A 72,089-nucleotide genomic window follows, 5' to 3' on the forward strand; every position below is an offset into this window, starting at 1 on the left:
TGAAGACTGAGGGTGGCCTCTGACACGTGGCACAATCCACAGAATGAGTTCTATTGAAGTAGTATTTATAAATTCTAAATGATAGAACTCTATTGTCTATGAACATCACTTTGATAGATATGGACCCCAAATTCATTTATAATAAAGCATACAGTATATTTAAGTATTTAAGTGCATGAAGTAAAGAATTGTAGCTAACAATCATTATTCTTCACCTATGTTGCAAATAGTACTAGGGATTTAGCAAACAGTCTCTTCACCCCTCTCTCTTCTAGAATGCAGTGGTTAGGAAAAAGAAAACACAAAACAGGTTATATGATTGAGATTGAGCCACAGATATTTTGGTCCGTGATTCTTGGCCTATTCTTGAATGCTGCCCTTCAACCTCATAGCAATTTCAAAACCCTGTTCTAGAATGAGAACTAGAAAGTGCCAATGCAAATCTGTAGCTGGAAAACTAGAAATTGTTTTCAGCTCAGCTCATCAAAGTGTATAAAAGTATTTTTCAAATGTTGATCAACAAAAGTGACTTTGATTCACAAAAGACGTGATCAGTGTAAAATGTAATCAACAAAGACCATGAATAACAGAGCTTCCCCTCTTTTCATAATTGAATGTACAGTGATTGAATTTTAGAGCAATCCAGACTCCTAGCACTTGGCTCGGGATGACCATATCACAATGTAGAAAACTCCCATGTCCATCTGGCGCCCTTTTGTGTCCCTGATCAACTCGTGCAAATACTCAAGGCAATACGATGAATTTCAATCTCCTAATGTCTCTCTGTCTCTATTTTTCTCTTTATATCTCTCCATCTCCCTCTTACTTGCTACCCTCACCTCCAGCCATTAGCAATGGAATTTTTGTCTCCTACTTGGCTGAGAAAATTTAATTCATCAGACAAAACTTTAAGTTCTCATTTAAAAACTTGTTTATCTAAGAGTATTCTATCCTCATTCATTCCAGACTTGTATGTCCAGAGATCTGACATCTTCTGAATGAGTAAAAGGCATCTCATCTCAAAGGTAGTCCTTTTACAGTTCTGGATCTTTTCTGTTGGCCTCTCTCTGACAGAGAATGAAAATAGTCATCCACCCAGGTAAGAAAACCATGTACATGATGTCATTTTTGAAACTTTCTGTCCTACTCCAATATAGAACAAAATCCTTTTGCTTTTATGTCCTAAGTATTAATAGAAACCCATCCACTGTTCACTATCCCTGTTCCCATCAACATAGTTCAATTGTCACACAACATGTAATGATAACTTCTTCTGTGATTTGGTTTCTCAGTATCTTCTCTTATGCCCTCCAGCTCCTTCTTCACAATGCCCTAGGGCGATCATTTCAAAATGCAATGTAGTTAAAATAATTGACTTTTCATTTTGTTCTTATACATGATCATATGTCTTGATTTCCTAGTATGGTCTTGGTATATGCCTGTTGTCCCAGCTGTGTCTTCATTTCTGAATTTTTAATAAAGTAGCATCAGTAAGAGTTGCATTTTTAAAAAAGCAGGGGCAGGGGTCAGGGTGCTCCTGGGTGGCTCAGTCGGTTAAGCCCTGGACTCCTGATTTCAGCTCAGGTGTTGGTCCCAGGGTCCTGAGTTCAAGCCTTGCACTGGGCTCAACGTTGGGAGTGAAGCTTAAATAGATAGATGATAGATAGATAGATAGATAGATAGATAGATAGATAGATAGATAGCCAGGAGGGAAAATGAGTCTGTGTTTGGTAGACGTCTATTTTGTACTTCTAGTTTCTGCCAATGCCCATCTAGTCACGTGTGAAATACATAGGCAAGAGACAGAGTTCTCACTTTAAAGTCTATTACATTTGTAATACAGCCAGCAAAAAAGCTCATGTCTCTTTTTCTGAATCAGTACAACACCTCTCTTTCAATTACAATGTGGGGCTCTTGCTGCTTGAAAAGATGCATTCAGACACAAGCAGCTAGAGACAGATCACAAAGTCCTATGATATGCGTGAAGTCTCCAGGCTGCCAGTTGGCATAGTCAACAACAAAAAAATAGAAAACTACAGGTGTATAGGAGCCCAGAATTCATTCTGTAGAGGTTGTGAAAGTAGTTTTAACTCCTCTGCTACGTGTTATTTGTCAGCTTTGGGTACGTATCTATAATTATTTTATCAATTGTAAACTTTTGTGTGGTAAATCTTCCATCAACAATTAGATTACAAAATAAAATTGCATGTGTAATGAAAAATTAAATACTGACAGGTTTGTTTCTTTTGGAAGTTGATCGTGAATGTGTAACAACGCAAAATGATTTTGTCAATATTTAGCATCCATAATAGTGACAGCAGCTATGTTACAGATAAAATGAAACTAAGTCAAAGATCCAGTGAAGATAATCGGTATCTACTTCAAGAGTTCACAATTATTTAACTCAAATAAAGCTTTTCCATATCTTTATCTATGAAAGTTGCATTTACCTGTAACTGTGTGAACCATGACTTTTTAATTAGATTGAATGATTATTTTAAAACTTAATTTCACTCATCTTAAATTCCAAATGTCCCTATGAACTAATAAACCCAAAATAATAGAGTAGTTGTCTTGGTCCCATTAGCATAAATTCAAATTATTGCAACAATGCAGTATTCTAAAGAGAAAATTATTTAGGTGGATGATAATATAAATACACATTTTGAGAAACATTTCATTACTGTAAAAACAAAACAAAACAAAACAAAAAAATGCCATTACTGAGTAAAATAGCAATGGAGAAGAAATTTACTTGGAATACAGAGTGTAGTAAGATAAAAATGATGGCAGATTTTTAGCTACTCCTCTTATTGAAAGGTAAAGGCTATTTCCCTTCCCCTCAAATCTGTACTGGACCCACTGACTTGGCTTGACAGTACAATATAGCAAGCTGACATTCTGCCCTTCTGAGGTTAGTTCAAAGGAAGCTGTGCAGCTTCCATTTTGACTCCTTCAAAGACACATCCTTAGGGAAGGCAAAAGCTACGTAACAAACTTTGAAATCAATCTAAGCTCTTCCAGCCATGCTCGCACAGGCATTATCCATGGAAGCTCAGTACATGAAATGTGGAGAAGAAACAAAAGAACACACCTCTGGTTAGAAGTGAGCCCAGACAGGTAAACTGTCTGGGATACCTCCAGCCTTCTTGTGAGCCATTGCAGTTGAGATCCTAATAATTATAGAGCCAGAAAGGACTAATGCCTGTTATGCCCTGCCAAATCTTTCTCGAGCCTATTCCCTTCCAGCTTCTAGTCACCAGCCAGTTAATGCACTGTGACTCATGATTGATTCAACCAACATCCCAGATGGTCACCAAATGGGGATTATCTTGTCCATCTTCCTTCCTACATTTAGTGTCAGAGATTCTATTGCAAGGAAGAACTTTTCTTTCTTCTTCCAATTTCATACAATCATTCATGTTTTAATATCAGAATGATTCCAATTCCATTCAATGAATTTGACTGGATAGACTCATTATTTATTTTGATTCTCAAATTTCTTACATTTGGCTCTTCGAGCTGACTCCTGGGTCTTTTTTATGTACCTCCATTGGTATTTGAGAAATTTCATTCTTTTGAGAAGAGAAAGAAATGCCAAGCTTATTTCCTTTCCTTTTTCCAGGTATTTCTCAGAGCATTCCTGGTTTTCTTTTTTAGTGAGGTTAAATACTTGGTGTGTTCAGTGCTACTTGGTATCACCGCAATCCCAAGCCATCACACATGGAATTTTTGTGGTCCTCCCAATTACTCTTTGTAAATAACTTCTCAGACAGAATAATAACTTTCATTATTCTCCACTTACTTCCTTGCTCCATCAGTTAACATATTTGAGCAATATAACCAGTCACTTAACCACCTCCTCCATCTCTAAACCTTGCTCCTGTCATCCAACTTTTGGATACCAATGTTTCTGTTAGGAGAGAAAGAAGAAAGTAATATAACTCTGAATCATGAGGAGTCAAAAAAGAAATCACAAAGGAAATTCAAAATATTATGAACTGAATGATAATGAAGATATACAATAACAAACTTATGGGCCACAAGAAAAATATTAGGGTCTATGAAAAAAAAGACAAATATATCAACAATTTCAATATTATTTAACTAGAAAACACACCCTTCCAACAAATTGCAGATGATTTTATGAAAAACATTAAAATAACACTGTATTAATTTTTTTTTTTTTTGGTATATTCTTGACAAAGTACCAGAGACATATACAGCTAAGAAACGGGTTAAAGTGACGCGGAGCACTTTCTCATGTGCTTGTTGGCCATGTCTATGTCTTCCTCTGTGATTCTGTTCATGCCCTTTGCCCATTTCATGATTGGATTGTTTGTTTCTTTGGTGTTGAGTTTAATAAGTTCTTTATGGATCTTGGATACTAGCCCTTTATCTGATATGTCATTTGCAAATATCTTCTCCCATTCTGTAGGTTGTCTTTTAGTTTTGTTGACTGTTTCTTTTGCTGTGCGGAAGCTTTTTATCTTGATTAAGTCCCAATAATTCATTTTTGCTTTTGTTTCCCTTGCCTTCATAGATGTATCTTGCAAGAGGTTGCTGTGTCCAAGTTCAAAAAGAATGTTGCCTGTGTTCTCCTCTAGGAAACGAACAAGGGGTAGTGGTAAGGGAGGTGGGCAGGGTGTTGGGTTGACTGGGTGATTGGCACTGAGGGGGGCACTTAACGGGATGAGCACTGGGTGATATGCTATATGTTGGCAAATTGAACTCCAATAAAAAAATAAAAACGAAAAAAAAAGAAATGGGTTAAAGAATTTTAATATGTACCATAAATAATTATTATATGTAATTTTAAAGTTCACAGAGTAACACAAAATGTTTTTGTTTTTAAATTTTGCTTTAAATACATAAAAATTCTAAAGTTCTTTAAAAGTAATAAATAGGGGATCCCTGAGTGACTCAGCGGTTTGGTGCCTGCCTTTGGCCCAGGGTGGTCCTGGAGTCCCAGGATCAAGTCCCACATCAGGCTCCCTGCATGGAGCCTGCTTCTCCCTCTGCCTGTGTCTTTGCCTCTTTCTCTCTCTCTCTCTCTCTCTCTCTTTCTCTCTCTCTCTGTGTCTCTCATGAATAAATAAAGAAATTCTTTAAAAAAATAAAAAAATAAAAAATAAAAGTAATAAATAAAATAATTTTTTAAAAGCTGAGAGATTGACATTTGGGGGCCAATTAGTTAGGTATTCCTTCTAGAGAGCATGGTGCTGTGTTAGAGGTGGGAATTATGGTGAAGGTGTATCTCAGCCCTCCTTACCCATTTCAATGTGGGTTTTTCTGGTACACCTGCTGTTGTAGGAGTTGCTCAGCTAGTTTCTGAATTTCTTTCAGAGGGACTCGCTCTGTGAATAGCTGTACATTCACTGAATCCATAGAAGGAGGGGAGTAAAGGAAGCATCTGTGTAGCCAGTCTGATGAGAACTATTTTATATAGCCACCAATATATACTAAGACTAGTTTTTCATTAGCCAATCATATTTCAAAAATACATTTAAAATATCCACATATTTGATATAATTTATATGTATATTTGTTGTATATACATATATATGTATATTTCTTCTTACCATCTCCCTTAAATTGTCAACATGCCACTTTGAAGAACTCAGGATAATGTATTTTTTTTAGTCTTTCCTCAACATCAACCCCTTTCCTTTCTCTTCTGAGATTTGCAAACCAGATTTTATTTATTCCTCATGTACCAAACTTCATATGCCAAACTGTCTCCTCCTCAGGTCCTTGGGAAATGCTCCTGTACTTACATGAAACATTCTTCACTGTCTCCGCATAGCTAACTTCTACTCATCTTTCAGGCTTGTGTTCAATAGTGACCATCCTGATGAGGTAGATCTCCATTATAAAATCCTTCAAGGACACCAAGACACTACCCCTGCTTGGATTTATCACAGTTGGAAGTTTGTAGGTATTTATGTGGTAATATGTCTCACACACTATAAAAGTAGCCGAGAAAAGGCAGAGAGCACATCTGTGATTTCTCACCATGGGTACTAGCACAGTGCCTGTTATCTAATATGTGCTCAATAAATATTTACTTGGTGAGTAAAGAAATAAATGAATGACATTTTAAGTTAAACTGCTCTTCCATTTGAGTCCTTATATATTCAAAAGATCTTGCCTACTCTCTCCTGGGATTCCTTTGATTCTAGGTGGCACCACAGAACCACCAAGAGTCTTCCTGGATAATATTTTCTATAAATTGAGTTAAATAAATATGTTGCTACAAAACAAGCCATTAATGAACACTTTGAAACTGAACAATTATATCAGTTAAAATATGTAATATGTAATATGTAAAATATGTTAATAATGATTTCTACAAAATTTTGGACATGAGGTCTTTCGATCAAAAATGCAACTTCATGGGATAAAACTATCTTAAAAACTTATCTCTTTAAACTTACATGATTTTCCAAGGAATCTAACTGTAAGCAGTATTGAAGACAGGTGTGCTGGGCTTGAAATAACACCTTTAATTAGGAAGATTATTTCCTTACTTTTTTATATTTTTTAATTAAATATTTGTTAGAAAAGCTAGTATTTTTTAAACTCCTCTTGTAAATCAAGGCTGCAGTTTGGATTTTCTGGAGCGTTAACTCTGAGACAGAGTTCAGTGTTCAAGATGTTGTAAGGGAAAGCCCGTGAGATCAGCACAAGCTCTCTGGAAGGGAGGGACAGGAAGCAGATGCAGGCAAAGGATGAAGCTGCAACCCCAGCCATCTCCACTTGGAGCTGCCCAGCTGAAACCACCTGTCTCGGTTGTCCTGCTTTGGGCCTAAATGGCAAGACTTTTGCACCTATACTTTGGTCAATGCACATGGCTTCGCCCAAAGGATGCAGTATCTCTGGACAGCAGACACAATTCCAGAAAGCATTGGTATTCTGACCACTTTACAGCAGTGGGGGCCTCAGGTCCTTCGTCAAAGGAGATCTATATGCACACCTCCATGCTACTACTAGCAATTTGTTATTTCATTATCCATTCTTGATTTTTCGATAAAAATAGCTCATATTTATTCAATGCCAAATATGAGCTAGATACTCTAGTAAGTGTTCTAAATGCATTATTTCATTTGAGATTTATAAAAACTCTATAACCTACCAAAATTTTAGCTCCTTTTCACAAATAAAGAAACTTGGACACAACACTTAGATTTCCAAAGGACACATAAATAGAATTTAGACCCAGAGACTCCAGCTTTAGACACAGAACTTTTTAACCCTATGGTACAGCTGCTTTCTAAAAAAATGCATAGCAACATAAAGGCAATAAATCATCTTGAATATCCCAAATTCATTTTTGGTTCAGTGTACCCATTTCCATTTAGATCTTATTAAGGTGAGTTACATTTATATGAAAAAGAAAATTTTCTCTAATTATGCTATTGGGCTTAAGACGATGACCCTTGTAGTGATTAATGTTTGATGTCAGAGAGAGGACAAATACAAATAAACACATACAACCTGATGTAAAAAAAAAAAAAAACAAAAGCCAGTATCTCCATCTAAAAGTGCTGCATGGGTAATCAGAGATATAAGAAGGCAGAATGATATAGGATCCCCGAAGTGATTCTTTTCCATTTAGGCCTCTTCAGGTGACTAACAGGAGATATGGTACTGAGATATGCATGCATGTGTGGGTGTGTGGCGGGGGTGGGTGTGGGTGTGTGTGTGACAAAAATTGAGTTTTAAGGATCTAAATCTCAATGAGAGATCATGTTAATGAAACAATTTAAAGCATATTGCCATGGATTTTGCAGACATTTAGAAATAGCTTATAAATCTGAAAATGTACTATGCATTTATTTCCCTAGAGAATATTCTGTACAAACCTCAACCAACATATTTTGTTATATACATTAAGGACTAAATTTTAATGCTATGAGAAAAGAAAATAGCTAAACATTGAGCTATCATTGTGTGGACAGCTTTCCCACAGGATCAGGATATGATAGATGAATCCACACTAGAGTTATTGAAACCAAGAATGGACAAAGTATATTTATGGGGTATAGAAAAAGCAGAAAGGAACAAGTTGCCTTAATGGTTCATTTCTATTTCTCAATTCCTAGACTGAATGGTTATAAATTATATTAAATAGATACAGAAAATATTAGACACAGATTATTAAATCATTAACAACCCATCAACAACCACTAAAACACATTTATTTTATTTTAAGAGTTACCCATTTCATTATAAATGGTTTTTTTTAAAACTTACCCAAGGAATTTAATATAACAGGCAGTCTTTAAAAATAAAGTTAAGTAATTGAATTTAAATTAAAAAAAGGAAAGAAAAATAAATAAATAAAGCAAATGCATTTGAAATGGCTTGATATGTTATACCTGCCATATGCCCAAATAAATTATTTCCAAGACTTTTATATAAACTGTAGTCTACTCACACCATTTCTATAAATATATTATTACATCTTCATAACTCAATTCTTATACAATAATATAACTAGCACAGCTATTCTAAAGAAAATTTTAAAAATAGAGGTCAAAGTTGGCATAGACTTAAAGGAGACTCAGACTACAGGTATGTGTGCACATATGTGTGTGCGTGTGCATGCATACATGTGAACGCACAAGCACTTGTGTGCATGCACACATGCGCGTATGTATATCTCACACATACTTTCTTGGATGCCTACCAATACCACTTTTCTGAAAGATTTATGATACTGTAATGTGCCAATGCCAAGTATATTGAGAAACCAAAAGCAGCCAGCAGATGATGGTTAAAAGTTACTTTTTCAACCAGTGACTTTGACGAGAGTGTGAAAAGTTTTACCTTTAAACTTCCCATCAGGACTTGCTCCAAACTTTTTTTTTTTTTTAAGATTTTATTTATTTACTCATGAGATACAGAGAGAGAGAGACAGAGACAGAGGCAGAGACACAGGCAGAGGGAGAAGCAGGCTCCACGCAGGGAGCCCGACGTGGGACTCGATCCCGAGTCTCCAGGATCATGCCCTGGGCTGAAGGTGGCGCCAAACCGCTGGGCCATTGGGACCACCCTGCTCCAAACTTTTTAACAGATATCTATGACCACCCTGTGCTTCTTAGAACATTTATTAAACACACAATAAAAGTGTTATTTTAAGAGAGATAGTGGAGAAGCCTGGGTGCCTTTGTCTTCTATGGACACCTCCGCTTCCCCTCTTCACTCACTTTCCAGCCACAGCATGACATGCTCAGAGCTTCTCTTCTGTTTTCCCCATAATCCTGAAAAGCCCCACTCTCTTGTACATTTAACTATCAACTGAGTTATTTCCCAATCAAACCTTATCAAGAAGATATTTGGCAATTTCTCAGGTCTAAACAAGCGACTACAAGTTGCTCTCTCCCTTGGGTATCTACATGAGAAATGGCATTCTTATTCTTTGTGTTATTTTTTGTATCAAAGTCCTTCATCATAAGATTCCCAAGAATAGAGGCTTTTTAAATTTAATTCGTTGAAAAAAACAAAAAAACAAAAAATAAATAAATAAATTTAATTCGTTGTACATTACATTTAAATCAGTGCTGCTAATTCTTCCTATAAATACAAAATTACTGAAATTCTGTTTCCTAAAGGATCTCAATTTGCATGTTTTCTCAGCAATACATTTTTTAATAGCAATTAAACACTGAGCCAGAGAATTCCTCTGAGATCAGGAACATCCTATTTGTCAATTTAGAGTAAAATACCTAAGCTCTTTTTCCCCCCATGAGCTCATATTTTTTGCCACATGGTATGCTTCCAATTTGCAGCCTGGCCTATGAAAATGCCACATTCATATTTCTAAACACACCTACAGATTAGAATAGAATAGATTTGTGGATGACAAAACACTGCTGTCTGGATTAAGCTCTGTGGGCATGACTCCATGGAAGCCTGCACAGCTGATAAGGGTAGAAATTTAATTTCTGCCTAAATGGAGCCTCAGTGGGAGAGCATATCTCTGAAAACTTCAGAGGTAAAAATCTGATGATCATAATTTTACCCAGATGGCCTTTCTTTTTTTGTATTCTAACTAATGTAGAGTAAAATGTCTTTAAATGAGTTTTCTAATTGCAGGTGTTCCATTCAGGGAGTATCACATTTCTCTAGCATTGATCTGTATTGTTGAACAAGATTCCCAATTTTCTTAGAAATATTCTTTTTGAAAAAAAGGGAAATATTCTTTCTGCAATTTATTTTTAAAAATAAACAGGATATTATTTTTTTAAAAAAAGGAGGTTGCATACGGAAGTATAGAAGTCAGTTAAACTTTGCTCCTCCAAGTATCATCTATCCCATCATTGCCATGACTAGTACTAGCTCATTCCCCTAGTCATGGGTGGCTTTTTTCTCACTCTTTAAAAAGATTCTTTTCCCGCCTACATGGAAGTAATTCATGATAAAAACAATTTTATCTCTAACATGCAATGATTCATGCACCAAAAAGGCAGTCAAATAGCTGGTTCTCACATCCCTGCAAATGAAGCTAAAATAATAGGTAAGTGGATGGGGCTGAAAGATTTAGAAAGTCTGTGCTGAGCTTAGCTGTTTACTGACATGCACAGTGTGAAATTAATGAAGATATCCTTTGATGGCCAAGATTTCTATTACTTTGAAATACTATAATGTAGATAAGGTACACGAGAGTGTATTTTAAAACACTATTACTGGAATCCATATCTTGCCTTTTCGGGAAATAAATTCAGATTTATGCCCTTCATTAATGAGAAACCTAATTCCATTTAAGATTGTGCAAACCATACTACAACAAGAAGGTGTATATGGCAGTTTTGCTCCATAGAAGTTTAATTCCACCCCTTAAATGGAACAATACTTAAAATGCAATTGTTCTAAAATTTCTTGGCAAACAGTTTCCCTAAACATTGGCCCAGTTTCTCCATCACTGCATTTAAGTAAGTTCCCAACTTTATTAAGACTTCAGGCTCTTTGTTGCCAAAAAGAAAACCCACTGAAAAAGTAAACAATGGGAGTTGGGTTTTCAAATAAATTTGGGTTTGCTTAGGCTGTTTAAAATTTGGTTTGGAAGAAATCAAACATTATTCAAGCTTTCAGAGATGAATTGTGTCAGAGTACCCCATTTTTATGAGCTTTTCAACTGAATGATTGCCTTTGGACTGGAAAAATTTATTTTCATAATCATTGCATTAAGCAGTCCTTTTATTTTAACTAGGCTTTAATAAGTAAAAAAAAAAAAAAAAGTGAAACTCAGCTTGATTGCTTCAGGGTTTTTTTTTTTTCTCTACCAAAACTATTTGGCGATACTAAATGTAGGATAAGTTATAATCCCCCAGGAAGTAATTTTTATTGCCAACCTGGCTTCATATGCCAGAAGACTATACATCAACTACCAATGAACTATGAAATACTTCCTAAAGAAAACAAACAAAGTTTTCCTTTGTGATATTTTGCTGTGCCTGATTATAAGTGGATACAAAATACTAAGCACTTAAAATTTCAATCCATAGAGATAATTAGTGTTATATAAAAACTAAAGATGAGAGGAAAAAGTTCAGTTGGAGAATATCCTATTCAAAATTGAGGGCAGCCCCAGTGGCTCAGTGGTTTAGCACTGCCTTAAGCCCGGGGTGTGATCCTGGAGACCTGGGATCGAGTCCCACATCCGGCTCCCTGCATGGAGCCTGCTTCTCCCTCTGCCAGTGTCTCTGTCTCTGTCTCTCTTTCTGTATCTCATGAATAAATAAATAAAATCTTTAAAAAAAATTGACACAGACTATAGTAAGACTTGGCAAAATGCTAAATAAAATCCAAAGGTCACACACATGGAAGATGTTTTGAAAAGTCTTGTAGTGCTAGAGCCTTTAAAAATGACTTACTTTCACTCTTTGCCTTTGCACGTCAGTTATATGGATCTCTTCTCTATTTTTAAACAGTAAATAAACCAAAAAGAAAACAGCATTGTAGTTTGACCATCCATTTCTATCTTTAATCTCAGACAACTCCCCCTTACTAATATATTTAACCAAATCCCTCATGTAGCATTTTGTTATCCCCTTCTCATCCTGGGAAAAAGCTTGCCACCATTATCAATTAGCTAACACTGTGTATTTTTAAAGCTATTTTGAAACCACTTCTTAATCACCTCGCTTCCAAACTAAATAATCCCAATTCCTTTAACCTTCCCTCAGAGGTCCTGTTTTACACTCTTTAATCATCTCTGTGGCTCTTCTTTGGAATCCCTGCAAGTTCCCAGTGTCCCTAAAAGGCTTTGAAACCCAAAACTCAGTAATAATTTGTCTCTCTTTCATCTGTTGTCATGTGGTGAGAGCTGAGGGTTTGGCTTCTCCTATGACCTAGATTGTAGACAATTTAAGGATAAACATTATCTTTCTTTGCTTAAGAAGCATTTTTGCTGATAGTAATTTCCTATAGAATTAGGTACATCATGGATGCTTACCCATCCTTTTGGTCTTGTTTTGTTTATTGTTGTAGTGTCATGATCATTGAGAAGAGAGATGTCATGACTCTTGTGTTATATAAACTTATTTAGGTGCTCTGATCCCTTTTCCTATTTGGTTCTGCCATATAAAAGACAAGAGCTGTACTCTGTTGAGAAGGCTTATGACACAAGTTCTATGTAATGTAACAGTTGTTAAGCATGACTTTGTTTTATATTTGTCCTTACATATATTGAAAAGGAAATACGTATTTGTTAGATAATATCTGCCAACTTCTTTTCAAAATGTAAATGAATAATCTTGTCAACGCAAGCTACTGTAAAGACATTTGAATGGGGGAAAAAAGCCCCCAAACACTGATTTCTCTTTGAATTAAATACACTTGTACTAAAACTGACTAGTAGGAACACATGGCAAAAACCTGGCTACACACCAGTAGTAGCATTCATTAATTCCTGCCAAAACACTAAAGATGAAAATAGCCTATTGAGCATGGAATCTAGACCTTCAATATGATAATGATAAATAATAGAATATAAAATGATTAACAGTACATCATGGAGTGTCTTGAAGAATTTACCTTGAATGAACTAGAGGAATGGACAATAATACTGGCTTATGTTGAAAACGTGTAAAGAATAATAGTAATACTTATATAACCCAAATTATTTATTAAAAGTACTTTCCAAATGTATATTCATAAAAGACAGAGCTTGGTTGATTTATCAAGTATATTCATAGATTCTGAGTTATACATCAAGGCCATGCCTCTATTAGATTCATTCACGAACACTTATGTATTGAGTACTTTGTGATATGGCTGAGGCTGTTCTAGATTTCACAATAAACAGACAAACAGGCAAACTCTCTGTCTTCATTGAAATTAAATTATATTTATGAAATAGCTTGATAAAGCAATAAATATGTAATTCACTAGTAGGTTGGATATACTGAAAAGAAAGAAAAAGATAAAGTGGGTAAGAGGACTTGGGAATGTCAGAGATGGGTAGGTTGTTTTATTTAGGGTGATCAGGAAAATATGATGCCATATTGGCAGAAACCTAGCAAAAGTGAGAGAGTGAACTTTTCTGAGTCCTGGGAAAAGACAGTTTGGGCACAAGAATCATCAAGTGCAAAAATTACAAGGGCTGGGTATATTTGGCCTGTTCAAGAAAGGAAGTCAGTGTGACAGCAGAAGAATCAATGAGCAATAGAGACAGAGAGAAGATTTGAGAACAGAGTGATGGTAGAGAGGCCAGATCAGATCATGCACAATCTTCCAATCCCATGGTTATGACTTTGGGCTGTACTCTCAGTGAGATGAGCAGTCATTTGAAGACTTTGAGTCAAGGATTGATACCATCTTTCTTAACTTTTAAAATAACTCTTTTGTCAACTTATACAATAATAGACTATAGAGCAAAGTGTAGAGGTATTAAGACCACTTATGAGCCAATTGCAACAGTTTGGATAAGGTGTGGATGGTGATGATAAGAGCAGAAGAGGTGAGAAGTAGTCAGATTCTGGGTATGCTTTGAGAAAGAGTGGACAGGAATTTCCAACAGATTGAACTAATGTGTGAGAGAAAGCAGAATCAAGGGTGACTCTAGTTTTGGGCTTCACCAATGTTGTGTCAGGTCCAGTATATTGAAGGTAATGCTCTCAGCTAGGAATACCTGAAACCCTCACCCAATCAGAATTACTGATGGAGAGACCCCACAGACATGAACACACCCTTGTAGTTCTTATTACGATCACAGGATGAACTTCACCATGAAACCATCAGGGAACTTTGAGGAACAAGATCTATTACTTACAAGTTCCATGGGGTACACTGTCTGCCTGAGGGCCACACAATGATTTCACTGGGAGAGAGAGGCAGATTGAGAGAATGGATCTGGTACTCTGCCTTTATTAGGGTGCAAGGTTGGGAAGTTTATGGTTTCTGGGGTCACTCATTACTGGCTAATTTGAAGCACAAAAGCAGGAATTAGGGCATGGGAGAGTGAATGTAGGGTAACTGAATCAGTAGATTATTTAGGTCACCCAGGGTTTTTTGAAAGAGGCACTACTTGGGTGGTGATTTTACTGGTAGCTGTGTCACACAACTGGTGGTATATTTATTCAAGAGAATGTCTTTTGAGGGAAGCTGGGTGGCTCAGTGGTTGAGCATCTGCCTTCCGCCCAGGGCGAAATCCTGGAGTCCGGGATTGAGTCCCACATCGGGGTCTCTACATGGAGCTGCTTCTCCCTCTGCCTATGTCTCTGCCTCTGTGTGTGTCTCTATCATGAATAAATAAATAAAATCTTTTTAAAAAACAGAGAGAGAGAATGTATTTTGAAATGGATGCCTCAGCACTGAAGAGTTTAATGTCAACCACTTATAGTGTAACCAAATAAAAGGATGAAGATTCAATTAACTGTAGGGATAACTAGGGGAAGATCAGTCCTTCCTTTGTTGAAAATCAGTTCTGCTTCTCTGTATTGATTTGTCCTGTTCCATTTGTTTTTCTTAGTTTCTTCTTTTTTTTTTAATAAATTTATTTTTTATTGGTGTTCAATTTGCCAACATATAGAATAACACCCAGTGCTCATCCCGTCAAGTGCCCCCACCTCAGTGCCCGTCACCCAGTCACCCCCACCCCCCCCCCGCCCTCCTCCCCTTCCACCACCCCTAGTTCGTTTCCCAGAGTTAGGAAGCTTTCATATTCTGTCTCCCTTTCTGATATTTCCCACACATTTTTTCTCCTTTCCCCTTTATTCCCTTTCACTATTTTTTATATTGACTTAAGTATCTATCCTTCTGCCAGGACCACACTGGTTTGATAACTGTAACCATAAAATAAGTCTTAATACTGAGTATTCTTATTTCTCCAAACTTATTCTCTTTTTGTCAAAATTGTTTTCACTACTCTGTTTTGCCTTTCCATATTTTTTTTAGAATCATCTTATCTATATTTTCAAAAAATCCTGTTGGGATTATGACAGCAATTACATTAAGCCTACCGATCTATTTGGAGAGTATTACCATTATGTTGAGTATTCTAATCCATGACCAAAGTCCATCTTTCTGTTTATTTAGATCTTTGTTTTTTTCATCATCATTCTGTACTTTTCACTATACAGATTGTATACATATTTTGTTAGATTTTTACCTAAGTGTTTAGCTCTTTGGGTTACTATCCTAAGTGTTTTTATTTTTAATATCAGTTTATATTTGTTCAGTACTCAAATGTAGAAATATGAATGCCATCATCAACTCATGACAGAAAAGTTCCCTTTCTTTCTTATCTGTATGCATTTAATTTTCTTGTTTTATTGTATAGGCTAGTATTCTAATCATATGACGAATATGAATGGTGAGAATGAACATTATTAACTTGTTTTCTGTGAGAATGACAGCATTCAGTCTTCCATCAACGTTAATGGTATGTTTTCTTGTACATGCTTTTTAACAGGTGGAGGATGTTCCACTCCACTCCCAATTTACTGAGAAATTACACCATGAGTGGTTGTTAAGTACTGTCAAATGCTTGCTCTGCATCAATTGATATCATTATGTACTTTTGCTTTTTTTTGAACCTTCATTTGCAGATTACTTTGAAACATCTTTAGAATATTGATTCATTCTTGCATTCCTGGAATGAATTCTGCTTGATGTTAGTATGTTATTCCTTTTATATGTTGTGAGATTCAATTTGCTAATATTTTGTTGATAATTTTTGGGTCTATGTTCATGAAGGATATTCTTCAAAAGTTTTCTTATATTTCTTCTGTCTGGTTTTGATATCAGAATAATGCTGACTTTATAACATGACTTGGGAGCTGACATCTTCTGGAAAAGATTATATAGAATTAGTGTTATTCTTTCCTTAAATATTTGGCATGATTACATTTTAAAAGATTATTCTGGCAGAATGCACTGAGAAGATGTTCAAGCAAAATTGAATCAGAAAGGCATCTATTGAAGTTATTTTCCTAAGAGATAAAGGTGTCCTGGACAATTGACAAATAATAGGGATGGAAATAAATGACTATGTGTAGATATGATACCTAGAACACATGCTGGCCCATAGTAGATGGTCACTTTAAGTTTCTTCTCCATTTTCCCTTAGCTGAATTTTCCTGGAAGAAATATAAATAAATCAGATGAATCTCTAGAATAAAGGTCAGCAAACTATGTCCTGTGGGCTGCATGTTTCTGTAAATGAATTTTCAGTGGATCACAACCACACCCAATTTATACATATGGCCTTTGGTTACTTTTGCACTATGATAGTAGAATTGAGTGGTTGCAACAGAGACCATAAGGCTCATATGCCTAAAATATTTATTATTCACCTTTCTGTAAAAGGAAGTACCAATCCTGCTGTAAACAAGTCTAAAAATGTGATAAAAGTTGTTAACTTATGTGCAGAGGTTTTCAGTAGAAATTTTTCCCTCAGAATAGAAGCTGACATCTTTACAATTATTTCTCACAATGACCTATACCAATACACTTTCCCCCTTGCATCCTTGCCCTCATACCTCTCTGACCTCAATACTTATTACTGTTGCATCATGCTGCCCATGCCAACCTCCTTAGTCTTCTCCAAACATTTAGACACTTTTTCTTCTTGGGACCTTTCTTTGGACATTTCCTCTGGCTATAATTTTCTTCCCCAAAATGTCCTCATGACTTGCCCCTCACTCCCTTCCATTCTCTGCTCCAGTCACCTTCCTCATCCCTTCATGAGGTCCACTCTGATCATCCTATTGTCCTTAGACTTCAGGAACTCTAAACTAATCTCTAAAACTTTGACAACGTCCAAATCTCTAGAACATTTAAGTTCCCATAAACGCTTAACAAATTATAATAAAAATGCTCTTTACATGGATGCTTAGATTGTACCATCCCCTAGTATAAGTATAGCCATTTCAAATTGTTTAAAATTCTCCTTTGCTGCACAAAACCTAATTCTTCCAGTAGTATGGAACGGCTCTAATATGAGTTGAGGTTGGTGAACATATAGTTAGATAGTAGTCTTGAATGTCTCCTTATTGTCTCTTCTAAAATTATTCTACTGGGAGCTGAAAATATGAATTGAACTAGTATTTAAGGAAAACTTAGTTCAAAATGCCAAAGGGATCAGTGATATCTTTTTTTTTTTTTTTTTGTGCCAAGGGACTATTCTTTCAGGTGATGCCTGACACAAAATTGGCTCACCTGGGCAATTAGCTTTCCTTCACAGAAGTTATCACATTAGGAAAAGCGTCATCCCTACCACCTCATTCCTTAATTCTACACATGCACCATCTCCTTTAGATAAATGTCATTCTTATCCTGTGAAGTGTAAAAACAACCATGATGTTTGTATCTGAGAATTCCAATCGAGAAATGACAAGAAAGCAGAATGGAAGATTTGAGAAAAATAAATCATAATTTCATTATCTCAGTTTGGAGTTAAAGTTCAGGAGGGCAAACCATCTAATACAATGTCAGTCTCAGAAAAAAAATGATGGAGTGAAATTTTTGCTTTCATGATGGCATCACTTTTTTCTACCAGCTAGTCTATTTTGTTTAAATTGTGTATTAAAATATTCAGAAAAATGTAAAAGAGTCTAAACCATTTAAGAAAGAAAAACACTGGGATATCTTTCAAGAAGCCAAACTATAAAATGCAAAATAAATCGAATAGAATTTTTTCAGTTAATCTATGTAAACTAACTTATACTTCTTGAAAGAGAAAATGAAAGAAAAAAAAAAAAAAAAGAGTAGCTGGTTGCTAGGGTGACCGTGTCCTTGATTGGAACAGACAGGGTCATGGGTTCTGATGTCATTGAAGCAAGTCAGGCCATGACTGTGTTTTCTCTCATCTGCTTGGAAACAGGAAGAAGACAAAGTCAGGACAGGCTGAAAGGATATTAATTAAAGCATCCCACAGAGCAGAGGATAATGTACAGCAGGAACTCAAGTATTTTTCTAGAGAATTGTTTGGATAGGTAATATAATAATGCTGTGCATTCATAAGCACACTACAGTTTACAAACACTCCATTGCCTCTCATATGCCTGTAACCTCCCAAAGTTATTCAATTCTCAAACATCTTCCAGTGTCCCGTGTCTAAGAGCTCTTCTGCCTTCTGTCTTTCAAAGCAAGATCATCTCTCCCTTCCTAATATTTTTCATAGCTTTCCTCCTTCCTTTCCATTCCCACTTCCATTTACCATATACCAAAGCTTCATCGGTTCCATTTTGGATTTTGGCAGCAGATTGCTAACTGGTTTCCTTGACCCCAGTCCCCTTCCCACCCCGATTGTAATCTCTCTCTTCCATTTCCATTAGATTTAAATTATGTTAGATAACACACAGGTATTGTTTAGGGCAGTGCCTGGGTTGAATAAATGTTTATTATTATTTTTATTATTCTACTTAGCAAACAGATCAGACAGCATTTCCTGTAAAAAGACTAACGACCGCTTTGGCTATATGCATATGTGTACAGACATTGTAGTCATATGTATATATTCATTTGTAAATACACATATATACATATAGAGAGAGAGGCAGAGGCTCTTAAACAGCCCATTCATTAGCTTGAGTGAGTTTGAATACTGTGAAATATATGCATCCATGCACATATACATTTTCATTTTTATTCATGAGTAGCCTCAAACCTACCCCAACCACAGTTGCAGTTTCAAACCCTAACTAGAACTTATAGCTCCAACCTTAGCCCCAGTGTCCACCTACATCACAGCACCAACCCTGAATCTTAAACCTCACGTGACTTCTGCTGTAAGTCCATAGAATTCCATCCAGCATTAAAGGATCTGCATGATCAGCCTTGCCTCTGTACCCAACCTGATCTACTCAAAACACAACTTCCTACGCCCGTGATGCTTTTTGCCTCTTCCTTCTGTGCACATTTTCTCTCTCTGCACCCATTACTTTGCTCAGGCTCTTCTTCCACCCCTGAGTGGAACCACTTTCTGCTCCCCTTTGTTTGAACCTGTGAGATTGACCCCAACTGCTCCCCTCCCATGGAAACTTCTCTTACTTCAGTTGATACTCTCTTGCTTTTTCCTTTCTTTGATGAAAATCCACCATTTGTGTTAGGAGTATGATATTGTTTATTATTTACACACTGGTGACAGGACATGGGATATATTCTAAATAACCAGACCTGAACTGAATGACTAGAACTGGTATGTGAAGAAATGAGTAAATATAGAAAGATAAGGTGAGGACCTTGAGTGATCATTTGCTTAAAGCCTTATGAACACATTCCCAACTTAATTGGTAACTCAACTAGGCCAAAAAGAATTATTATTCTATCACCCACTGTACACATGGAATTCTATATGGAATCAAATAGTTATGAAGCAGAAATCTTTCTAAATGCCAAGAACTAGGGAAGCATTTTACCCACATCAAATTATTTCAACCTAATGGTAACCCCACAATATACTATTATCATTATTATTACACTATTTTTATACCAACTTAGCAGATGAAAGAACCAAGTCTTTTTTTTTTTTAATTTTTTAAAATTTACTTATGATAGTCACAAAGAGAGAGAGAGAGGGAGGCAGAAACATACGCAGAGGGAGAAGCAGGCTCCATGCACCGGGAGCCCGACGTGGGATTGGATCCCAGGTCTCCAGGATCGCGCCCTGGGCCAAAGGCAGGCGCTAAACCGCTGCGCCACCCAGGGATCCCTATGAGAACCAAGTCTTAAAGAGAAATGTATTCAATGTCACACATTTAACAAGTGGTGAGGCCAGGACTAAATCCTCAGTTTACTGACTTCAAGATCTATGCTTCCTATTTCTACACCTTCCTTGATGCGCAAACAACAAGAACCCTGCTTTCCATTCATATATTTGTTTTACTGTAAATTCAATCATTGATTTTTTTTTTAATTGGCCTGGAAACACCTGGCCAATGATGCAGAGGGGCTTAATGAAAACAGAGATGTCTGGAGATGCTTGCTTTGGGTTAGCCTGATTCACATCAGCTTCAGTGACAAGTTCTGGCTAGTTGTTCTCCTGCAGAAGGCTCTTTTGCCACCTTTTATTATCCTGAATCCCATTACTTATTAAATAGGGATGCTTCTTTCTGAACATTTTGATCTTATAGTGTTCTGTGAACATAAAAAATATATGTTATTTTGACTGATTTTTTAATCTACTGATCCTGGAGGTAGGAAAGATAGAAAGGAATATATGTGATTCCAAGATTTTGAGGAAAGCCCAGATAGATTCAGAAATGTTCCAGTATTCAGAGAAAGTGCTAACTGCCATGAAATCCTCCATGCTCACAAAAATACTATGTGAAACCTAGCAAGATTAGAACTGGGAAAAATGATTAAAGGGCAGGATGAGAGAACTCTTGTGTTTTTATTTTTATTTTTATTTTTTTACACTTAAGCTTGAGTAGAAAATATAGCCCCTTTGACCTAAGATGATGGCATCAAGAACCTTCCCCTTTTTAGCAGCCCTCAAAGGAAGACAGAGAGTAGGAAGGATAGGCTTGGTGTGGAAGGCTATTTTGCTACTGATATTGTTTAAAATTGCTGGTGCACAGTAATAATAAAAACCAGTGCTATTTTTAGTAAGGTTTACTATTATTTTTAATTCTCTGCAGATGATATACCCCCTTGTTGCCTTTCAGGGACATCTCACTCTCCCTAATCCCCCCACCATATGCCACTGCCTGCTTAATGCTAGGAGAGGTCAGGACCTCAATATCATGTCCCAAGATTATTTGAACAAGCAGTTCTACATCTTCTGTACTACACAAGAGAACCCAAGGGAGCCACATACAACAAAAGGGCCCAGTATGGATAACAAAAGCATGGAATTCTGTAATATTTAATATATATTGATTTTAAAAAGTATTTAGAAATAACTTGCCATCAAAAATTCTAGAGTAAATGTCCCAGGATTCCAATATCTTCTTATAAGTCACATTATAATTGAGTCTGCTTTTAGACACTGGAATATATGGAAACATCATTGGCAAAGGATAGAGGCAAGAAAGAATTGGTAGAAGGAAAGGTTAATTGCCTATTTCTCTTAATAGAATGATTCATAAAATTTAGGGAGAGAGAATGTGAACATAGCAACACCTCACAACCCCGTGCACTGTTTCTGATCAAAATTAATGAGTTGTGATCAAGTTGGATAAACGAGTAGCTAGCTAATTAAGAAAAAAAAAAGTTTTGACTGTTCCTTCCAAGTTGGAAAATGCATCTACTTAAAGTACAACAAGTCTATCCAAGAAACTGTCAGCTGGGATTATCAGGATGGCCTCTCAAGACTTGACCCATTGCCCGGGAGGCCAATGCATGACCTTGATCTCTGTGGTAAAACAATATCTATAAATAATGCATTAAGCATTTTCACATGCAGGCTGAGTAACATTCTTCGTATTTGCTCATGAATTCACGCTGCTTCTTATGATGCTTCAGTTTTCTGTATAGTAACCTTTAAAAGGTGATTACACGCTCTCCTTTAAAATGAGAGCATAGTACCTGTGAATTCCAATATAAAGCCCAGGGCTGTGAACTGTCAGAGAAAAAAGAAAAATAACATTTCTCTAACATCAAGTTAAATGTTTGACAAATTTGTTTTGATAAAAATATTTTACCTTTTCACTGCTTTATATGCAAAATGAATTAGTGCCAGTCCGAGTAGAGTCATTTTTTGCATATTTTTCTCAGATGGTTCCCACTTAGTAGGGCATTCTGAGGCTCTGGATTAGCTGACCAAGAATATTTTACAGAAACTGGTTTTGTCTCCCTCTAAGTCCTCAGCAAATCTGCAGATTTACACAAACACAATGAAAAGAGGTCCTCATTATAACAGGAGCTTTTAGATTGGTTTGGTTTTCCTTCCAATCATTCTATTCACAATTAGTGGGCAATACACATAAGGCTCTCAGTTTGCATCTGACCATCTCTGTCTATAAAATCCAGATTAATGTTGCATAAAAGCATAGCCAATCTGCTGGAAGAAGCATAGAATTTGAAAAAACAGAAGCAACTGGCATGGCTGACTTCCTTTCTTTCTCAGAAATACACGTTTACCTTCTCACTTAAGCTTAGATTTTTGGCCCAACCAATTTCCTTTTGTAATTAAACTATATCTGAAAAACAGTAACAAAGAAACAAACCAGTAGACCACTCCTCCCCCACCCCCAGCAAAAATCCCCATAATGCCTGAGCTTTCAATATTGTTTAACATATATTTTTTTCCTTACCAGCTTTAATTGTATATCAGCTTTTCTGAATGAATCTTGTACAAGATGAACGGATTTTATTTGCATGTTTTATTCCATATTATTCTGGACAAGAAAAGGTTGTGTGTGGGGGTAGGGGAGACAGTAAATGGATTCCCAAACTGGGGTATTACTGCCATCTAGTGTGATGTGCCGTAACCCAGAGGGGAGGGAAAAAAATATCTAGGAGACAATTCTATTTGAGATTGTGGAGGTTTACAGGAAGGAGAGGGCATAACTGGGAAGAAATACCCACCAAACCAGTGCATTCACCATGTAATGAATTCCTTGCTACAAAAGCTTTCATATATGTGGTCAAACAATACAAAATAGTCTATTTCTTCCAGCAAAATGAAAGAACTCTGGTCAAGTCTAAAAGCAAGTTCTTTATGAGAAGGCACATTCCAACTGTAAAGGTTGTTAAACAGCAGGCATGATTTGTTCAAAGGGGTGAATATCCATATCCCCTGAAAACAGTCCAGATTCTCCTACATCCATAGCTTTCTGTAAGGATGGCCATGTTTGCACACCGCTAGGCAGACAGTTTTGGTGGAATCTTGGTTTCCTTTTGAGCCCTCAGCTTCCATGAAAAGAAAATAATATTTGCCACTCATTTCCATAAGCAGCTCATAATATATCTGCTGCTGACAGATATTTGACATTGGTGAAGACTCAGAGGATTCTCAGCTAAACCTAACCACAAAACAGAGGACATGATACACAAAACTCTGGCCAAAGATTTTTATTTATTTTTCCTTTACATAGTACAAAAGTATACAAAAAAAGTCAAGAGGGAAGAAATACTGTCTTTCTATAACCTTCCATAATTCTCCCTTTTCACAATTTTGTCCAGTTCTGGTACAGATTAAATCAGGTGTTAGTGGTGGCCTTTGAGGCTGATATCCAGCACCATTTCTTTTACTATTATAGGACAAATAATCAATTCTTTATTTCACTAGCTACCTCACCCCTGTTAACATATACACATATCCCTTCCATCACATCCTGCAGGAAGGTGTGACCTCAAAACCTAGGGACTTTGGTGCCCTGGCTATATTTAGAGATTTTTGACTTTAAAAGCTCAAAGGGGAAAAACCTATAGGGATAGCAGGAGCTAATTTGGAGAATTGTTAAGTGTAAAATCTAAGCTCAGAAGAATTTTAAGTCATTATCTATGTCAAAGTAACCTAGCATTACAGAGCCTTTCTGCTGGTTTAAAAAGTGACCTGTAGCTCCAGGTATCTCAGATAAAAAGAGCACTGCTCTTCCCACACAGGGCCAAGACATTCAGAAGGTAGGATGCTCATTGCTAACCATGCTCTTGAGAGAAGAACTCTAGGTAGGAGGACATGATGACCCCATAGCCCAGACTAGCATAATCTCCAGCTTCTCAGGCCACCTTTTGAATAGAAAAATATAAATGGGATTGTTTCTAGAGCTCTTCCCAGGTTTTCATAATCATCTGTGCTTGAGAGGGGGATTCAGGTAAATGTTCTGCTGGTGCTCTCCTCACATGTCAATTAGGAAAGCAATAGGATGAAGAGTTGCTCCCTAGAGAAAGAAGACATGCAGAGATGGGGTGTGAGGCTGATGCATGTTTCATAATACACATAACATGGGGGATCTGATTTAATTGGCTCCCGGTATCATTTACAAGAGTGGCATAGAGATGAAGCAACTTTTGTCAGCCACAGAGAAACACAGATAGAACTGTTGTCTTGGGTCATGTTATCCAATGATCTGCCCTTTGTTTCGATTCAGTATATTGTATAGTTGAATATAAAAGTAAATCAGTTAATTTATCATTAAACATAGATCAGAAACAAATAACATCTTAACCTTCGCACAGAATTCAAGTTGACCTGCTTCATCAGAGACTCTTGGATTGAAAATTGAGCCCCCTGAAAAAAATTGTACCCCTTGCTCTCTGGAGCCAAAGCCCAGATTCCCCTGCTTCCTCATTTCATTTTTCCTGCCGCTCTGTATTTGTACGTTTGCATCTGACATGAATAATGTTACAACCTGGAGAAAACACAGCCCTCTGGTAAGGCACTCACCCAGCTTTTCTAGGATTAATCACAGACTAAAACCCTAAATAACATACTGATATATTAACTCCATTAAAATCTAATTCAGTGGCAATAACTTTTAGAAAGCCAACAAAGGGCTTAAGAAGAACAAAGTGAGAAAACACTAAAAAAAGGTAAATCAATGTTCGGTCTGAAAGTAAATCAGAATTAAAGACAAGAGTATGAATTAAAAGAAACCAGTCTTGAGTCTCAATCCTTACCACAAACTCATATATTCTTGCGAGGTTTACCTTTGAATCTACACATAAATTTAAGCAAGTAATATTGATGAGCCCTCAACTGACGACAGGCTCACACATGGTAGGATGCCCTATTCAAAATCTAGGAAATATAACATTGCCAAATGGATTCCATTTCCACTTTCAAAGACCCTTACCTAATGGTTTCATTGTGGATAGCTGTTACTTAACTCTTTTGAAGGCTTCTACATGGAGGACAGCCTTCTAGATTGGGGCACGAAGAAGTAGAGGAAATCAAGTATGTCTCAGCTGTAGTAGAAGTTGCCAGGATAAAGAACACGTGGAATAGCACTGAAAAAAATCCCAAGAGGGCAGACAACAAGACATTCATTTGAGAAAGTACAAAGAAAGGTGTGAGGACATAGGGAGAAGACAGCTATCTCTCAGGCAAGCCGAGAAGCCTGGACCACCATCTCCCTCACAGCCCTCGGAAGGGAACAAACCTGCTGATATCTTGATCTTAGGCTTCCACCCTCTAGCACTGAGATGATACATTTGTGTTATCTGAGCCACTCATTTTGTAGAACATTGTTACAGCAGCCCTAGAAAGCAAATACAAATTCTGGATCTGTAGGATTTAGGTCTGATGTATAAAATGCAGACTGGGATTACACCAGGGACCAGGAGAAAGACATTCCAGGAGGCTGGGCCAGGATGAGCAAAGGTACTAGGTGGGCAGTCACGGTGCACTTCTGAGTACTGACTCACATGGCCAGAGGTGCTACTCATGTCATTCCTATGGCTCAAAAAAGTTGCCATTCTTACTAGTTCAATCCTAATTTTATAGGAGACAGAAAACATCCAATCCCCAATTATTTTCCACTGGAAATGCTATTCCTCCCAATTTTATATTTAAAAGAGTTTTGAACACAGACCAAAAAAAGATGAAAAAAGAAATGCGTAATGTAGATATTTCTGAAAATGGTTTTTCTCATTGTATATAGTTTTGGGTTGGACCCAGCTCACATCAAACTTCTAGAAAAAAAAAAGAAATTCTGTAAGATAGTATTTTTAAAGACTTCATTTTTAAAGTAATCTCTACACCCACTGTGTGGCCTCAAAATTACGACCACAAGATCAAGCGTTGCATACTCTATACCAACCGAACCAGCCAGGCCCCCCAAGATAGATGGTATTTGATTTCATTTAGCTGCTGCCTCTGTTATACATTTCATCAAGAAACAAAGATTAGGGGTTCCCAGGGAGGCTCAGTTGGTTGAGCATCTGCCTTCAGCTCAGATCTTGATCCCAGGATCCTGGGATCTCCCAGCTTTGGGATCTCTGTTCAGCGGGGAGCCTGCTTCTCCCTCTCCCTCTGCCACTCCCCTCTACTCATCTACTTTCTCTCTCTTAAATAAATAATGTCTTCAGAAAAAAAAATGAACAAAAATTAACATATATATTAAATGTGACAAAACTGAAAGACTAGAAGAATATGGCACATTTTTTGGTACCACAAATTGCCCATGTCCATACGCATATATGTGTGTGTGAACTTGTAAACCTGCACTCATTTTCCATGGTCTGATGAATTTAGTCTCTGATGCTACCAAATACTAGTTTGCAAATCTGCTGCACAGTGAGTGCAATGAAAGAGCATTGTGTAAGACTCACGTAGTGATTCAAGTTCTCACTGGCAGGTAATTAGCAGACCGAAGGGGAAAAACTAGTATCTAAGACCTCATTCCACAGAAAGAACTTAAAAATGTGCTTTGTTGGGTCCCTTGAGACTTTGCTGAATGCTTTAGAGAAGGAAAGAAACAGACTACATTGGCCTCTGTCTTATTCTCTACTTCTCCCTTACTAGTTGACTCACTATCCTTGAGATAGCTGGTGCGCTGTCATGTGCATCAGGATTCAGATCACCAAAAATTCCTTTAAACTATCCTTTGTGTTTTAATCTGACAACTAATATTTGAGAACGACTCTTACAAAGCATCATGGTGACAATAATTTTAAAGGCAGCGTTGCAAGTTAGTGGAAATTGCACACTAGCATAAAATTTTCTATGAAATTCCCAGTATGTTTATTGGGATGTAAATAATATTTGAATCAATACTTGAAGAGAGGAATTATCTCCATCTAGGGATGTCAATAGGAAGGTATTTCATTTCACTGGTGTCACTGAGGCCGGATCTTAGAGAATGGCAAGAATTGGACTTGCAGAAATTCAGAAGCTTTTAGGCTAAGAGAATAGCATGAATCATGGATGGAGATAATGTAGCAAAAATTGATATTGAGAAGCAGAGACATTTTTCATACTACTATGAATTGGGCAAGAATTAACTGGGAACAGAGGTACCTGGGTGGCTCAGTCGATTGTGCATCCAACCCTTGATTTTGGCTCATATCATGATCTCAGGGTCATGGAATTGAGCCCCATGTTTGGCTTTGCACTCAGCACGGTCTGCTTGTCTCTCTCTGTTCCTCACCCCTCGCCCCACTCGTGTTCTGTCAAATAAAAAAATAAAATCTTTCTTAAAAAAGAATTAATTGGGACTAAATCACAAGTAGTCTAAGGGAATCTGACACCTTTTTTCAGCCCAAACTATTAAAAATTATTGATACAAAATGTTCATTTAACATTGCAAACATAGGGAGAGGCTGCAGGTTGGTAATCAAAGTTTCAATGAGGATTTGTACCTGGGGAATGACAGGGAAAAGGAGATACAAGAGCTGAAACAGAACTGACATGGCTCATCCATAGAATGAATGTGAACATCATGAACATTGAACGAATGTGACAAAAGAAGTGAGTGGCCTCAGAAATTCCAGGCTGTAAGTCCAAGTGAAGGCAAATCTCAGGGAGAAAAGACAGTGGAAAAGGCAGAGTGGAGCACTCCCCTTCTTGCTCATAAATGTGTTAGTGAAGTAATTCAGTTTTCCTCTCAGAGCAGGTCTGAGACCTGGAGGGGTAGAGAAGTCAATAGTATTGGTCTAACTAGAAGCACCACAGCTCAAGTGACAGAGAAGGTGAGGTGTTTTCCACTGTCCCCAGGAGGACTCATAATATACATTTAAAATGGATACAATGGAAAAAAAGATGGCCAAGGACAAAACCTTCCTTGACACTCAGACTTTGACACTCTCCCAGCCGTGCCCATTTCTGTCACTGTCATGTCTTCATGCTCAACTACTCAAGCCAGACATCTGGAAGCCATCATTAGCACTCTCAACTCCTTTGCTTGACAACTTCAATCTATCTCCAAATCTATTGATTTAATCTCAAAATTGTGTCTTGGATATGTCTGCTTTTCTCATCTCCAAGCCACCATATGGACCAGGTCCAGGCCACCATCATGTCTCACCTGAAACTGAAGTCATCTACTTACTGGCCTTCTTGCTTCTATTCTTGCTTCTCTACCATCAGTTCACCACACAACAGCAAGGAAGATTTTTTTTTTAAATATAGGGTGAATTGTGTCACCTCCTGCTTAAAAGTGTCTAAAAATCAGCCTCCAAATTCTAACCACAGCTTGCCAGGCCCTCAGTTGTCATGGTCCAGCCCTGCTCATGTCTGTTTCTCCTATCACACTCCCTACCATTCGCTCCTATATAACCTCACTGGCTTCCTTTTACTCTTCTTAATGCCAAGATCCTGCCAGTCTATGGGTCTGGCACTTTCTACTCCCTTTGCTTTGAATGCTTTGTTATGGATCTTTACAACACCAGATCTTTCCAGTAATTCCCATCTTCAATTCAAATATCATTTCCTCAGAAAGATTCCCTTTACTTCATCATCAAAAGTAGTCCCATGTCCCACCTCTCATTCACTCTATTATGTTACCTACTTTACTGTTTTAAAGTACTTACATTATGTTTGTTGGGGAACAGCATCAAAGAGATGTGGTCTCTTTCAAAGAGATGTGGCCAGTTGACTCATTAGCTGGGCCTGGGCCCTTGGAGACTGTTTACCCTCCCTGTCCTGGGGATGTAGGTTCCCCTTGCCTCTCCTGCTCCCAGAGGCTGCTCCAGGGACCCAACCTTGAGTTGGTGAGGTGGTGTGAACACCTGCATGGTACACATGACTGAGCCCAGTTAGGATCTCTCTATAAACTTTTAAGATTTGTCAAATAGGTACAGGGATCCATTGGTCTCACTGGTGCCCATTGAAGTTCCCTTTGCTTATTAAAATTGATACCTGCCAACCTGAAGTGGGCCTTTCTCCTTCTTGGGTCTCCCTCTCCCCTTCTCATAATGGGGCAAGTTTCAGATCACTCCCAGGAAGCTCCCAAGATGGTTGTGAACCAACAGTGTTAAGGTATCTTATTGGTGTTCATGTTTTGTGTTTATTAGTCTCCCCATTAATTCTCCTCCTCACTTTCACAGCATACTGGAGACTAAATTGCATGAAAGCAAGGGCCTTTGCTGCCCTGCTCCTAAAATGTTGATGTAGCATTGCAAAGAACAATATACGATGGATAGATCTGACTACAGCTATCTGGACTGAGGTGCAGCCAAGGGAGAGAGACTTGGGCATGCACGCAGACCGGTGGGGAGGAAACCCAAGGAGAAGGAGGTATAGAGAGACGTTGGTAGAATAAGGCTTCATGCAAGGGGGTAAAGAACTTACTAAGTGTAGGGATTTATCTCGAGAGGACAAGATCCAGATCTTTCTGGAATGTGGGAGGTACACCCGCCTTTCCTTAGGAATCCGCTATCCATTAACAAAAGGGATTGACTAATTTTGCTGCACTTGCAAACAATGTTTTGGCCAAAAGGAAGTTTCCTGTTTCCTGTTGACTGGCTCTATATGTCAGATGCCCTGAGCATTGGCCCCCAAATTCCCAATATCTAGTTAAGAACTAATCATAGCAGAGATGATTTTACCTCTTCCTTAATGGCAACTTTACACAGAACACATGCAGAGTTCACCAGCCTAATCCACCTATGGCCAAGGGTATGAGTTTAATAAGTGAATTATAGGATTTTATTTTGATGGAAACTTAAAAATCATATGGGCTATACTATATAACCATACTATATATTACAAATGAAGAAAAAGGTTCAAGAGTCTGGCTAAGGCTAACACACTCGCTTCTGATTCCTAATTTAAGGCTGTTCCCACACATCATGTCTTGAAGAAAAAGCCAAAATCTTTGCTGTTATCTGCTCCTCTTCCTTCTCTACCCCAAGGAAGGTCCCAAAGTGCTACATAAGCTGGCACAAATCATGGTGGAAATCACTTCTGTGGAGGTCTGCCAAGTGACTTGAGTGTTTCCCTTCCAATTCAGCCAAACCCAAGGAAATTCCTTTCCAAGTTTCCCAGACCTCGGTCTTTTTTCTTGGTGCACAGATCATACAGTTTCCAAGGCTGCTCAGAACACATCCTCCAGTGCAAGCACAAAACACTGACAGGATGGTGTGGCCCATCTATCTGTGTGTTCAGGGCAGTAATGACACTCCCTGATTCATTTTTCATGCTAAACTCTGCTTTTAGGTTTTCAGACATGCCAATCCCCTTCCTTCTCAGGAGTTGTGGTTATGCATGGGGTAGATGCGACATTAAAACATTTCACTCATTCATTTCCTTTGTCACCTGTGCAGAATCTTTGGGAGATCAAGGCTTCTTTCTGAGCTCTGGGAAGTGGCTCCCTTCTCCAGGGAAACGCATCAAAGACAAAAGTCCCCTCCTCCACAAATAACCAAAGAAATCCGAATAGAGGCAGAGAATGAAATGGGAAAGCGAGGTGCTGCTGAGTGCATCAGCCATGTGTGTGTTTTCAGAGCGCTCCAGCTCCTGCTTTGTCTTCTCTCTGGTGGCGGCTTTACACACCGTTGACTAACGCAGCAGAGTGACACCGGAGTGTGATGGACTGGGCTGTCCGATTTGTCAACTTTCAATTGCCTGCTGGAAAAGCAGAGTTGTTTGTCCCTTCTACTGCCCACGGCCTCCTCTGCTCTTCCTACCCCTCTCAGAATACACGCATTTCTGATCATCTTAGGGATCCTTGCTGACTCTTTCTTGTGGTGTTTTGTCTGCTAGAATCTGATTGAAAAATACTACTGTTCCTCTCCCACCCCCACCTTGGCCCCCAGAAAACTGGCAGTCTTGACACTTTTCTGACATTTCTAAACAACCCAGGCTCTTCCTGCCAGCTCCCAGTTGCTCCCTAAACCTTTTTAATCCTGTAGAATGCAAACTAATCTACAGAGAGAAAGGCGCCAGGCCTGGTCTGGCAGCTGGAGCTAGGAATGTCAGAGTGAGGAAAATGATAAATACACCTGCCACAGAGAAAGAGGGAGACACGGCCAGGCTCAGCGCTGCAATGAGGTTATTTAATGTACGGAGATAGGCAGGACACTCACCAGTACCCTCGAGTGCAAACTGCATAGAGGTGATTTGTTCAGAAAGAAAAATGACAGCTATTAATAATGTGCACGGTCTGGAAGTGGCCATGTTGAGGAAGACAGGGAGATAAAGGAGCAGAAACCCTCCTGCATCCCCTCAGACCACTCTCTGCTTCTTCTTCTTTTTTTTTTTTTTAATAATAAATTTATTTTTTATTGGTGTTCAATTTGCCAACATACAGAATAACATCCAGTGCTCATCCCATCAAGTGTCCCCCTCAGTGCCCGTCACCCATTCACCCCCACCCCCAGCCCACCTCCCCTTCCACTACCCCTAGTTGGTTTCCCAGAGTTAGGAGTCTTTATGTTCTGTCTCCCTTTCTGATATTTCCTACCCATTTCTTCTCCCTTCCCTTCTATTCCCTTTCACTATTTTTTATATTCCCCAAATGAATGAGACCATATAATGTTTGTCCTTCTCCGATTGACTTATTTCACTCAGCATAATACCCTCCAGTTCCATCCACGTCAAAGCAAATGGTGGGTATTTGTCGTTTCTAATGGCTGAGGAATATTCCATTGTATACATAGACCACATCATCTTTATCCATTCATCTTTCGATGGACACCGAGGCTCCTTCCACAGTTTGGCTATTGTGGACATTGCTGCTAGAAACATCGGGGTGCAGGTGTCCCTGTGTTTCATTGCATCTGCATCTTTGGGGTAAATTCCCAACAGTGTAATTGCTGGGTCGTAGGGCAGGTCTATTTTTAACTCTTTGAGGAACCTCCACACAGTTTTACCATACACAAAGATAAACTCAAAATGGATGAAAGATCTAAATGTGAGACAAGATTCCATCAAAATCCTAGAGGAGAACACAGGCAACACCCTTTTTGAACTTGGCCACAGTAACTTCTTGCAAGATACATCCACGAAGGCAAAAGAAACAAAAGCAAAAATGAACTATTGGGACTTCATCAAGATAAGAAGCTTTTGCACAGCAAAGGATACAGTCAACAAAACTAAAAGACAACCTCTGCTTCTCTCCTTGAATTGGGCTCACAGAAATCACCAGTGCCTTATGAGCTACGACTCCACGCTGTGGAAGGAGATGGGTGGCTGCCTTCTCCACAGAAGCAACTGGGTTAACTTGGTATCAGGCTGGCCCAGAAGCAAAAGGGTGATATCAGGGAAAGGTGTCTTTCTGAGTTCTCTACTTCTCCCTGGTCAGGAGCACTGTGCTGGGCAAAGCACTGAGCTTAGAGTTATACTTGAGCTGAGAAATTGTGAAAATGCTTCTTTTGTCTTTCTGGCTTAAGTCAATCAATTATGCCAGGTCTATGGCCTACTAAAATGTTGCCTCCTAATTAAGATACAGATGCATGCCTTTATGTGTGCACATGGAAACACACACACACACACACACACACACACCACACCCCATGGCAACCTTCTGCTCTTTCAATCAAAGATAATATATCTGGTGATAGAAATTTAGAAGGGGGCTCAGGAAACAATCACAGGCTCAATCACACACACACAAAAATCACAGATGGAGATCTGCAAAATTGCCTTAACCAAATCTTTCTAAGATTATAAACTTCTAGAGGGCAAAAACCATATCATTTCACTTAATTTTAAACCTGAAAACATGGAGCCATTTGTAGTTAGAGTTGGGGGAGATTATTTGGATGACAAAGACACTAGCGACAAGATAGTTTAAACTGTTAAATGCAAACAAAGTTATGACATAGGCAATTTAGTGAATTTCTTAGAGCAAAATGAGATTGGTTGATACATAAATGGATAATGACAGACTGAACACTAGAAACTAGTGAGGCAACAGAGGAATATAGGACTTAAATAAAAAGCCAGTCTTTCCTTTCCTATCAACACAGACAAATCAACTAGCAACTGGGCCTTCATATGGAATCAGAGATTCCAGGTCTTCTTTTTCTCTTATTTTTTTTTTAATAAAGAAAATATGGCCACAATTTTATCAATTTTACTTAGGTTGAAAATAATGTAGCCTGGGCAGCCCGGGTGGCTAATCAGTTTAGCGATCCTGGAGTCCCGGGATGGAGTCCCACCTCGGGCTCCTTGCATGGAGCCTGCTTCTCTCTCTGCCTGTATCTCTGCCTCTTTCTCTCTCTCTCTCTCTCTCTCTGTCTCTCATGAATTAATAAAAATCTTTTTAAAAGAAAAGAATGTAGCCTAATGAATAATATGTGTCCATTTTCTTTCAAAATGCTGGCCTTATAGAAAGCTGATATTAATAATAATAATAATAATAAGTAACCTGATTTCCTACAGTACTTTTTTATGGAAAAATCAAAGTATGTCCTAAGGTCCAAAAAATTAATTGCAAGTTATTTTGAAGTGTACAATCTAGCCTTAAGAAATAGATTTCTTTTAAGAAACAGATTTTATAAAAGTATTTTGTAATAATATAAAGACTAGCACAAATAAATTTTTAATTTAAAAATTATTTTTCTTTGACATTGAGGTCAATATTTTTCAATGTTATAGTCACAAACCTCAAAGGAAATGTGTGTTACTTTATATTTCTGTTCTAAGTCAATGGAACCAGCCAATGGGACACAGAAGCCAAAATGTACAGTATATACAGTATATTTGCGATTCTTACAAATTCTAGAACCAGACATTGGTGAGTTTTCCACCTCTGAACCCTTTATGAGATGGTTTCTGCTGAGAAAAATCATAGTGACTTCATTCAAAAGGAGGGGAAGTCATGGAAAATTATATTTGAAATTAAAATATTTTATAGATACATAAATTTATATTATGTTAATTATATATAGTATATATACTACATGTATTATATACAAATATATAATAAATAAATATTATATATATGGTATATATAAAATTACTTTGGACAAGATTCATTGTGCTTCCCAGTCAGGTTTGGTTTTGTGAGTTTCTGAAAAAAAAAGGGAGACTGATCTTAAAATTTAAACAAAAGTGCTATCTTATCATAATAACGTTTCATTCCCCATGATCCAGAAAGGATGAAATTCATCACACAATATGCAGGGCTTTACCTTCAAAAAGTCAGTGAAGACACTCTATAACAACTTTATCTCCTAAGGGTGAATCTGTGAGATTTTCTAAGCAACGTGTCTGATTTCTGTATTCGTTAAAGAAATATCATGAAGTTCATTAAACTCAACACAGAGTTATTGAACACTTATTAAACTACCAAACTAAGTATCCAAAACATTCAGACTAAGCCTTAAAAACAAAATTACTCCAAAAATGCATCAGAATCAACAAATACCTCAGATTTATGTCTAGTGAGACAACATTTCAATGGCTAAACGAGGGCCCTTGGGGGGTCCAGTTGGTTAAGCATCTGCATTCAGCTCAGGTCATGGTCTCAGGGTCCCGGGATCGAATGCCGCATCAGGCCCCCTGCTCAACAGGGAATCTGCTTCTCTTTCTGCCCCTCTCCTTGCTTGTGCTCTCTTTCTCTCTCTCTCTCTCTCTCTCTCTCAGTCTTTCTCTCTCTCTCAAATAAATAAGTAAAATCTGTAAAAAAAAACAAACAAGCAACATATACTAACTGTACATAAATCTATCTCAGAGATATTATTTAAAAATTAATCAGAAAAGATGTATTTCATTTGAAGTCATCTGAATAGCTCAGTAGCATTCTGTCTAATAAGACACATTTTTTAAAAGTCTTTAATAAAAACATCTTATCCAAGTAAAAGGGATATGGGTTTCACTGCAGGAATGATAGTGCTCAGGAACTCAGAACAGATACTAGGAGATCAAATAACTTATTTTCGATTGATGAGGAATAACATATTTTTAAAAAGAATATTCTATTATTCTCCTACCTGCATTTTCAGTTTCAAATCTGCAAACTCCATAAATTTCCACTATACTTTTTTTTTAAGTAATTCTGATCAATAAAATCCTATGAAAAAAAGCCGAGCAAATAATCATGGGACAAAGTGTTTTAATTGAGTCAATACTTTCTTCCAATAACACATGAACATATGGATACAAATTTATTTATTCATATTAAAAATAAAACAATTCCTCATTTAAGGTAACACAGAGTTTAAGTAGAAGCAACAACACTCTGCATAAACTGTTTGAAATTGACAGAAATTTGATTTCTCAGCATCCACTACAATAAGCAAGCATTACATGGTTTTGGTTGAAGTTGATTCAACTTCATAAAACATGGTTCTATGCAGCCTGAGATTATACTAAAATAGTTTATTCAACTCACCCTATAGCACAGTCATGAAGGAATTATGTTATCCTTACGGTTAGGATAGAAAGCAACAATAGCCATCTGTATGAAATTCATGATTTTATAACACCAAGAACATAATTATAATCATTTTCTATTAAAGGCACAGGTCAATAATTTGAAGACCATTTTCCATATCCAGATAATACTACAATCACAGCAATTATTTGCCTTGGCCATTACCCAACTCTGACCTGGGGTTATTAATCTTTCATTTACCCTCCACTCTTACTTACACAAATGTGTTCTTTTTAATGTACAAGAAACCACGTTCAAGCATTTAATTAGAACACAGGCAAATGTTACTTCTCAAGTGCTGTTCCACATTTGTAGATATGTAATCACTTCTTCTGGTGTCTCCTTACTGAATCGGAATTAACTTGGAATGATTGATAACTGAGAAACTAAGGAAATTTTAGAGAAAGCAATCACATAGGACAATATCTGATTTCATACTAAGTGAAGGAGAGGGGTACACCATGTATAAATTATTATTATAACTGAACATCCTAAGTAAGGGAAATCCCCATGAACGGCCTCAGTTGTGTACTGAGTTGGTAAGACACATATATAATTCTCATTCTGCTTTTCAATGTTGCCAGTTTTTCTTAGTGTCTATTACTTTATATATTTGCTCCTTTTTTGGAAAAAGCAAGAATGTGTCATATGTTAAGGATAAGGATATATCATTCATGTGAGCATCTCATAGATAGCAGTGTGTGTGTATATATATATGTACATATCTGTGTGTATATATATGTACTAATAAGCATAAAGCAGTGTTAATGGGTTTCAATTTTACCTGCTTCTGGATTATTTTCTTTTTTTAAGATTTTATTTATTGGGGGATCCCTGGGTGGCTCAGCGGTTTGGTGCCTGCCTTTGGCCCAGGGCACGATCCTGGAGTCCCAGGATCGAGTCCCACGTCAGGCTCCTGGCATGGGGCCTGCTTCTCCCTCTGCTTGTGTTTCTGCCTCTCTCTCTCTCTCTCTCTCTCTCTCTCTCCGTCTATAATGAATAGATAAATAAGTTAAAAAGATTTTATTTATTTATTCGTGAGAGACACAGAGAGGCAGAGACACAGGCGGAGGGAGAAGCAGGCTCCATGCAGGGAGCCCAATACGGGACTTGATCCCAGGACCCCAGGATCACAACCTGAGCTGAAAGCAGATGCTCAACCACTGAACCACCCAGGCATCCCTGGATGATTTTCTTCTCAATATTTAAAAAAGCTCTCTTAGAGTAACTGTTGAAACAGTTGGTTTTAAATATCTACTCAAACTGTAGGAGCAACAAAATGTTTCATAGGATTTTTTTTAATTTATTTATTCAGGACAGAAAGAGAGAGGCAGAGACACAGGCAGAGGAGAGGGAGAGAAGCAGGCTCCATGCAGGGAGCCTGACGTGGGACTCAATCCCGGGTCTCCAGGATCACACCCCGGGGTCGAAGGTGGTGCCAAATCGCTGGGCTACCGGGGCTGCCCTGTCTCATAGGATTTAACAAAGAATGTCCCAAGCATCCAAACCAAACAGCCAGGATAAAAGTCTGAATTTATTCTTGAAACCAAAGGGCAATGTGATAAAGAAAGGACACCAGCATCTTTACAGGACACCCAGAATCTTCAGACCTTGAGACAGACGGCCCACTTTGCCATAGGAACACTTAAAGAATAAACAAGCAATCACAGAAGCATTATGGAGAGTCAGTTATGCGTTTTCAAATCTATGGTGTAATAATGCTAATTCAATATGAAAATCATCCCATTAGCCATTTCAGTAAAATGGCAAATTAACCAATCCCTTATTATAGAAAGTGCCATTTTCACAATTTAATAAAATACAAATCCATTATGGCAAATAAGGTTAATGTGGAAAAATGCCATAGAAAGTTTAAAAAGGAGACTTTGTAATGTGCTAATGAATTCTCCTAAAAAAAAGTAGGTCATTTTGGCTCTGCTGTGCCATTGTTCTGAAACTAGTCTGGGAAGAAATATAGAGTAATAACATCAAAAACATAGAAACAAACACTAATTTGTGAACTCATTTAGATTCATAAACCTCTTTGCATATTCCTATAAAATATTTCTTTCAACAACAACAACAAAATGTTCCTCACAGCCCAGGATTTAGAAAGAGGAAGAATGGAAAGATTGTCATGTCTTCTCTGTATTCAGGTGATTACACAGACGGTATCATCTTCTTCCCAAGTCCCCAACTACCTTGCTGTCTTGTCACTTGTTAACTATAATCTCCTAATACATTTTATTACATTCTTAGAGAGGCAAAACATATTTTTAAGGCTCTGGCAATACAGATACTGATATAAAATTTTTTTAAAACACAGAGCAAATTTTAGCTTTGATTAACTTAAGATTTTTTCAATCTAAAATAAAGCTATTTTAGGTTGCATCCTAAATTTCGTGCTTTATAGTTTAGTGTTGCTTCAAACTAGAATGCTAATAAGTCTGAATGGAGAATCAAGAGAATCAGAGATGTTTGGTCAGAAGTCATAACATGGCTTTATGATAGAAAAATATAAAGGGTAGAGAATACAAAGTCAAAGGTATTTCTAAGGATTTTGGCTAGGCAAAATAGAGGAATAATCTATATGAGATGGGAGAAAGGACTAGAATAGAACAAAAAACATGTTACCTTTGATCTCTGTTTAAAGAGGCCATTAAGAAGCCTTAAACAATTTGATCCCAAAGATTGCATCTAAGACATCCCAAATTGTATTTGGGTCTAATGATGAGGTAGAGGAGGTCATTATTAGATGGACATGGCCAACTAAAAATACATTTATAACTTGTCCATGGGTAACTCAGACCTCTCTTAGCCCCCATGCAAAAGGTTATTTTTTAAATTTTTTTTCATGCAAAAAGTTTAATGATACAATATTAAATGAAACAGTCAGATAGGTTAGTATGTACTATTCTGTTTATGGTAGTGCCGTTTGGTTTTGTTCTCATTGTCCTAAGGGTAGTAATCTTTGATCTTAGAAACATAGGAGGATGAATGACAATCTGAGGTACTCATGCCAAGTAACTGGACTCTTCTGCCATACAAATAAACAAATTAAAACTCATTTGGCTTTTTGGGGGTTTTTTGTTTTGTTTTCAGTCACTTTGATCATTTTTATCATGAGGAAAGCACAACCTTCTAGCTAATTAATGGGATGTGCCATATTGGTTGGGAGTGAGAAGGTAAGGAGGAAAGAATGAATTCACGGGTGATTGGTAAATTTTAATTGTTGGAATCAGCTCTCAACTTCTGTTATGAATTCTAAGTTTTTGATCAGTAGATTGCAGGCCTCCAGGAGGTGAAGTGTGAGGAAGAGAATATTCAGGAGTAAGTGACATTTTGATACTGATGGTAGCTTACCAATGTTGAGTTAAATCTCTGCATCCCCTCTGGGGTTTTAAAATCCTGTGTTCCTGGGGCCCAATTCCACTTTGAAAGTCCACAAATCCTTCAGAGTCCTACTGTGTTTGCTTGAAGGAATTTAGAATCCATAATACACTCTTTAAAAAAAGAGAGAGAGAGAGATGGTGAAGAAACTGATGCTCAAAGACTATTTGATAGGTCCAGGAAGACATGACTAAGTAAAAGCATGTCCCAGGGTTTTCAGTTAAACTCTAGCATATATAGAACTGGTACATTGCCACTCCCAACCATACAACAAGAAAACAGTCTGAACTAACAGATTATCAATGACTTTTCTTAAATAATCAGAGACCTGTAGTCCCAGGACAAACCAGCATTCTGGAATCTAAAGAGACAGGTACATCCAGAGAGATGCAGATTCTGAAACTAGTCTGGGAAGTTTGAAATGAAATGAAACTAGTTTGTTCATCTGGAGTAGAAGCCACTGGAATCCACACCTTGTAGTAATAGTTGAATGACTATTTTAATAAATAGAGATTGAGTTTAGACTAGTGTGAAAATGAGACAGTGTTGGGGGTAGCCATCTTAGGGAAGCCCCACACTCATGCAAACTTTCCATTTCAGAAGTCCCACCAGGTTCTCTTGGTGAGGATCAGAGAATGATCCCCTCTTGGCAGGCTGGGGGAAGGAAAAGTAGTCATCTTATCATCTACTCAGATTCTGTACCCTGACAAAAGCCTAGACCTGACAGGGGAGGGATTCACCAGATGGCAAACTTGAAACCTAATCCCAGTTCAGGAAGGAATCCTGCCCCAATTACAGCCTTCCTGTCTTCCTTGGGAAACAAAAAATGTCAGGTAAATAGATTGGAATTGTGGCAGTCAGAGAAGGGACAAGAAGAATGGGGAATGAAAAATTGTACTCCTCGAGAAAGAACAGAAGCAAACTGGGCAGGTTTTACCTCTGAGACACAGGCCCACTAATGACTGAGACTTAATGAGAAAATTATAGAAAGTCCCCTCCTCCTCCAATCCTGCAATAACCGACAAGTATCCAATATAATAACTGTGGATTAGAACTGAAAGACACCCAGCTATAGTTGAAGGCTTCCACATCCTTCTGTCAGTAATTGAAAGATCAAGCAGGCAGAAAATCAGTAAGATTATAGATAACCTGAATGACACTATCAATCAACTTGATCTAATTGACATTTATAAAATATTCTATTCACCAGCAGAATACACATTTTTCTCAAGCTCACATGGAATGTTTACCAGGACAGACCACATTCTGTTCTGTAATGTGTACCTTAATAAATTTAAAATTATATAAATCACACAAAATATGTTCTTAGAGCACAACAGAATGAAACTAGAACTCGAGAACAGGAAAACAGCTGGAGAATCGCCATGTATTTGGAAATTAAACAGCATACTTAATGGGGGTATGGGTAAAATCAAAGGAATGTAAAGAATATTTTAAACTAAATGAAAGTGGAGCTACTCCCTCCAAATTTGGGGGCTCCAACTAATAATATTTGGTAATAACATATATTAGAAAAGAAGACATATCTATAATCAATAATCCCAGCTTCCATCTTAGTAAACTGGAGAAGAAGAGCAAATCAAACCTAAAGAAATTAGAAGGAGGAAAACAAAATTTATTTTTTTTATTTTTATTTGTTTAATTTTATTTATTTATTTATTTATTTATTTATTTATTTTTAAAGTATTTTATTTATTCCTGAGAGAGAGAGAGAGAGAGGCAGAGACACAGGCAGAGGGAGAAGCAGGCTCCATGCAGTGAGCCTGACGCGGCACTCGATCCTGGGTCTCCAGGATCAGGCCCTGGGCTGAAGGCAGCACTAAACAGCTGAGCCACCAGGGCTGCCTGGAAAACAAAATTTAAAGCAGAATTCAATCAATTTAGAAATGGAAAAGAAATTTTAAAAAATAAGTGAACCCAACTGCCAGTTCTTTGAAAATGATAAATCTCTGGTCAGGCTAACCAAAAAAAAGAGAACAGAGCACTTTACCATATCAGGAATGAAGGAGAGTGTAATCACTACTGATCCCATGGATAGTAAAAGGACCATAAGGGAACAATAGGAACAATTTTGTAAATCCAAAATTAATAACTTAGATAAAATGGGCTTTTTATCTGGTGACACACAAACTATTAAAATACACCAGTAGGGCAGAAATGGATAACCCAAAAGGTTTTATAATATTTATTGAGGAAGTTGAAATAGCAGTTAATAATCTTCCACAGAAAGAAAATAGTCAGCTCACATGGTTTCCTCAGTGAATTTTTTAAACATTTGCCTAAAAATAAACTAATTCTATATAATCTCCCCCCCCCAAGTAGAATAGGGACCACCTATTCTCACTTTATGAGGATTGCATGACCCTAACACCAAAATAAAATAAAGCTATTGCAAGAAAATGAAAGCACAGACTAATTTCTGATGAAGATAGAGACAAAGATCTTTAACAAAATATGAGCTAATCTAATCTCGCATAGCAGAATAAATCAGCACAACCAAGTTGAACTCATTCCTGGAATGCAAGGCTGGTTCATCATTCGAAATGTGACCAACATAACTTATCACACAAACAGATGAAATAAGAAAAACAGTGATCATATCAACATATTCAGGAAGATCATTTGACAAAATTACTGATTCATAATAAAACTCTTTAAAAAACTAGGAATAGAAGGAAATATCTATAACCTGATAAAAATGCAAAAAAATTAAAAATCTACAGCTAACGGAATACCTAATTATGCAACACTGAACACTTTCATACTAATGTTAGGGACAAAGCAAGGACTCTTAGCAGTACTATTCAACTTTTATAAGTCATAGGTAGTGCGACAAGGCAAAAAGGAGAAATAAAACTATCTTCTATTGTACATGGCATGGTTGTGTGTGTAATAAACCCCCAAAACCTGTTTTTTAAAAATCCCTGATAACAAAATTCAAACATGTAGCTCTATATTTTTACTCTCCCTCTGCCAAATACTTAATGTTTTTGTTTTCATGATCTACATTTTATCTTGTGTTAAGAAATTTTATAGGTATAGTTATTTTAACTTTTGTCTTTTCACTTCCAATAAAAGTCTCCAAGGGCATAGTTGTTGTTGTTTTCTAGGTCCCTTGTCTTCTGAAAAAGAATAAAGTAGGAAGATTTGCATTACCCATGACTTATGGTTAGGTTACCAGAATCAAGAAAGTGTGATGTTGGCAAAAGAAAAGACATCATTGGTAAATGGAACAGAATACCAAACCCAGAAATATATCCACACAAATGTGGTCAAGTGATTTTTGACAAAGACACAGGACAATACAATGAAAAGAGGCATCTTTTTGACATATGGGACTAAAACATTTGTCTATATATATGTGTCAATATGAGATATGTATATAAATAATATACATATATGTCCATATGCAAAAAAAAAGAACATAAACACAAGCCTCACTCACAACTTACACAAAAATGAACTAAAAACGTATCAATTTATAAATATAAAGTATAAAATACAAACAGTCTAGAAGAAAACATAGGAGAAACTCTGTGTAAACTTCACTTTGGTGATGAGTTTTTAGATACAACATCAAAGCCTGATCCATGACAAAAATTGGTAAGATGGATGTCATTAAAATTAAAACCTTCTGTTTTGTGGAAGTCATTGTCAAAAGAAGAAAAGGACAAGTACAGATCAAGAGGATATATTTGTCAATCACATATTGGATAAAGAACTTGCATCTGGAATATATACAGAACTTAATTTGGCAATAAATAAAATCCATTTGAAAAATGGGCAAATAATCTGAGCAGAAAACTCACCACAGAAGACATACAGATGGCAACTAAACATATGAGATACTCAACATCATTTGTCATTAGAGGAATGTGAATTAAAACAATGAGATGGGGATCCCTGGGTGGCGCAGCGGTTTGGCGCCTGCCTTTGGCCCAGGGCGTGATCCTGGAGACCCGGGATCGAATCCCACATCGGGCTCCCGGTGCATGGAGCCTGCTTCTCCCTCTGCCTGTGTCTCTGCCTCTCTCTCTCTCTCTCTCTCTCTCTGTGTGACTATCATAAATAAATAAAAATTAAAAAAAATTTTAAAAATAAAACAATGAGATACCACTACATACCTAGTAGAATGGCTAAAAGCTAGAGAGAAAAAAACTCTGATAATACCAATTGCTGAGGAAAAGGAATAACAGTAGGAGCTCTCATTCATTGCTACTGGAGATTCAAAATGGCTTAGCAATAAAGAGGAATGAGCCATCAGGCTATGTAAAGACATAAATGGCTATAAAAATGAGTGTTGTTAAGTGAGTAAAGCCAGTCTGAAGAGGCCATTTAATAACATAGGATTCCAATTCAGAACCCTAGAAATGGAGAACAGATTAGTGGTTGCCAAGTTTTGGGGAGTATTATGGTTGAATAGGTAAAACACAAAACATTTTTAGAATATAACCATTCTATGTGATACTATTACACAATATTATGCATTTGTTGAAACCCATAGAACTTTCCAGTACAATAAGAGAATCAATCAAAGGAATGAGAGCTTTTTGGAGAAGTGGATGGTTCTAGGGTTGGAGCAGAGAATCTAGAAGATGAACTAAGTCCCAGAATTTAAAGATGAACTAAAAAACAAAAACAAAAACAGTGAGAGAATGTTCATAGGACACAGAAGCCAACTGAAAGATTTCTTAATGACTACAGCTAGAACCATTTGAGCAACAAAATAAATAATATAGTATTGAATTATAAACCAAAATATACAGTATATATCCCTATGTCCATACTGATATGAATACAAGGTAGAATAAATAAATGGAGTATAAATAAATCTCCCAAAGAGAAACATTTCAAATAATTTTGGTAATTGCTCATGCCTCAAACTGTTGGTGCATAATTCTCCCCTCATTAGTGTGACCTGCACATAGTAACTTCTTTCCAAAGAGGACATGAACATTGAGGAAGAAGGGGTAGAACCTAACAAACACTGTTAAAAGATTAACACTACTTCAGACAAATAATCAAGATTAATAAAAGTGTAAATCATGTTTTGAACAGGTACCACATATCTTTGCTCAACAAAAAATGGTTTTCCACTGTGATCTTTCCTCCCCAGACCCACAAACCTTGTGTAACCACGAGAGAAACTTAAAAAAAAAAAAAATGAGGGACATTCCACCAAATACTTGACCAGCAATCCTTAAAACTGTCAAAGTCTTCAAAAACGAGGTAAGTCTCATAAATTTTCAGTCTAAAGGAGCCTGAGGAACATCTTGAATAAATGCAATATGGGATCCCATATAGGATCCTAGGACAGCCAAAGGACATTCAAGAAAAAAATAGTGATGTTGAAATAAAGTATGAGCTTGAGTTGTAATAATATATGAACATTGGTTCATTAGTTGCAATAAATGTACCACAGTAAGGTTAACAATGGAGGAAACTTGCAGTGTGTACAGGAACTCTGATCTATTTTTGCAACTTCCAAAAAACAGGTTATAGCATACCACATACCACACTAGACTGCCTCCACTCATCCAGGTATTTTTTTTTAAATGTTGCAATCCATATTTTTTTTCTTTTTTTTTCATATTTTTTAATATTACATTTTATTCTGTCCCTAGTGCTCCCTAAGTAACAGTCACTCAATAAATATATCCTGTATGCTAGTAGAGTGTCCTTTCTTAAATTCCCAGACAAAAATATTATTTTAAGGCGGAAAAAAGTTACAGTCACCAAAAAAATAGAAGCTCTTCATCACCACATTCCTTTAAAGGGATTCTTTCAGATTCTACTTACTTGAAAATAGAGGAAGAACCAAATTAATCTCTAATCAATGATAGCATGGAAGCCAGAAACCATGTTCTTTCACAAAACTTTTTTTTTCAGTCCTATGAGAATCGCAATAAAAGGCATGGAGCATTTTTAAATGGAAGGAAGCAAAATAACAATACACGTGAGCTTACAAAATTACACAGTGGAAAGGTTCATGAAGGCTCTTCAATGACAAAATTAATCCTGGAGTAGAAGAGAATCCCAGATTCTAGAGCTCATGTCTGAGAATCTTTTTTTTTTTTTTTTTTTTTTTTGTCTTCCCCTCCCTCAGTGCTTTTAACTCTGTCTTCAACAGGCAGCTGTTTTAACTAAGTGGCTTCAAGGGGATGAGGTGGGTAGAGGGGTTATAAGGTCTCACCTGCCCCAACAAAGTCCCAATTTACAAGGGGTCTAAAAGAATTAGGATTTCATGACATTAAATCACGGAATCGCTGAATAATTCAAGTCAGTAATTCTCACTATGCAGATATATTTCACAAACATCTGTCCCCAAGTTGCATGTGGACAAATGAATAGTAGTAACTTGTTAGGTCTCACTTAACAATGGCATATTCATTAAGGGTCTCTATTTTGCCAATCTGGAAAAAATTAGAAAATGAAAAAGAAAATGAAAAGGAAAATCTTTTATCCACAGTAACATAGGATTGGGGGGCGGATACTGTCCTTTGGAAGGGACAGGAGAAGAAGTGGTGAATCTCTTTGTATCACTAGTATATTAGAAAAGCTTGCCTCTATTTTAAAATTGGAGATCTCACTGGGATCTTTTCTCCCATGGCTCACCTCCTTTGTCACCCTTTCCTTTATGAGACCAGGATACAGCTGGCACGGAAACAAGCATGAAAGAAAAGGAAAAAAAAAGTTTTCACAATGAGTTAGAAAATCCCCAGTTTATATGCTTCACTGTATTTTTATTTCCTAGTTATATACTTAAGATGCTCCTATTTAAACATTTTATGGCTTCCTCTCTTAAAGCCCTTTCTTTTAGTGGTTAAGTACCTTGAAGCCAAGATCTTACATTAAAGTAGAATCTAATTAGACCTTTCAATTCAGACAAGCTACTGGACTCTTTTAGCTGCATTATAGAAATGTACAGTAAAACACTTTTTCCCCTCTGTGGCGAAAATAGCAGTTATCTTCAAGGAAAAAAGAAGGCAAAGACATGAATTAGCCCTCCTCAATTTAAGCACAAGGCATAGGTAGGTGACCCTGCCTCTTTGTCCTTCTACATAAGAAGGATTTCAAATTTTGAGGCAGCAACCGGAAGTGGAAATGTGCCTTGTTGCTGCTTTTAAGCCCTTAAATGCACCACATCTAAGATGCCTTCACACTGAAAGCATGAAAATTGCAGTAACTACTTCAATAAGCAAGTAGTTTAAATATAATTTCTGGCACCACATATATATTCACCAGGAAAATGAGTTAAGAAAGACATTATTTGGTTTCATAAGAAGGAAAAACATAAAATTCTAAATATTCCTGCCACTGTGCATCCATGAGAGTAACATGATTTAGAAAAGAAGAAACGCTATTAACTAAGATTCATATTTCTGGCGCCACATGTCCCTTGCTATAGTTTGGCTCCTGGATAGGGTGCAGCAAAGAGAAAAATACCAAATAGGTCCCCAAGTATCCTATCATGATGTTTAAAGATGCCCAACATTTATAGCCAACCTGTCTCTTGGAGCTCCGAAATCCACATTATTTGAACTCAGTTGTAAATATTTAGGTCAGGAAAGTCAGACCCAATAAATAAATAAATAGATAAATAAATAAATAAATAAATAAATAAATAAATAAGAGGAGACAATGGTCATTTTCACTGTTTGAAGTGAGCTAAAATGTGCCCGATTTTTAAAGATGTCAGCATGCAAGAGTGCAAGACAAAGAGCATGGGATTTAGCAAAAGCATCTTGGTTTAATCCTGATGTGAGTGCACAGTGGCTGAGTGATATTTGCACGCCACTTATTCACTCTGAATTTCAGAGTTCTTATCCACGAGATGAAAACCAGAGCAGCACCAACCTCTGGTTGCCTACCAATGTGCCGACCCTATGTAGCAATAGTAGAAAACACAGTTTAGAATTCACTATCCAAAGATTTTGAATTTCCTGATGTTTACTGAATGTTTAACCTGGAGACATGTGCACAATTTCAAAACTTTATTTTTTTAAGTCTTTTTTTTTTAAATTTTTTATTTATGATAGTCACACACAGAGAGAGAGAGAGGCAGAGACATAGGCAGAGGGAGAAGCAGGCTCCATGCACCGGGAGCCCGACGTGGGATTCGATCCCGGGTCTCCAGGATCGCACCCTGGGCCAAAGGCAGGCGCTAAACCGCTGTGCCACCCAGGGTTCCCAATTTCAAAACTTTAATGTAAGACTTAGCTACTGTTAATTATTAATATTGTTATAAAAACATTGTGGGTTTTTTTTCCACAAAATTCAACTTCTGCTTTTTAAACTGCGGTTGCCCTCATCACTATCATTATAGTTACAAATTCAGGTTTATGAATGCTATTTTCACCTGCTCACTTTCCTCTACACTCACCGGGGCATGGTTTCTAGTAATTTTTAATATTTTATTTATTTATTTAGAAAGAGAGACAGAGCACGCACGAACATGAGTTGGGGTATAGGGGCAGAAGGAGAGAAAGAGAGAATCTCAAGCAGACTCCACGTCCAGCGTGAGGACCCCCATCTCGGGCTCAATCCCACAACCTCGAGATCATGACCCAAGCAGAAGTCAAGAGTGCCAGGCTTAACTGCGTGAGCCCTTCAGGCACAGGCATGGTTTCTAGTATTTTGCACAAGAGGATTGTGCTATGTGGGGGTGGTTTAATGATAAACATTATTGATTATAGATACAGCATTTCTTGGGCTAAGCCAATCCATTAAAAAACAACAACAACAACAACTGTGTTTAGAGGAAGAATTGTATTTGCATAGTACAAAGAAGGCAAGCAAGTGCTATAGGAAATGCAATAGGATAGGATAAGATAACAGGATAACAGGCACACCCGAATCCTCTCCATGATGTGTCACAGCAATGCCACTCCTACATGTCTGCTAAAGCTCTTGATTTAGAAGACAACCTGCAAAAGTCCCTGCCTTAAGCATGGAATCTTTAGAGGAATCAGAAAAAAATTTGCTTGCTTTTTCATTTATTTGTTTTTGTTGTTATTTCTCCTCCATAGTTACAAATGGCATTATAAGACACTTCCAAGGGCTCCTGGGTGGCTCAGTGGGTTAAGCTTCTGCCTTCAGCTCAGGTCATGATCCCAAGGTCCTGGGATTGAGCCCTGCATCTGGCTCCCTGCTCAGTGGGGAGCCTGCTTCTCCCTGTGCCTCTCACCCTGGCTCATGCTCTCTCTTTCTCCCTCAAATAAATAAATAAAATCTTTAAAAAAAGATACTTCCAGAATAGAAGGGAGCATATAGATGAATATAAACTAAAAAGGACATCACAGAAATCATTTTGTAATATATAAAAATAATGAATCACTATGATGTGTACCTGAAACTAATAGGATATTGCATGGCAATTATACTTAAATTTTTAAAAAGGATATGCAATTTTCAGAGGCAAGAAATTAAACAGTATTCTTTGTCATCTGGCCATAATTAAAGTACCACAAAACCTATTCTATTTAGCAACTTATTTAGCAATGATCAAAAACTTTGAAAAAGGTCTATATAAAGGAGAAAATACTAGAAATACAATGCTCAGGTGTACCATGAAATTATTTTAAATGTGTCATCCAATTTTAGAGGATCAGAGACAAAAATCTTTACGTTCTTTCACATAACACGATCTATTCCTTTAAAAATATTCATTTGATCCTTGAAAACAAATTATTAATGCATTCATCCAAGTACCAACTTTGCCATTCCATCCATAAAAAAATGTATATTTCAGCAGAATCTGGGCAAATTCAATTTCTTTTTTTCTTTCAAATGAAGGAAATCGATTATTTACCCTAGAAAGCCAAGATTAACAATGCCACATGAGGGTTATTATTCAATCAGAAGGGAAGGTAAAAATGAGGGGAGACGGGGTGAGTGGTAAATATATAAACATATTGTGGTTAATATAAATAAAGACTAGTCATTTTTCTTTCAGTTTTTCAATTTTGCACAAGGAATATTCATTTGTTTTGTTTTGTTTTGTTTTTCCCTTTTAGGTCTTCTAAACTGCAAGACCAACTCTGAAGAGGTTGATTATATCCTCCAAGGGTCTAATTTAAAAATGGGACCAAAATGGGACCAAATAGAACACTATTAATGGAGGAGATCCATGGTCTACACACTGTAACATACCCTACCCCATCACAGCCCCACCTTTCCTCCTGCTACCCTGGTTCCTCCCACACTCTCCAGCCACATTGGCTTCCTTGCTCTTACTCAAAACTCCTGTTTCTTGTCATTTTAGAGATTTTGCATTGATTTTTCCTTCTTTCTGGAAATTTCTTTCCCCAGGAGTCAGGACTAACTCTGCAACTCTGACAACCTTTAAGTCTTTCTGAAGATTGCTTTTCGATGGTATTTATACTGAGCACCCTGTTGAAATGTGCAACCCTGTTGCAAGGACCACACTCCAGTCAATTCTAACCAACCACTACATTCTTCTTCATGGTGCTTCTAAGCTTCTGACATATAATTATGCACTGTTACTGTTAACTCTCATTCCCTCTTCTCTGCTGAAAGGTCTATGAAGAAATCTAAGGTCTCAAATGATTTTAGCTTCCACCTTAAGAAATTAGAAAAATTAGAGCAAATCAAATGCAAAATAAGTAGAAAAAATAATAAAAAACTGAGCACATATCAGTATAATAAAAAAGAGAAAATCAAGAAAATAAATGAAAATTTTAAAAGTTGATTTTTGAGAAAATCAATAAACCTCCAGGAAGACAGATTAGGGTAAGAGAAACTAGACAAACCATAAACAATGGGAATGAGAGAGGAGCCACACTGCAGAGTCCATGGATTTAAAAGGCTAAAAAAAGAATATTTTGAACAACTTAATGCCTTGGAATTTGATATCTTGAATGAAATGGACAAATTCCTTAAAGAAATAAACCACCAAAGCTCAATCAAGAAGCTGATCAATTGAACAGCCCTGTATCTTTTTTGAAAAATTTAATTAATATTTAAAATCTTTTCCATGAAGAAAGCATCAAGTCCATACAGTTTTCCAAGAAACCATATGTGAAAGGAAGGAAACTCACCATTATACATAAAGTCTGAAAACCTGAAGAAGCTATTTTCCCAACTCATTCTATGATGATTGCCTTACTCAAAGACAAAACAAAACAAACCCACACACAAAGACATGGTAAGAAAAGTAAATTACAGACTAATATCTCTCCTGAATATAGTTGTCAAAATTCTGAACAGATTCCAGCAAATCAAAACCAAACCTACCTAAAAGTATTAATAGGCTATGATTAAGTGGGGTTTATATTACATATACAAGAGTCACCTAGCGTGAGGAGACCAGTCAGTGTGATTCACATCGTATTAACAAAATAAGGAAAAACAGGCATATGATTACTGAAATAGATGCTGAAAAACATATTTGACAAAATTCAATACAAATTCTAGAAAATAAAATAAAAGAGCTCTCAGCAAAACGGTAACAGACAGGAATTTCCTCAACCTAATAAAGGACATCTATGGAAAATCTACAGCTTACATCATGCTTAATCACAAAAGGCCTCCTTCTCCACCTATATCATCCAGAAAACCCAACAGCATCTACTCTCAGAATTTCTATTCAACGTTGCACTGAAGGCTCCAGGCCCTTCAGGAAAGCAAGAAAAAAAAAAAAAAAAAAAAAGGAGATCTCCATATCAGAAAGGAAGTCGGAAAATTTTGGAAAAAAATCTTAACGTCCTGTAAAATAATAGCAAAGCATGTAATGTTTGAGCAAATGGAGTCCAAAGAAGAAAGAAGAGAAAGAATGGGGAAGAAAAATATTTAAAGTAATCATGACCCCAAATGTCCAAATTTGGGGAGAGACACACATTTATGCTTGTGACCTGACTACCAAATCCCAAACAGAACAAATAAAATGAAACCCCACTCTTGAAATCCAAAATAAAAAGATGGCAAGGTCACCAGAACACATAATCTGTGAAGAACTGAAAGACAGAATAACCTAAGACAATCTAGAGTTCTACTCCCAGACAAAAATATTCCTCAAACATTAAGATAATATAAAGGACATTTTATTAAAACTAAAAACCGGGATCCCTGCGTGGTGCAGTGGTTTGGCGCCTGCCTTTGGCCCAGGGCGCGATCCTGGAGACCCAGGATCGAGTCCCACGTCGGGCTCCCGGTGCATGGAGCCTGCTTCTCCCTCTGCCTGTGTCTCTGCCTCTCTCTCTCTCTCTCTCTCTCTCTCGACTATCATAAATAAATAAAAATTTAAAAAAAATAAAAAATAAAAATAAAAACCTGTTGCCAATAGATCTGCGACACAGGACAAAGGAAGTTCTCTGGGATGCAGTGGAGTAATGACAAGCTCCATTAGAAATAATGACAAGCACTGGAAATGATAAATATTTGGGAAAATACAAGACGTATTTGTTTTCCTCCCAATTTAGAAAATAAATATTTGTATATTCCAGGATGGTCTTTCTGCCTGCATACACCCAGGAGAAGCAGTCTGCACTTCAATATCTTTAAAAAAAAGTATTTATTTATTTATTCATGAGAGACACAGAGAGAAAGGAAGAGACACAGGCAGAGGGAGAAACAGGCTCCCATGGGGAGCCCGATGCAGGACTCGATCCCAGAACCCCGGGATCAGGACCTGAGCCAAAGGCAGAGGCTCAACCACTGAGCTACCCAGGCATCCCTGTCCTTACCTTGTTTATGTAAAAAGCTCCTCCCTTGACTGCAGTCATAGTAATGTTTGCTTGAGGCTAATTCCCAATAAAATAAACAAACAACAAGCCAACAAAGACCATCTCTACTCAAGAGATATCTATGCTGGTCTGCTTAAGTCTCCAGCAGCACAGTTTTCCCAGAAATGTTTCATAGCTTTTTTTATGGACCTTAAAAGAAAGAAAACAGGTAAAGAGGCAGAGGTTTATGTCTCCAGTGTCCTGATGGCTTATAACGCTGGCTACTGTAGTAAATAAGCCCTTAAATCTCCACGCTGTCACACCATACGCTTATTAGTCACCCAAAGCCCAATTGGTTGGGATGGGGAAGACCTGGCTGATCCTTCAGGAAAGCAGATTGACAGGGGTTTTTTCATCCTCGGCCAGAAGCTTCTAGGCTACCCTTTGCCTTCACATCCAGCTGGAAAATAATGTGATGAAATCTGGTTGTTCCTCCTTGAAAGTCTCCACAGAGTCACGTTTTTTATAAGAAGCTAAAGAAAAGGAAAAAAAAAAAAAAAAACCAATGTGGAAAATTTATTTCAAACGATGGAGAATGCCAAGCTTTATAAGCTGTTCCAGGCCAGAATTTCCCTAATAACTGTCTCATTGGTACCTGTCTTTAACACTGACAATGCTTTCGCAATCCAATTGGGCAACCTAATTGAAAGTGCTCATATATATTAGGTGAGCAGAGAGTTGATGGACGGTGAAAAAGCCAGAATGATTAGAATGAAGGGCATTACAGGAGCTCAGCAGTAAATGAAAGGCAGATGGGACCAGGTGTCAGATATGAAGACAAATAGTGATAAGGAAGAAAATAAGGTTTGAATATGTTGAACAACAGGGAACTTTGAGAGGATGCAGAGTCTTTAATTAGGGTATAGATCAGCTAGATCTTTGAAACTCAACTCTGTCGATGATGTTTTATCATGAAATAGTTGGTCTACAATCACGGATGCTCAGTCTGCACACTCCTATCACCCCCCTCTCCCTTCAGACTTCGTCCTTTCCACAGCTTCTGAAGTCCTCAGGGAAAGTCTAGATCTTTAAGGACTCTGTTCAAAAATTGCTGACTGCTATGTAACCGAAGGTCATCACAGTTCCCCATCATTTCATTCTTGGCAAAATCCTATACATTGCACAGCAACCAGCTCCCATGTCACTATCTCTCTGTCCCTCCTCCAAAACCCAGGAAGAATCCACCCCTCTTCCTCTTTGACCCTACTGCATCATGTCCTACTCACTACTAATATTGGTTGGTGTTGCTGCCAATTGTCTTATACACTCTTAGCTCCTCTAGCCCCTTTATATTCTGTGACAAGGGCAGGGCCCCATCTGTGGCATGGGAGCTGCAAGTGGGAGCTGGAATGTCTGAAACTGAATGGAACTGATCTGAATGGTGTTGAGCTCCTCTGAGTGGAGCTGAATCGGCCAAATGAAAGGTAGAACTGCACCAAGGTAGGTTTCTGGATTTCTTGAAGAATCCAGGAATGGGAAATCAGATGACAAGAGAAAATAGATAGAACTTCTAAACATCACAAATCCCAACTTGTGCCTGACAGGAGTCAGTGTTAACAGTTTGAACTGATGGTCAGATATTTCCATGTACTTTTTATGCAGTAGAGACCCCACAGTGAGAACCAAAGTTGGTTCTGTTCACCGACAATTGTTGATGTCAGAATGTGGTAGGACTGCTGACTTAGTGTTCAGCAGAGTGGGAGCATCAGGAGAAAATTGTGTCAGAATGGGAAAAAGACCATCTTTCTGACACAGGAATGTGAGGAAGAGGGAACACTCCAGATCTCGTATTACACCAAAAAAACTGTAGGGAAGGGAAAACCAAATGGCAAATTCAAAAACATTTTTGAACACACACTGTGCCAGGCACTCTTGGGAGGTAATTTTAATACGTGATCTGATCGTCTCTCCCAACATCCTTGAGGTTTTGTAGAGGACAAAAAAAGGACCCATAGGAAAGTTAAAGGACATGTTCAGGTTTGTGCATCTGGTGATTCAAACAAGATATGTTCAGTTTCAAAACACGTGCCCTAAACAGGAAATCAAACACAAGCCTGCATGTCCTGTCATCATTCTGTTATAGAGGAAAGGTGTTTAAGGTGAACAATTCTTGATGTTTTTGACGTTTTTAGTTTGTTTGCATAACTTGGGAGTATGCAATACCACTGTAAAGGATTATAAATATAATTACAAGGTTAACAGTAATGACCAGGTGACTTCCAAGTTGCTGCAGGCACCAGCAGGTATATAATAAACAACTTCCCCAAATCTCCTCCCCAGCAATATGAAATAATTTCACATCTATGAAAATTCAAAGCAAAACCACACTCAAAATTAGTTGAAGACACAGAAAGCAAACGTGGCGCAGCGGTTTGGCGCCTGCCTTTGGCCCAGGGCGTGATCCTAGAGACCCGGGATCGAATCCCACGTCGGGCTCCCGGTGCATGGAGCCTGCTTCTCCCTCTGCCTATGTCTCTGCCTCTCTCTCTCTCTCTCTGTGACTATCATAAATAATAAATAAATAAATAAATAAATAAATAAATAAATAAATAATAAAAAAGACAAGCAAGTGCCAGTCACACATGGGACTGCCCCATCTCTGCCCTTGGTATGATCAGCAGCATAGATTGAGAAAACAAAAACAAAACCAGAAAAAATAAAATAAAATAAAACAAAACAAAAACAACCAAGGGGATCAGAGTAGAAAGATTAGCCAAGGGGCCTGACTATGAGCTGGTGTGACCATCAGAAAAAAGTTAATTTGCACCAAATCTGGGAGAAGTAACTGGGCAGATCAGAATAAGAAGGGCACAGAAGGAATTTCAAAGTATGTCTTAGAAGGGAAGATAACCAGAAATTTAAAAATAGTCACCACCTTCATGAAGCAACAGTTGCTGGAAATGCAGGTGATATGGGGAGAATAGGAGACCTGGTTTCACTTGGAGGAGGCAAGTAAGGTATGGCAGAGCACCATAAATGTCTATAAGATCTACACTAAGACAATCAGCAAAATTTTAAAATCTATGATGGCTGAACATGAAATTTTAAGTAAAGACAATAGCTAGCCTTTCACTTCCTGCCTCTCACACATCATCATGATCCTGGCCCACATTTCAATAAAACTTTATTTATAAAAACAGAAAACTATCCCATAGGCTGTACTTTGTGGGTTTAATCTTTTGAAATACTGCATTAAAATATTGTTTATCTTGATTACCGTGTATTGGGGTGCCCCATTATACTTTCTGCCTAAAGTGAGTACATCAATCACCTTTCCCTTGTCTTATAAGACACGTAAAATTCCAGTTATTAAGTAAAAGGACAAAACATCGTTAAGGAATCATCCCCATTAAAAAAAAAAAAAAGACTAAATGGGTTCACAGGGGGATGCTACCAAATTCTTCAAAGACCAGATATTCCTAATACTCTAAATTATTCCAGGCACTGAAAAGGAAGGGAAACTACCTGATTTCCTTTTTTTTTTTAAGCCCTAATAAATAAGCCAGATAGTGATAGTACAAAAAAAAAGAGAAAGAAAAAAGTGTAGACCCATACTATACTCCTTAAATTCAAAATTCTAAAGAAAATATCAGCAAGCAGAATCAAAACTTTATTAATACATTAATCAATACATCATAATAATATACTATGATATTTCTGCCTCTAGAACTTTGAAAGAACACATCTGTTACATTAAGTTGTCAGATTTGGGGTAATATTGAGACAGCCTTTGGAAACTAACATAGACATATATTTCCCAGCTCTGCCTTCTATAAAAGCCTAGAAACACTGACAGGAGTTCTAGGTTTCTCAGTCCCATTCTCCGCAATGAAGGAACCAGGATTTTTTTGGAGAAATGACTGACTCCAGGGCTAAGGCACAGAAAACACAAGATGAGTCTGGGACATCTGATGGTATCACAAAGGAAGAATGTACTCAAAATAGATGTGGGCTTGTCAAAGCAAAGGGGAGCCAACCTGAGGATGCCCCCAAGAGACAGAACTGGAATAATCTGAATAATAAAATGCATAATAGGAGTGTTAGATTTTGATCCACAGACTAAAATATTTAAAAATAAATAAGTAGGAGAGAAGGAAAAGTTCTTCCTTACAGAGTTCCAATTAATAAATAGGAAAGTATGGAGTGCCTGGTAGCTCAGTGGGTTAAGCATCTGTCTTCAGCTCAGGTCATAATCTCAGGGTGCTGGGATCCAGCCTCACAACAGGCTTCTTGCTCAGAGGGGAATCTGCTTCTCCCTCCCCCTCCACCCTTCCCCCTGCTCATGTTCACTCTTTCTCAAATGAATAAATAAAATCTTTTAAAAAAATAAGGAGGAAACATAAACCTCCAGTAGGCAAATACCACAATGCTAATTGCTACAGACAAACTCAGCCACTGAGTGCTACATTCAGTGGGCGAAACTTTGAGGAGAAACCGGATTCACACAGTCTCAAAATATCTTCCCTGAGTTTATGAACTACCCAGGGTACGATGGTAGCTTTATAGTGGGGAAAATCAATAGAAACCATGTTAACCAAGTAATCTAAGTCAGTGTCACCAGCAATAAGGTATCTGAACCTTATTAGCCCCATGATATATCAAGATGGAGTGAGGAGAACACCCCATTTCTGTGATACTCTTGCCAAAAATGTATAGTCTCAGCATAAAGACTAGAAAACATTGAGCAATCCCAGATTAGGGGGAACACAGAGGAAAGGATAACTCTATTTCAACCGAGTATTACAAAATGTGTTTGAAATATTTAACCCCACTTAAGGAACACTGGAAAATTAACTGATCAATCATCTTTTAAAGTGTCAAGGTCATGAAAGACAAAGGAACATGGAGGTACTCCCACAGCCTACAGGAGAGTAAGGAAAAATAACAACGAATCACAGGGTAACAACCTGGATAGGATGTTGGAACAGGAAAAAAAAAAAAAAGAATATTGGCAGTAAATTTGTAAGATTCAAATGCAGCTGTTAGTTAAATTACTAGTATCGTCCAGAAGGTTAATTTCCTGGTGCAGATCCTTCCGTAGAGACTAAGGAAGATGTTAATGGAAGTTGAGTGAGGAAAACCATGCTGCTTTTGTGACTTTTCTGTAAATCGCAGTTTGGTTCACAATTTTTAAAGGCGACTGAAGACACAAAATAGATGAAAATAATACAGTTTACTAAACAGTTTTTTTTTAAAAAAAACACATCCACAAAATTGAATCAATATTACTAGAGGGTGAAGATCTTCACTATTTTTTTCCTCCCTACCCTCCCTTTTCTCTATTTTTCTTCCTTCCTTCCTTCCTTCCTTCCTTCCTTCCTTCCTTCTTCCTTCTTTTTCCTTCCTTCCTTTCTCCCCTCTTTCCTTCCTTCCATCTTTCCTTTTGTGCTGGATGAGGAAACACACCCCATAGCAGAACATTTGTTCAATCTTGTTACGGTTTTGGGAGACTTTCAAAAGCCTCATTAGAAGGACTCAAGATACAATTATCTGATTAAAATCAAGCCTGGAAGTAATTTATTTCCATTTGACAAACAACCTCTTTTCTCTGAGCCAGGTTCAGCTCTTCTCTTCAGACTGTTTAGGGCAACGGTAATCAATAGCTACTTACTTCCATGAAGCTGAGGAAAATAGGAAGAGGACATAAAAACAGAGAGAATCGTTGGAATGGGGACAGGTTTCAAGAAAAGAAGGAAAAAGACAAAGCCAGTAAAAGTTCTTTTCAGAAAGCACTTTTGTTCCATGATAAGTACAAAATGGACAGTTTTCAATAATTATTATAGATCAGGGATTTTGAGGAAATGCATAATCTTTGAAATAAATATCACTAACGGACAAAAATTTACTTAAATTATAAAATATAGGATTAGGGGCACCTGAGTGGCTCAGTTGTTGAACATCTGCCTTTAGCTCAGGTCATGATCCCGGGGTCCTGGGATCGAGTACTGCATCAGGCTCCCCACAGGGAGCCCGCTTCTCCCTCTGCCTGTGTCTCTGCCTCTCTCTCTATGTCTCTCATAAATAAATAAATAAATAAATAAATAAATAAATAAATAAATAAATAAATAATAAAATCTTTAAAAACATAAATTAATAAAATATAGGACAAGATCTATGATTCCTTTCTGCCAATGGGTGCATTTGTGTTACGTGGGAAACAGAGGTCAATTATCTATCTGTTCATACCTCTTATAAAATATTTCAACCCTCTCATCATCACCATCATTCTAAAAAAAGTCTGTATGTAATAATCTCATAATCTCCCTGCCCATGCTGTTATAACCACAATCAGATGGGCAGGACAATTCCATGGCTTTAAAAAAGGGGCTGGGTTTGGTTTTTTGTGTGTGTGTGTTTTGTTGTTGTTGTTGTTGGGTTTTTTTGTTTTTTGGTTTTTGGTTTTTGTTTTTTTTTTGTTTTTTTTTTTGTTGTTGTTTTTTTTTTTGGTCCTGAAGAAAAGAAGAATCTATTGTCAAATGGAATATTAAGGAAGGACTAATCTCTTATATCATATAATTATGATAATGTCAGGCATTTTTCATGAAGCTAAACCAGATAAAAGAATTAACAGAAAATGATTGGAAGGCCATGTGCTATGCAGTAGAGGGAAAGCTTTGTGCAAATAACCAGAACACCTGGGGTCGTGAGTCCTTAGGCAAGTTAACTTTTTCAAATTTCATTTTCCCCTCCAAAATTAGGAAGCATAATTATATTGTTAAATGCTCTCCAGACCTCTAAATTTATGCAATTTCAGTAAGTCTGTTGAATTTGACTGCAAATCTAGTGATGATTTTGTTCATACACTCCATTCTTTCCAAATCCTTTTTTTAAGTCTGTGATTTAGTTCACATATTTTTTTTCTTTCTCTAATCATCACACTGCAGTTGAGAAATTTTGTTTCTAAATATATAGAGAGAGGGCACATATTATATGTAGTGCACTTACCTAAGTACCCTGAAGAGTACAAATTACAGTTGAGACTTAGGTTCTTAAAGATCAGAAATCACAGCTTTAGGTGAGTTTTCTCTGAGAAAAGAAAATCCGTATATAATCCATATATAATCTCTAATCATTGGATCCTACCATACCCATTAAACACTTGATAACAGCATAATGATAACCTCATTTTGCAAATTAGTGGATACTTTTCAGTCCATATTTTAACTGATGTGGTTTACAAGTATCTTTACTTGAAAATAATAAATAATATTACTAATAAGGCCTAGCTCTCCTGGTTCTTCTCATATTAATACTATTCGCTGATGCATGATGCCCTCTGTTCCTCAGCCTTCCATCTTCAACCTACACTTCGCACCTTCTCAGTGACTGCTTGTTTCAACATTTATTCTCTGGATTTGTTTTCATCAGTAAGGTGACAAACATGTGACAATACCTTTGAAAGCACCATTTATTTTTTAGATTTCATGAGAGAACGCGGCATCCATCCCATAAAGGGCCACATGGGAAAACACCACGTTTTTGCCATGAGATGAGGGGAGAGCCCAGATTAGAACTTCCTTTGGGGTTATCTATGGGATAAACAGTTTAGGATGGGCTAGTTTCAATCATTCTGGTGCACCCTCTGACACAGGTGCTCTTCCTGGTTGTCTGCTACCTGGCCCTGGGTTGATTTGGGGTTGGGGATATATGGGTTTGGTGTGTTTATTAGGTAAGGAAAAGATGCAGAGAATGGGTTCCAGACCACAGATGTAAACAACCTTGGTCATTAGTTGGGCCCTGTAATCAATGGATGCCAAATAGACAAATACAGAAACTAAGAAAACACAGCCAGAGTTTACTGCCTACTTTTGGATTTTTTAACAACACATTCATCTAGACCTCACTAGATTCTGCAACCTTCATCAATTAAAATCATCCTTCTATTTATGACCATTCATCAATCCCTTCAGTCCTTATCTCTTCAATATGTTTTGATTCGGTACACTACTTTCAATTCATGATCCCTTAATTTCCCAGACTAAGTATTGTTGCATAACAACACTTGTCACATGTCTCTCTCTGTCTAGTTCCACACATTATGGACTTTGTGTTTTCCACACAAAACAAAGGGAAGTTAGTTGAAAATATAACAGAGGAAAATAATTCCACTGTTACCACCCAAGCCTTGAGCACTAACTTCTCTTTTGCACTTTATGCTCAATAGTAAAATAGCTGTGATTCCTTTTAAAAAATTTGTTTTTTTTTAAACCATCTCTCTCTATTTGAGATGTCCTCTGTTTCCGCCCATCAGTTTGGCAAGTTCTTTTACTTAAATGTCCCTCAGAACCTGCTAAGTTTTCATTTCTTTTTGGGAAATGTCCCCCACACACCCTGTTTCTCTGTACTGGTTCATCACTCCATGCTTCTCTTTGCAGCTTTCTTAGTGTATGGAAAACAAACTACTTCTTACCCACACCCCATGCTTGAAGTTTCTAAAGGGCAGGGCTATTTTACATATCTGTATCTTATTCCTATTCACAGTCTGTTTCCTGAGTCAAATTGATCTAAAATTGAAAGATTCCAGAACACTTCTCTGACTGGGGCTCCCAGCATTACAAGTTATGGAATAATTTTGTTCCCAATAGAGAAGCTGTTTTTCCTGGTAAGTCTATTGCTAGCAGTCAAGTTGAAATATTTTTCTATCTTTTATACATATATTTTTTCTTTCTTTTTTGGTTTCATTATTAGGCAGCTGTAGGATCATGTACAGCTTCCACATATCAAACAAAGCCTTGTTTGTTAATATGCAGTATATTTTATACCAAACCAACTGCACCCAAAGATTTCCCCTTCTAGAGAATATACAGCAGGGGGGAAATGCTGAGAAAACAGTTTGTGTGAATATACAAACAAGAACTGAAGAGCAGAATGTTACAACAGACTCTAAAATCCTATGAAAACATAATTTCTGTGATTTAAGAAACTTCTTTAGGGAAAAAAAAGGGAAAACTCTTCCTTACAAGAAGTACCAGGTTTGAAAAGTATCCCACAATAGTGTGCTTTAAAATATTTATTAAATACATTCGATAATGTTTTTTAAGCTACAGGCTTAGGTATTTAATTCTTCAGAATATAACCAAATTCTCTTTTTATCTTAATCTATTACTAGGCAAACAAGTCAAATATTCTTGCCAGTAATAAAGTCTTTAAGTCAGTATTCCAAACGGTGCCTTCCCCTCAAGCTGGGTATGTCTAAAATAGCTTCACTGTAAGGAGCAATATGTTTTTTTTAAATGTGTATAAAAGACAAAATCAAGACCGGTAAGTTAATATGTCATAGTAAAAATAAAGTTGAGTAATCTTAATATCAAGGGTTTCTTAATATTACACAGAAAACATGAAGGTAAATCATGTTCCCTAGATTCATAATTCCACTAAGTACTAAAACGATAAGAGAATCAGAATTCAATGTTTATACTATAAAAGGAATGGGGAAAATATTTCTAATTTTTATTTAAAGACATTTTCTCTATGTAGCAAACTATTGATTCTGGAGGAAGGTAGTCTTATTTTGGTCATTAAAATACTATCTTAAAATATATCCATTTTGCTAAAATTAAATGAACAAATGAATTACTTTAAAATTCTTAATAGACTTCTTGAGAGTAAGACAATTAAGTGCTCAGTAGTACAGCTATACAAAGATTTCCATTCTGCAAAATTAGAAAGAAAAAAGTCCCTAGATTTTGGTAATAACAAGTCAAAATCAGCAAATAATACTGTATTTACCTACCAATTCCATAATTTATTAAATAAAAATGTCAGCATAGTTGAGATCTTGGCAATATATAATCTATCACTCCTTCTCCTCCCCTTGTCCTTTTTTTTTTTTTTTTTGTAGTTGAGCAACCTGAGACCTCATAGTTAGAGTCACATAAACAAATATGTGAAGCCATTAGATGAGAGGTAAGGAATATGCAAGAATGCAATATGTTTGCAAAACGTCTAATCAGAATCTTACAAGCAATCACACCAGTGCAGGATTTTGGGTTTCTATAGTAGTTTAATACATAGTAATATGAGTCAATGGTTTGGAAATATTTTTTGCCTTAGTCAACTAATTTGACTTCTAGAATATAATTTTTTTGGGGAGGGCATACAGTTAAATATGAAGAAAATAATCACACCTTTATTAACAATAATAAAATTTTAAAACCTAATTGTGTAACTTATTCTGTATTGATTGGAGAGCACATAACTATTCTGAAAAAAATATTTTTTTCAATTAATATTCAGAAAGTTGGGTAGGACAAGAAAATATTCTTGAAATATAAATATGGTTAATATGGAAAATTTTATGTAATGTATATTTTACCATGAATAAAAAAAAAGAAATAAGTGATTACATCAAAGTACCTGAGTAGCTAAGGTACTAAAACCAAATGTAATATGGTATCTAGTTACATTCCTTAACATATATTTTCCCTGAAACAATAAAGCACTAGTTATAGAAATAGTGGAAATTCATAATAAATAAGAAAAATCAGTCTGGATACCATTGCCTTGTCTTTAAAATGTAGTAAGTATTGACTGAAGGAAATAAATATGTACCTAAGGATAACAGTCTTCAAAATAATATTTAGAAATTCATGCATGAGAGATATGTCAGGTATTTACCTTTCATATCTCTTTTACAATGTTATTTGAAAGTTCAGAAGCTACTGAACATTTTTATTTTACTTTATTTTAATGTTGAAAGGAAGTATACAAACCCTAAGATTAAAGAATAATGTTGGTAAACTCATTTCTTTATTAAAGTGTTTTATGGGAGTGTAATTTTTTTTTTTTTTTTAGTATAATGCCTTTCAGTATTGGGGAAAGGGTATACATGAACTTTTGAGAAAAATAGACTTGTTTTTCTATTTCACTCAAGTCCTTATAAACAACAACAAAAACATAGGCACAAGACCTATTTCCTCTGAGTCTCAAATTTTCTGGTTAAAATTGGGGTAAAAAAATGACTTACTGGTGATATTAGGACCACTCAAGGCATATTTAAAGGGCTCAGTGCTTGGCAATTAAGATAGCTACTTTTGTAAATATTTCTCATTGTAGCTGAAAACTAATAATTGGACGTCTTCGTATCATTCAGCAAAATAATGACCACATATTTGAATATTGAGAGAACCTAGTTATAATAGATACATGATCCACAAAGGAGACAACGACCTACATGGATATTGAATAATTTTCCTGTGAACAGTATAACAAGTTATTCTACTAAGTACAGTAAGAAGATAATGCATATTTCTGAGTGCAGGAAAAAGTAATTACAAAAATAACTTCCAGGGTTAAAAAAAAGGGGGGGGATGTGCATATTTCTGATGCCTGTTTTAACAATGTTTGTTTTGAGTGGATGGGGAGGATTACAAGACATTCCAAATCAACCAAGATGGCAACAGAAGAGACTCTTGATATATTAAGAGACTCATGGAGTCACTGAATGTACAGCTATACATGAGATAATTCCTTCTGAAAGAGATTTAGAAACTAGCTGAGTCACTTCTACACATTAGATGCATGAGAAAATGCCCACATCACAATGGGTAAGAAAGACCTAGATACATTTTTGCCATAAACCCCACCTCTAACCCAGTAGCATAACATCAAAACGGGACCCCCCCCCCAACTCCTACTTTCTCCTTGACAAGTGAGGGATTTGAACACCATGTAGCAGTCCAAATTTTAAACCTTCCAAGGAAGAGGTAGAATCCTAAAACACAATAGTACTTGTGCCTGTGAGATTGGCAGACTATAGCAAACAAAGAAGCAATTCTTAACAGGTGCCTGAGCATTCACAGCCCGTCCCCCAGGGCTCAGCAGCTAGGGAGCAGAGAAAATCTCCCATCTCTCAACTTTCACTAAAAGAGGCTTATCTGCATACTTTAAAGTTTCTGCCCTGAGGGCCAGGCTTCTAATTTAGCAAGTCTCTAAGGGCAGCTGTGATTTTTGTTTTTTCCTGGAGACCAAGGAAGATGGCAGACATCTCCCTCCAGTCTACTCCAATAATAAAACCAAGCCACCACTAACTCCATAGAAGGAGCTAGTATACACATGTGGCACCAGAACTTTTGTGTCATTCACCTGAGAGATGAGGCCTTGTATTGCTAGGCTCAAATAGCCAATGGGGCTTGCATTCACAAGTCCCACAGGATTGGAGCAAACAAACAAACAAACACAGTTCTTAATGGGCACTCTGAGAGCACCACTGGAGCTATAAACTTGGGCCAACACAGAGAGAACAGGCAAAATTGGCCATCTGTCAGTTTCTCACTAGAAGAGACTTAACTACATACTTTCCCAGCTGCTGCCTCAGAGTCCAGCATCTAATCAGTCTTCAGCTAGGTTTTGATTGCAATGCTCTCCTTTTGGACACTGATGAGTTTTGGCACACCCTCAACTACTCAGCCACTAAGAACAAAGAAGGCAGCTTGGACAATCACAAAACTTTGAGAGACAACTAGAAACTATTGAGTGTTGGGCTTATTTCTTACACAAGACCTCTCCATCAAGAGTAGGAGAGGTGCCTCCTTTATCTAATGCACTGAAACTAATAGAGTGTCAAGGAAAAAGAAGAAAGAGAATATGTTCTAAAAGAACTTGTTCCAAAAGAACACAATGAAACTCCAAGAACAGATCTCAATGAAATGAAGATAAGGGATTTATCTCATAGAGAGTTCAAAATAATGGCCATAAGGATCTTTACTGAGGCCACAAAAGCAATACATGACCAAAGTGAGAATTTCAGTAGGGAGATATGAAAGATACTTTTAAAGTTCCAAACAGAAATCATAGAGCTAAAGAATACAACAAATGAACTGTAAAATTCAGTATAAGAATCAACAACAAGCTAGCTCAAACAAATGAAAAATCAGAGAACTCACAGGCAGGGGAGTCAGATTCATTCAGAGATGCAAAAAAAGAAAAAAAAATGGGGCACTGGGTGGCTCATTAAGTGGTTAAGCAACTGCCTTCAGCTCAGGTCATGACACTAGGATCCTGGGATCAAGCCCTGCATCGAGCTCCCTGCTCGGTGGAGTCTGCTTCTCCCTCCCCCTCTGTTCTTCCCTCTATCACTGTCTGAAATAAAATAGAATAAAATCTCTTTGAAAATAATTTTAAAAAGAGATGCAAAAATTAAAAACTAATAGAAAAATAGTCAAGACAATTTAAGGCACTAATGGGATACCATTTAATGAATCAGTATGTGCATTATAGGGAGTCCCAGAAGTCAAAGAGAGAAAGGAGTAGAAAGCTAACTCAATGAAATAATAGCTGAAAATTCACTAATCTGAGGAAAGAATAGACATCCAGATCGAAGAAGCATACCAGACACCAAACAGAGGAATCTGAAGAGGCCTACACTGAGATACTTCATAATAAAATTGTCTAAAATTAAAGACAATGAGATAATATTAATAGCAGCAAGAGAACAACTTGTTGTGTACAAAGGAATCACTATAAGACTGTCAGCAGATTTTTCATCAGAAACCTTGAAGAGTAGAAGGGATTGGGGTGATATATTCAGAGTGCTAAAAGGAAAAAAAAAAAACCTGCAAAATAATAATCTACCCAGCAAAGTTCTCCTTCAGAATTAAAGTAGAGGTAGAGCTTTTCAGACAATTAAAACCGAAGCACTAGAACAGTCTCACAAGAAATTTTAAAGGAAGATCTTCAAGCTGAAATGAAAAGGTGCTAAATAGTAACACAAATACATATGAGAGAATAAAGCTCAGTGGTAAAGGTAAATATATAGTTAAATTCAGAATATTCCAATGTTGTAATGATGGTGAGTAAATCACTTATAACTCTGGTATGAAGATAACAAGAAATATTAAAAATATACTATAATAATTTATTAATGGATACACAGTGTAAAAAGATACAAACTGTGACATCAAAAACATAAAATGTGGAGGGTGGGGAAGCTTTTTTATATGTTCAAAGGTTAAGAGATTATCAACTTCAAATAGACTATTATAAATATAAGATGTTTTATGTAAGTTAATGGTAACCTCAAAACAAAAACCTAAAGTAGATATACAAAAAATAAAAGAATTAATGCGAATCACTATAGGAAATCATCAAATTACAAATATTTGTAATTGAGACTAAAAGAGAGAGAAAGGAACAAAGGAATTACAAAACAACCACAGAACAATTAGTAAAATGACCACAGGAAGTCCCAACTACCAATAACAACTTCAAAAGTAAATGGACTAAATTCTTCAATCAAAAAAACAATTGAAGAAAAAAACAGTCTTCAATCAAAAAGAATGTGTAAATAAACAAACCAAAACAAAACCAAAAAAAAAAAAAAAAAAAACTAAGAACACAAGGCAATCAGCTCAGCTTTGACACACAGACTGAAAGTGAATGGATGTGAAAAGATGTGCTATGCAAAAGGAAGTCAAAAGAAGGCCATTCTTATATCAGACAAAATAGACTTTAAGCCAAAGACTGTAGTAAAAGATAAAGAAGGTTATTCAATAATGATAAAGGAGTCAATCATAAGAAGATGAAACAATTGTAAGTATTCATGCACCCAACATAGGAGCACCTAAATATATAAAGCAAATATTAATAGATCTGAAAGAAAAAACAGTCAACAATACAATAATAGCAGAGGACTTCAATGCCCTACTTCCAACAATGGATAGATCATCCAGACAGAAAATCAATAAGGAAACAGTGGATTTTAACAATACTATAGACCAAATTGACCTAAGAGTCATTCCAATACAGAGCATTCCATCTAACAGCAGCAGAATACACATTTTTTTCTCAAGTGCATATGAGACATTTTCCAGGATAAATCATGTGAGGCCACAAAAAACATGTCTTAATAAATGTAAGAAGATTGAAATCATAGCAAGCATCTTTTGCAAACACATTGGTATGAAACTAGAAATCAATTAAAAGAAGATATAACTACATGTCTGATAAGGAGTTAATATCTAAAATATGTAAGAAACTTATGCCACTCAATAGCAGAAAAACAATCCAATTTAAAAAATGCGCGAAGGACACACATTGACATTTTTCCAAAGAAGATGTACAGATGGTCAACAGACACATGAAAAGGTGCTCAACATTTCTAATCATCAGGGAAATGCATACCAAAATCACAATGAGGTAGCATCTCACACGTGTTAGAATGAGTATTATCAAAAAGACAAGAAATAATAAATACTGGCAATGATGTGGAGAAAAGAGAACTTTTGTACTCTATTGGTGGGAATGTATATTTGTTCAGCCACTATGGAAAACAATAAGGAAGTTCCTCAAAAAATTAAAATTAGGACTTACATATAATCAAGCAATCCTACTTCTGGGTATATATTCAAGTGAAATTAAATCATTATCTCAAAGAGATATTTAATTCCATGTTCATAGCAGCATTTATTCACAATAGCTAAGGTCTAGAATTGTCTAAAGTATGGAAATGCCCTCAATGGATGAAGGAAAGGGAAAATAATTTTTTTCTCTGTTCCCCATTTCCCATATCCCCCAGCAGGAACAAAAATTTACCGAATCACTTTATACTGAGATCACCTCTGATCTCTTTTTTTTTTTTTAATTCAGATTGACTTTCTGTCTCTAGTTCTGCTAGATTTTGAGAGTGAGTACCAGTATAATTGAAATGAAATAGTGGAGAGAAACTGGATTGCCGAATACCTCTGCTACATTCTATACTTAAACAATTCCAAATAGTTTTGTAAAAAGCTACCCGAAATGTACTATCTTTCCTCATCAGAAAATAGTTTATAGTCTCAAGCTATAAGCTTGATTAGAAGGAGATTTATTTGTGGCAAAACTCCTACTATCTCAATGTTGTCTCTATGTGATCTCTACCCCCAGAAAACGTGCAAAGAAAGAATCTAAGAAGGCAACATCTTGAGAATTTACAAATATTCTGCAAATGAAAGTCTGTCTGGGGTGGTATGTTTACAACATGATTGCATTAAACTGCTTTTTTTTTCCTTTTTTTTTTTTTTAGAAATCCATCAAACCACTCCAGGACTTTAGCACAGACAACGGCCTCAAAGATCTTCCAGGGTCTAGGGTTGGCTGGAAAACCAAGTTGAAGGACTTTATAGGTGTATTGAGCAGTGATGCAGTTCATTTAAAAAGTAGTCAAGAACAGAAAAGCTCTTTCAAGTCTCCCATCAAGGAATTTTCATATTGATTAAGGACAACTCAAGGAAAAGCATTATCCCTCTCTTAAGTAATAGTTCAAAGAGACGTATACAATATTCCAGCTGAGGATAAACTAGTATGTATGTGTCTCCCACACAATATCAGAGCTATTAACTTTGCTTATATTAAGCATAGGTGTACTGGGAGAAAAAGTTATGTTAACTGTAAAAGAATATCATTTTGGAGTAATAATAATGAATATAATAATAATTAAGGTGGCATAGCTTCCTCCAAAGTGAAAAAATCTGATGTGGAAGCCAATTAAAGCAAGAAACAGAAGACAAAGTCCCAGCAGTGTTTTATGTATTGAAGAACATAAGAACAAAAATTCAACAGAAGTACTTTTCAATAATAAAATGATAAAATTATGACATTTTATCATAAAATGATAAAATAAAAATGAATGGGAATGTTTCAGATCATAAATACGGAAGTACAATAACATCACCAAGCTAGACTACTATAGCAGTTATTAGCACATGCATGGAATAACATTTCCTGAATTTGAAGTCTAACTCGTCCCCTTACTAAGTGCAATGTTGAGCAAATTACATAACCTCTGGGAGATTTCATTTCTCATCTCTGAAATGAGAGTAAAAATACTATCTTCTGATGTGCTAACTAACGTGGGTATGGTTAAATAGATTGCAAAGGACATGGAATAAATCAGATTGAGCTGAAAATTAATTTAATGGAATTAAGAAAAGACTTGAGATACTTTCAGCAAGTTTAAAAGAAAAAAGGGAAATTAGTAAAATTAAAATAACATGATAGACTTCAAAGGTTAGATATTAGATTGGATATATGCAAATAAGTTCACCCCATTCTAAAAATCAACTGTATTACAACTGCAATTACAACTGTAATAAAGATATTCCTTTAACATAAGCTCTGAAGGAAGTTGAGAATACAAGAAGTAGAAATAGTGATAACTATTGGAAACTAGAAAACATATTAATGTGCACTAAATATCCAAGCATGTGAAAAAGTCTAATTCATATTCTAAAAGCCTCAAAAGTCTCAGGAACCTAGAAGACTTTATTCTGTCCCACTATTCTAGAGCCCGACACTTACCTTCTAGTCAGGAAACTAAGAATCCTCTTTAAGGAAACCAATCATCCTTTAGAAAAGATCTAAAGATTCTGACCTTAGGTCCAACAAAGAGCCTAACATGTTACCATATAGTAAAGCTCAGTTTGACAGCCCTCTATGTCCACAAAACCTCTAATTAGGCTTTTAGACACACACATACATACACACACACACACACACACACACCCCTTAATCATGAGCTTCAAAACTGAGAATTTCCAAACTCTTGAAGAAAGCTTATGTATAACACAGAGACTCAAACAAGAAAATAGAAGGAAAAAAATGGTTTGTAGAGAGAAGACAAATACAAAAAGGAAAATATTCAAAATCCATTATTTATATCATTAGAGAAGTAAAAGAAAAATTTCATTTATGGAAGAAGAATGGAATAAAGTGAAACAGGAATGAGGTAAACAAAGACCTTCAGCAATTCAAATATATCAGTGGTTATTTTCAAAATACCCTTCAATTACAGAAAGTTTGGAGAGTAGGATTGAGAAATTCTTCCCAAAACAGAGTAAAAAGGGGAGAAAAAAAGACAAGATTAAGAAAACTGGGATTACTAGTCTAGAAAGTCAAATATCTGAACAATAATAAATCCCTCAGAGAGAACAACAGGAAAAAAATAAAGAGGAAAAATAATTCAAGAGTTTATTTTTTTCACCAATAGCCCATTATTGTGAAACTTCATAGTGCCAGGAATCAAGGGAATAGATTCCATAAAGTTTTAAAGAAGTCACAGACTAATGATCAAGGATCAGAATAATGATTTTACTAGCACTACTGAAAGCAAGAAAACCCTACCAAAACTAAGGAGTAAACCAACAGTAGTATAAAGTGGAAAAATAACAAAAAGAGAGAATCCAAATAAGAAAAAAAAGGGGGGGGGAGAATATAGCAAGACCAGTAATGATGGGGGGGGGGCATGTAGAATAAGCATTGTGTAGCAGGTATAGAAGACAGCCAGGTGAACTGGAGCAGTATGACCCACAAGATAGACACCATGGTGTCCTCTGCATACTGTATAATCTTTGTGACCTAACAATATAACTCCAGAATGGGAATGGCCAATATACAGGCATAAACCAATAAAGAGGATGATATGAAAGTCATTAATTAAGGATACCAACACAGAGTTATAGTGAAGGATGACAGCAAAAGAAATCTCAAGATGAAACTCTGAAGTAGTCCTGGAGAGAAACCAGCCCACATTAGAAGGATCATTGATGTTTCCAGAAAAGAAATTTTCATTAAAAATGGAAAGCATATAGTTCAGCTGATATGATTAATACTATGGGAAATTTTAGTGATAGGCTAATCTATGAGAGAATACACAGTAACATTTAATCTTGGAAGACCAGGGTTTGGTGTCTATCAAGGCATTTATGTATTAGTCATCATTCCAAGTGTAGAAAGGCAATAGGCAAACTTTCTCAAATAAGAAAAACCTCAGAGAAAATAGCATATAGAAGCCCTTTGCAGACAGTTGGGAAAGGAAAGGTGATGAAATCCATCCAAACAATTGTTAAGTCAGAAATAAAGGCCACAGGAATCAAGAACTGGGAGGAGGGGGGTGGCTGTCATGGTGGGGAAACATTAATCCTTCTAACTATAGAATACGCACTAAACAATTATAAGAATTATGATTATAGAATATAATGTCAATTTTACAAATACAAATAGAAAAGTAATTTTAAAATACTTAGTGTGAAAGTACTGATGTATTATCCTTTAATTTCCTTTTATTTCTACTAATTGAAATAAATAATGAAGTTTAGAAAGTAACATGGCTTCAATTTCTCCTTATTTTTCATGATCATTTACCTTGAGAATTCATAGAAATAGTATTTCTCACAGAAAAAGAACATGGGGAAAATGTTTATTTGGAATTTGGAGACTACAGTCCTTTTATTATAACTCATGTTTCTTCTGATTAATGCAAGTGAACTGATATATAGCACCTTTATTTCTTTTAAAGCATATGTAGTATCATTTCTTTTTATAAAGTTATTTCTATTTATCCATTCCTCTCTTTGGGTAGCAAAACTGCGTCTGGAATCATGTGTTAATAGTGGTTACTTCTATAAATTTGGGGAAATGTATTGTTTCTTCATGTTTTTATATATTGGCCAATAAAGGGATCATGGATCATTGTCATAAAAAGTTAACAAAAGTTAGTTTTGTTTTAAAATCTCTGCATACATAGTATAGGGTAAAAAGTAAACTCCTAAAACTTACAGCAGAAAACTCAAATACTCCATTCTTGGAAAACTAATACATGTTATGTGGTATGAACAACACAAAATTTCAATGAAACTGATCACTTTGGAAAATAAGTCCTTGTAATGAGATAGGACTTGAGAACAAGTATACAGCACTGGGTGGAATATTAGTTTTTCTCTGAGCATGCTTCTCTGGGATATGTAGAGTGTCCACCCTGAGTTATGTTTTGAAATATTCAGAGTTTGATAGAAATTAATTTAATGGATTCCCACTGGCATCAGGAGCTGTCAACACAAAACCTATTCGCTAGTGAGGGAGAATATTTTTGACCTTCTCTCTAGAGAATGAAGTGTTTCTAGAATGGTAAAAGGGCACCTATTCTTAGAGATACCCTGTCAAATAGTCTTCCTCTGACAGTGCAGATGATATGTGAAATTCAACAAAGTTTCTCAAGACCACATTCTGGGCAAGAGTGTCCATACAGTGAGGTCATATCAGCCGCATACATAAGAGACACTGTTCTTCATTTCCATATGTTCTTTCAGGAGGAGAGATAAAGTTGGCCAACAAACCACTGAAATCCCTACGTGTCATTAATTTGAAGCAAATTCCACTTGAGTTAATAAGTAATGGAAGAGGTTAAACAAAATTACATATCTCTAAGCAGAAATGCATAGGTGTTTCTGATAAGGCATTGTTTCCAGTTAACAATGCATTATTTATATAGTTGAGATATTGCATCTTAGCTTATATGCCTTGCCCG

The 72,089-nt window shown here is 36.7% G+C and overlaps 2 long non-coding RNA genes across 3 annotated transcripts; both read right to left on the minus strand.

Annotated features, from left to right (window-relative positions):
- Positions 1–3,499: 3,499 nt before the first annotated feature.
- LOC111094069 lies at positions 3,500–27,415 on the minus strand. Of its 2 annotated transcripts, none has more exons than XR_005384186.1 (5): positions 27,356–27,415; positions 25,191–25,344; positions 22,095–22,265; positions 16,515–16,586; positions 3,500–3,913 (listed from the first exon to the last, which is right to left on the minus strand). It is a non-coding gene; the product is annotated as an uncharacterized LOC111094069 (long non-coding RNA). The 2 variants fall into 2 exon arrangements; XR_005384185.1 differs by lacking the exon at positions 3,500–3,913 and adding an exon at positions 15,518–16,296.
- Positions 27,416–27,444: 29 nt separating this feature from the next.
- LOC119867628 lies at positions 27,445–34,822 on the minus strand. The gene is made up of 4 exons (XR_005384187.1): positions 34,650–34,822; positions 34,243–34,292; positions 30,593–30,904; positions 27,445–27,504 (listed from the first exon to the last, which is right to left on the minus strand). It is a non-coding gene; the product is annotated as an uncharacterized LOC119867628 (long non-coding RNA).
- Between the last annotated feature and the right edge of the window lie 37,267 nt (positions 34,823–72,089).

Source organism: Canis lupus, chromosome 35 (assembly GCF_011100685.1).
Source record: "Canis lupus familiaris isolate Mischka breed German Shepherd chromosome 35, alternate assembly UU_Cfam_GSD_1.0, whole genome shotgun sequence".
Classification (NCBI taxonomy): Eukaryota; Metazoa; Chordata; class Mammalia; order Carnivora; family Canidae; genus Canis; species Canis lupus.